This window comes from Gymnodraco acuticeps, unplaced genomic scaffold (genome assembly GCF_902827175.1).
Source record: "Gymnodraco acuticeps unplaced genomic scaffold, fGymAcu1.1, whole genome shotgun sequence".
NCBI classification, from domain to species: domain Eukaryota; kingdom Metazoa; phylum Chordata; class Actinopteri; order Perciformes; family Bathydraconidae; genus Gymnodraco; species Gymnodraco acuticeps.
This window is the reverse complement of record NW_022990271.1, coordinates 2,938,766-3,010,854: the sequence shown is the minus strand read 5'-3', so window position 1 is coordinate 3,010,854 and position 72,089 is coordinate 2,938,766. Positions and strand designations below refer to the sequence as shown.

General features: G+C 40.2%; 1 protein-coding gene across 1 annotated transcript; it reads right to left on the bottom strand.

Annotated features, from left to right (window-relative positions):
- Positions 1–21,537: 21,537 nt before the first annotated feature.
- On the bottom strand, positions 21,538–61,248 carry lrrc4cb (leucine rich repeat containing 4C, genome duplicate b). The gene is given in 5 exon segments (XM_034221379.1): positions 21,538–24,788; positions 24,790–24,909; positions 24,911–25,215; positions 25,218–26,364; positions 60,878–61,248. Coding segments are annotated over 4 exon segments (1,893 nt in total). The 5' UTR covers positions 26,338–26,364; positions 60,878–61,248; the 3' UTR covers positions 21,538–24,440.
- Between the last annotated feature and the right edge of the window lie 10,841 nt (positions 61,249–72,089).

Here is a 72,089-nt window from a genome sequence, read left to right as displayed (position 1 = left end):
AACTTGGGTCGCATTACAAGACATCTATCAATATTTGTGCGTACCTCCAGCAATGTTAACTATGTTGAAGCACTTATTTTAACTGATATTATACATCATGTATTATACTCTTATAAGATGTATGTAGATATTTCATCTCCGGCCTTGTCAGGTATTGAACAATCAATACATAAAGAACACAGAATTGTTAAATATAAAACACAGAATTTGTGTGATTATACTAAATGATTTACAAATAAACACCACTGCATAATGTACTACTGTAACACATGCTGATGTAACGCAAATGTTTCCAACCTGGGATCAATAAATTATATCTTATCTTAAGCTGATCGATGGCTACTGCCATATTTGCAAAATGTGCCTCTGAACCTTGACAAGTGCATGTTTCAGGCTTATCAATTAATATAATGTAATGTAATGTTATCAATTAACAACAGGGGTCACAAACATAAGACCAGATGTTAAATAAAGCTCTTCTGACCTTAGCTGGCATGTGTGTATATATATATTAATGCTGCCCATTATGGGCACAAGCAATTTTCACCCATTTATTAATTATATGTTTTACATTTGAGTGTTTCCTATCCCCTAAACCTCCAGGGATGTACACAGTTTAATACTGGCAACTTCTTATTATGGGAAATACGAAAACGTCTTTTAAAACTACAACTCCCAGTAGAGACGTGCCATAGATAGAGAGCATGTTGCGAAACAGAATAGCCAGCATGTGTAGTTCTGGGGACGGGGTGGGGGAGGGGGGGGGCGCGGTGGACCCGTTCAAATCCAGTTTTGGACAGTCTGACGTGGTTCCATCCCATTTCAAGTGCTGTTCGAGAATCGGCGTAACCCTCGGAGCACACTCACCAATCACAGAGCTTGAGGACTATCACGGGGTTTGTCAAACAGAGCACATGGTGTAGTCCAAACGATAGCTGGGGATTCTGGGTAGTGTAGTGTTTTCTGCCATCCTTTACTCAGAAAAAATATTTGTTTCTCCGAATCGAAGGGGAAAAATACAAAAGCATTGCACACAATTTAAACCAATCAATGTTGTGTAATTAACAAGGATAATCTGGTGTTTTTAAGTCGATGAGTAGTGCAGATATCACTGTAAAATCAATCGACAGTAAGAGGAATACTTACCTCCGGGTGTACAATTCTCCGTTATCCAATGGGAATGGACGCTCACATTGCCTTTAAGGGCAGCCGACACAAACGAATGCCGTGCTTCCCTGAGCGTCAAATACCGCCGCAGATGGGAATACATTGCAATCAGTTGAACGCTATTTGCGTCCCTTTATGACGCTGAAGGAGCCTAGGAGCGTCACAACTGGACGCCACGGACACTGACCAAACGTCGTTATTGGACGCTTAGGGAGTGAGAGTGTGTTGTAGAATCATAATGAAAAATGTGCCTGTAGAAAACGGCTTATGCCACAATAGGATAGCAATAGCAAGTAGTCAGTTTAGCTTTGGTTGCTATGCTAACATCACCCATTTTATACCAGAGCAACTTTCATAACAGCGTTGTGATGCCAAACAGCGTCAATTCAGACTGACACACATTCACTTAGGCTAAGGGGAACTGGGGATATGTATCAGCTGCTTGTGTCACAGTCAGACAGTGAATACTTTAGAGCGGCCGCTGCCGTGTGAGCTAACCCGGAGCTAACGGGAGAATAAACTCCTGTGGAAGAGCAGCCAGCACTGCAGCGGTCGGTAAATGCCGCTGAAACACATTAATAAACAATGAACCACGGCACTCTGGAGAAAAGTATAAGGTTGGAGAAGTCGGAGCTGAACTAGAAAAGCTCTAGCACGGAGCTAGAATGGGAAAAGCGCTGGTGTGAAAGCCGCATGAGTCAGTGTTGTGGTGCTGCTGCTTTGGTCTGGATCTGTGAGCTAACCACGCCCCGTTCATTTGCATATAAGAAATGGAAATGTGGAATTATGAAATACAAGTCCCCTGAAATAAATAAATGTGTCATTATGAAATAAAAGTCTCTTGAAATAAATACATGTGTATTTAAATGTACATGTATACATATTTATTGCCTCATTTATTTATTTCATAGGCATATTTTTATATATATATATATATAATAATATAATAATAATAATATAATATAATAATATATTTATTTAATTATTTATGTATTTATTTATTTAATTTTGGCTTAAATGGCATTCCATACAGTGCAGCTTTATCCCTATTATCCCCCCAACTCTGCTGGAGTTGCAGCGCCCGCATTTCAAGCAAAGTCAGACCCCCTTCAGACTTAAATGTATATACTTCTTGACGCGTTTATGTTTAGCCTTCTACTTGACAGTCAAACACTGAACTAGCACACACACAGTAACAATTTGCAACTGCACTACTTTTTAATAGTTTTATTAATGTATTAACTGATCGACATCAGAGATGCCAAATATCATCCCTGTGTTTTTTATATTGTAAACTGTATTTAAATAATATGTGGGCATGTATGCATGTTGGTATGGATGTGTGAGCACATGTTTATATGTGTATATGTTTATATATAGTAGTTTATTTTTTCGTATTATGTGGAAATGCACTGCGAGGATTGCTTTTTTAAAGTGTGTTGTACCTGGTGCGATGACAATAAAGGAATTATATTCTATTCTATTCTACTTGTCTGCCCAGCATGTGCGGTCCTGTTACAATGTGTCCTTCTCCCAATATGTCAATCTTGTCTTGTCGAACTCGCTTCCAATTTGTCAGCACAAATTAGACGAGCCGCATTCCTCGTGCTCCCTTGCACTCAGTCTAATAAAAGCAATTCTGATTTTGATACAAGACGGAAATAATTGTCAAAGCATGCTCTCCAGGCCATTCATGCATTGTTTGTTTTGCATATAAAATATAGCTAAGGTGTAGCTTGGATATGGAGAAAAACAAATATAACACAACATGTCAACTGTTATCTTTTTTTTGTTTTCTTCCTTTTGAAATTCACTTTGTTTATGTTCTCCCGGCTTGTCAGATCTCACCGGCTAGTGCTTTTTGTAGAAACAACTACACAGACTACTAGAGATTAAGAAAAGCAGATGCCTCCTTCCACCCCAAAGGGCAACATTGGCTGACACCAGCATGATGTTTTTTAAGCTCTCTCTTTCAAGGAGAGCTAATTTCTGGAGCTGAAACACATATTTTGGATTTTCAGCCCACATGAGTCGAACAGGCATGTTGAGCGTGTATCACTTTCCGGCAGCAACCACATGCCTCTGCTGCGGCTGCCAGTTTCTCATATCTACTTTTGGATCATTTGTTGCTCCACCAGATGTCTTGTACTTGGATTGGCTGCTGTCAAGGTAACATGCAGTCTTTTCTTGTGCCTCCTATAATTGCAGTGCAATAGGGAGGACTGCTTTATCCCTGTATATCTACCATTATGGATCATATACAATATGTTCCTAAATGGAGGTCTCTTAGTTTTATCTAGATGTATCTGGGATATCAAAAACATCTACCTCCTCTTCAGTTGTTAATAATCAAAGGTTTTAAAATGCAGTATAAATACTATATATCTCCAAATCTCTGTTGTGACATAATCCTTTAAAGTTAGTGATGTGACTATCGGGTTTTTTTTTGCACACATTGTTTACTACTGTCAGATATTCTAATGAATTATACATTAAATAGCATATTAATCAAACCTAATAAAAAAGCATCTGGTACCTTACATTCTCAAACTGCAAACCAAATGCTTTAACAGAGTGAGCATTTGATGCCACATTAACGGGTTCCTCTTCTCTCCTCAATAAAACCATGATACACTTGGTGCTTTTTCTTATCCAGTCTGTGCAGACAAACGTCTGTGGCTACTTGTGAGCATAAAAAGCTGCCAAAACTGTGACGAATGCCAACTATATTGAGAGGCAACTATTAGCGCGTGGAAACAACCTTGGCCTACATCTGCTACACATTGACTCTTACTGATAGAATACTGGATACAAAAATAGCTTTTAGCAGTTTATTAACTTTTCATTCCATTTTCTTGATTTCTTCTTGTTCTTTATAGAACACATTAATCCCAGTGAAATGTCATGCTACTTTTTTTCTCCAATGAAATGTGATGCACTTGCCCTGGTAAAAAAAAGACAGAGCATTTTAAAATAAATTATATAAAAATATCACTGGGTGAACCCAATGACCCCTGTCTCAATAGTATTTATCTCAAGCAACATATATTGACATTTATATTACATTTTATATAATTATAATTTATATTTATATATAATTTATTGTAAAAACTGAAAAAAATCAATCATAATCAATTTTTAATCTGAAGCCAACAGTACAAGATGTTGGTATTGGAGACACCTGGGGGGTGTACTACGAAGCAGGATTTTTGCTTAGCCGGCTAAATTCAGGGAAAACTCCGGCTTTCCGGTCCTACGAAGCTGGTTCTCTTTTTAGCAGGCTAGATCTCCATGGTAACTTATGCTTAGCGGCTAACCTGGTCGGGACCAGGTTAGGTTGCAGGCTAAGAGCTCAACTCAGTGAAAGCACTGCCTGCTGACCAATCAGAGCTCAGTGTGCAGAGTTTAAAGCGATCAAGTCATATTACAGGAGAAAGGAAATACAGAAAAGCTGCCGTCGCAGGAAAGACGGCCGGCAAAAATCACCGACTGTGTGAACGTGAACATTAATAGAATATCACCTCCCATCTTCAGAGCAATCTGACTATTATAACATTAGCGTTAAGAAAGCTTACTTAAATATCTGCCACAACATAAGTAACCGGATCAGAGTAACATTAAGTACAGTCCGCGGCATATCACTTCATAATGTATCATATTTTCTTATCTGAGTCAGCTGAGCCGTATCTGGCCGTGCAACACTCACAGTGTCACATACTGTATGCAGAAGTATTATTTTAAGCAACACATTAAGTTGACGAAACACTCGAGACAAATGTAATTAAAGTCAAATCGTGTTTTAGACGGGGCAGTGATATCATAAACCTGTTAATGTACGCATTCAAACACTTTTTCTTTTGCCAGCTGTATTCACCTTGCAGGTGCAGACTATGTGGCTTTTATCCTGGATAAAGTGTTTAAGTCATGGATGTTTAAAGTTTAACTTCTTCATTTTTGACTAGTATTAAAGTTCACTTTTCATTCAGGAAGTATGACGCTGCGCTGTCAGTACGCTTCTCCATGTTTCTGATTGGTCGAATGCTCCAAATACCACACCTTTCATGTGAACGCGCACCTAACTAGATAGGAAACGGCTGGCTTGAGCGATCCACTTGATAACCCGCGTCGTAGTACAGTTTAGCGAGAGCGCGTATGTTTTGGATTAGGCCAACCGGCTAACTCAAACATATCCAGGTTAGGTTGAACCAGTTTCGTAGTATAGGCCCCTGGTTTCAGTTTGTAGTCTGTGTACCAGGGACGTGCACAGACATTTGGAGGGGCTATTGCTCTAAACTGGAAAAAGTCCCCCCCCCCCCCCCCCGAAAAAAAATATAAGACCAAAACGATTATTAAACATTAACTAATGTGAACAGTAATTCACATCATCATCTCATAACAAAATAAGCTAAGGCAATACTTGCATTCGGTGACTTGATTTTTTAAATGAAAACCAGGGACATTTTTTGTTTTGCGGTCGATATCTCATTAAAATATCTAATGTTAGTAACTATTAAAGAAGACAATTCAATGTAGTTTGACCATTGTAACTGCTGTGCAGACATACTGATAAAATAGGGCTTCTATAATTACCTTAAATAAACTCACTAATTAATTAAACCAGTTCAATACGCATTATTCTTATCATTCTTTATGAGCACAGTAACGGTAAGGTATCTACACTGAACAAAAATATAAACGCAACACTTTTGTTTTTGCTCCTATTTTTCATGAGATGAACTCAAAGATCTAAACAGGGCTCGACATTAAGGACTGCCCGATGGCCCGGGGCCATCTAGTATTTAGCTCGGGCAATGAAGCCTCACCTGCTGGTTGCCCGATCGGGCAATCTATTATGCCAGTATCATGCAGCTCGCGGATCCAGTAATGAGTGACCCGACAGTAAAACTAAACATATCTATAACTAGTTTAGGTAGTTTGAGAGGTAATTAAAATAGCTACGTGTGATATTCTAACCTGAAGTGTGTGTTTTGTCCGCTCACCGCTGCAGGTGATTATGCAGAGCTGCGTGTCGACTCGTCAGCAGCAGCTGATCTCTCTCTCCCGTCAGATTAGACTTTACTCGCATTTATGTCCATATCGACCAGATCTAGCTAGTTCTAGCTAATGATATGACTACCTGCTTATTAAAAGACACCTAAACAATAAGTGTCGCTATGCAACCGGGTGAGGCCACAAAGTATAGCGCAGCATTATGCATTTGTTTACATGCCCACCGGAACCCCGAGGCATTACCAACAGATCAACGCACAATCAACCCATACAGGACATCTCTTTCTTTAGACATTATAATTGACTATTCTTGTCTGTCACATACTCTTCTTGTCTGTCACATAAGTGGCGCAACTGAAGCGGTATTGCACTAAAGGGAAATTATTTTGACCGAAGAGATTTAGATTTGCCGGCTAACGGGAAATCTGAAGTCGCCATTTTGTGTGCTTCGCGGATGCGCTCGGCTCCTCTCGACTGCTGCTCGGTCAGCTTCCGGATGAGGAGGCATTCGACCAATTTACAGTAGATAACTTTACAAACATTTTTAACAGGGGCCATAATAGTGTAAATAATGTTTGTTTTGGCAGTTATAACTGAATGTAATGTTTTCTACTTTTTTACATCTGGGAAGGCATTTGCCTTCATCAGATGGAAAGTGTCTTGACCAACAACTTAAGTATTTCTTATAGCTATGCAGGGCATGCAAGCGAGCAAACACAAACAAACAAGTGAAATGAAGAATACAATTGAAATTGTACAATATAATATTGTGGTCGTTCATCTTATAATTCAGTCTAGAGAACCAGACAGCATCTACAGTAAGACCTGCAAAAATCTAAATGTTCTAGGGTGAGGCCCCCAATCCCTTCGTGCGTAATTTCGTCCGCGCTCATTTTTCAGGGCAATCTCTATTGGGCTCAGGGCCATCTGTAAATTAGCTTAGATGGCCCACAGGGCCATCTCCCAAAATCCTTAATGTCATGCACTGCTAAAACATTTTCTATATACACAAAATAACCATTTCTCTCAAATATTGTTCACAAATCTGAACAAATCTGTGATAGTGAGCACTTCTCCTTTGCCGAGATAATCCATCCCACCTCACAGGTGTGGCATATCAAGATGCTGATTAGACAGCATGATTATTGCACAGGTGTGCCTTAGGCTGGCCACAATAAAAGACCACTCTGAAACGTGCAGTTTTGCTTTATTGGGGGGGTCTGGGGGGGTCCGAAAACCAGTCTCACCATACTCGTGGATTTTGAATCATGTAAGTATATATTAATGTGGATATCAAACAAACGTTAGCTAACGTCAGTGTTTCAGCTTAGCAATTTAGCTAGTTAGCGTGCTAGCTAATTTAGCCTGCTGTCATGGGCGAGGCACACACAACATGTAATACTTAGTGGTTTAATAGTTGCTTCAAATTAGTTACAGCTGGCGAAATTCACCGTTTTGAATAAAACATGTGGCAGTGGGGCATTAGTAGTTCAGAAGAGTTTTTTTGTTGGTGGTGTTCGCGCTACATTTTCAAATGCTGCTCGGTAGTAAAGCAGTGTGTCGCCAAACTGAGTTTTCCTTTACTGTGGAAGTCAAGTCAGTTCACTCACATGCATCCGACTGTGTGTGATGCACATGTGTGCTTTTATACATGTGTGTACACTAGGGATGGGTATCGAGAACCGGTACTAAGTCCGGTACCTGATTGGACGGTATTGGTATACCGTTAAGCCGCTGGACAAACGGTGCTGCTATCGCTATATGAATTACGCTACTTCCTTAGTTTAAACAATTCTGGTTGGTTGTGAACCCTTATCCCGTGTGACGTATCCGGCTTGAGTACCACTGATTGGCAACTGTGAATTCCACTCGTCATCTCTCCTAACAGCGCTCTTATTATTGTGAGACTCCCGGGGGCAGACGCAACATCTTGCTAGAAACAGCGTCTCAAGGCTTCTTAACATTTAACAACCTATTAATGATGCATACCCACTTAATGGGAAAAACTCCGCTAACAGACGATATTAACCATTTTACCTACACGGAACAGAAGTCCAACACCAAGAGTCTAAATCAACACTTAGCAAAACGGGGTAACAGGGGTAACAGGGCTAACGGTTACTTTAGCACATAACTGGCAAAAGCGATCTTTTCTATGTAATTGTATCTGCACAAACAACATATCACATGAACGCAGATTCCATTGGTGTAAGTCTCATCACTGTACGACCACAACTCACTGAACTAGCAGCCAGGAAATAGCAAGAAAACATCTTCACTTTACGTAGCCATGATGATAGTTATGTCTTACCTTTGCTGTTTTGTGATCAAAAGTTGTGTTTAAGGGCATACAAACTGTTAATCCAATGTCTCTGTGTAACTTTAAAATGATTACTGATAATCCATCATTACAATTGTAAATAATAGACGCAATATAATGGTTCGCCGACCGGAGCTTCCGGTTTAGGAGGTGCACACGCAAAGTCTCGTTTTAACTGAATAATGGTCATGTTTACATGGATTTATGAACTGCCCCTAATTACCGCCCCCCTTCCAGAGACACACTGTCAAACACACTCATACCTGCTTGGTATGACATTCCAAATAAATTACGATAAAATGACTGTTGTTTAATCTTCACATCTTGTAATCATGTCTATAATTTTGAGCACCAAATTATTGAAAAGTATCGATAAGAGTATCAAAAAATACCGGTATTGATAAGCAGTATCGGTATCGATAAAATCTAACGATACCCATCCCTAGTGTACACTGAGACAGATAGCGATACCAGATTCCTAAAAAAAGGGTAAGTCACATTCACTGCCATGGACACTGCTCTGTGGGCCAGTCTGTGATGCGGCCAGAGGGGTGATCCAGGAAGACTACTGGGAAGTTGAACTGTTGTTGCCCTCCTTCTGTAGTGCATTAAATTGAAGTTAAGGCATAATCTTTGTTTCCAATTTATTTCTGTACTTACAGTTATGTGTGTTCGCTACAATAATTGACATGTCTGTTAAACAGCACCACGTTGAAGTTAAACGGAAGCTGTTCTGGTGGAGCTTCTGGAAGAGTCTGCAGAGGAGCTGATTAAAGAGAACCAGGTAAATGTTGTTGCTTGATTTGTGTTAAAATGTGTCTGCTGTTCTGTTTGTAAATGAATATCTCTATTCTCTAAAGGTAAGTACATCTTGCCAGTATGTGAAAAACCTCTCCAGTTTTTAAGTTAACATTTAGATAAAGTACATTGGAATCTAATTTTACTGTATAATATTTATATATGTTTTCAAACTTACTCAATTTCAATGTTTAATATTCTGATTCAAAATGTGTTTTTCAGGAGAATTGATAGTTTGAGCTTGGAGAACCCAATTATTTAATCAGGTTTACTTCCTGTTGGGAACAAAGCAAACATTTAATAAACTGAGCTTCCTTACTTGTAGTCATACTTTCACCGTAACAAATAAGAGTTAATATACATTTCCATATCCACACTGTAGCTACTGTGCATATGATAATAAAGCCCTTTGAACCTTTTGAAGCTTACCCCATCCCCTCTGCTTAAACATCTAAAAGCAATTGCTATTTAATTACTAAATTAAATAGATAACTCAACCCAATCAGTTTGAGCAAATTCACAGAAAGGTTTACAGTACTGTATGTTAACACTGATTTACATGTTTTGACAGAATGGAGGCAAAGATATCGTCGAAAAAGGACTATGCTGAGTTTGTCGTGAAGCTCCATGTCCCCCATGAAGTTCAGCAAAAGAAGATGCCACACCTCCCAACGTGTGCATCTCCATCGAGGGATCGGCGGTGCTTGATGAGGGTGAACGCCTGCCTTCTGCTCACGGACATCATCCATGCAATGAACTTAAGTAACACATCAAAGTTGAAATACGCTTCTGTCGTTTGCAAAAATCTTTCTTAAACTTAATTTCCTCAAGATTTCTCTTGAGGAAAAAAAGGCCACATGTTTGCAGAAGCAGTGGTGTAATGTTGAGGTACTTGAGAATGTTCTTTTCGTTGCACTTTATACTCCACTACAAATCAAAGGCAAATATTGTACTTTGTGCTTCATTATCTTATAGAGTTTATCAAGTATAAGGTTCTGTTTTTTTATTTACAAAAAATGTAAATATTGTTAGAAATCCTTGAGCTATTACGTTCTCAAGGGTTACTACAATTACTACAGTGTACTTTTTACATGTAATACTCAAACAGCATTTAGCTAATTATACTTTTACTTAAGTACCATTTGCATTACCAGACTTTCACTTGTAATAGAGTATTCTTACAGTGTGGTATGCATATTTTTACTTAAAGGGCCCATGTCATGGCCATTTCTACTGATCATAATTCCATTGTTGAGGTATACTAAAATAGATGTATACTGTGCAATTTTCCAAACTCACATTGGTTTCTCATACAGCATCTCTGTAAAGTGTGATGTGTATTCACCGGTATTCACTCTCTGTCCTAAACGTCTTGTTGGAGCTCCGGCATGAATCGCTGTAATGTTTGCGAAGCTTTGGTCCGTGAAATGCCGCGCACAAAGTACAATACCGGCTCGAACATCTAAAGGAACAGTGTTAACAAGAAAAGTCAACCACTGACTTCGTCGTTGTTCTGCATACATTGAGGCATACATTGAAGATTTCCCCTCACAAGACAGGAAACAAACCCTCGTTGGCATGACTGGATACAGTTTTGAACTGAACCTGAGCTTCCAACAGTATATGTTCGGCTGGCAGAGGGTGCGGCCATAGCTCTGGGCGTGGCTACTGGGTATCCCTACGTCACGAGTCCTGCACGGGTCTGATTTTCAAGACCCACTCCCGCCCCGCACCCGCGCAATACCGAACCCACCCCGCCACCCGCAAATATTGCCAATTAGTTCCGCAAACCGACCCGACCCGTCGGCACAAGATCCGCAAACCGACCCGAACCCGCATATCCTATGAGCAGTTATTAACACGCAGTTGCATATTTGGCTCAAAAAGCGTGGGATGTTGGTTATTTTCTCCATCTAGGATGTGACCAAAAGCCTCCCAGACATTGGATTTCGCTCTTGAGGAAGTGTTATTGACAATGCTGTATTCTCCGAGCTCCGCCTTCACCTCAGCCATTTCGAATGTGGCGCGCTCAGCAGCAGATTGATGCGCTGCAGAGGTTATGATTATGCATGGTCCCGCGGGGGAGAGGCAATAACATACCATATCCAATATGAAAAAACATTGAAACTTGTTTATTTATTTCTTTTTGGTTCATTTATAGTTGTGAGTGTGTCTGTGCTCCTGAGCCAGTCTCCCCCTGCTCCTCTTTGAGGCAGCAGCAAAGACTAGTTTTAGCTCCTCGACAAGTTTTTAAGTTTATCTTACCTTTTTTCACCTAGTTAATTTTTATTATTATTCATCCATATTTTACTAATCACTCCCCCTTCAAATGGAAATATGTGTTTACATAAATGGTGACCAAACCGTTTGAGACCAACAGAGAACTTAGACTAAGTTAACTATCTAAACAGTCAGAGAGTCCTTTACCTCACCTGAGCTGTAGTTATCAGTCTCTCAGTCTGACAGGAGAGGACTCTCCTCCACCTTGTTGACAGCTCATTACATGTATATCCGTTAGCGCAGCCAGCTAGCACCAGATGCTAACAACAACAATAGAGTGGCGAAGTCCCTCCGCTTCCGGTGGACCTCCATGGGACCTTATTTCGAAAAAATTATGTATTGAAGTCAATGGAGAGAGAAAGATTATCTTTCAATCCCGTTTGAATTGTGCCACGAATTACAAATATGGTGTTTGTCAATTTAAAAGATAATTTTGCAAGTAAAAAAAAAATAATGTGTCGTAAAACTGTGAAGTAATACATTTGTTTGTGTGAAACGCTCAATGAACTACATGGCCCTTTCTCATTTCATCAAATCCCCCTCCTCGACTCCTCGGTCCTCCGGTAGTGACCCGGACATGAATTTTAGCGCGCCATGTTGAAGGACATCTCATTTCTCTAAATGCACTTCAAGGACCGAGGATCGAGCGTCGAGGAGGCTCTCTGGAGGAGCTCTAACCGAGGATACACTGATGGGTCCTCCACGGTCCTCCACGGCTCCTTCGTGGATGCATTTCCGGCAACAGAGATGTTTCAAAGAGTCGTGACGCACGGCCGGACTTATCTCAGCCAATGACAGCTCTGCATGCATCCCCTGGATATTATTTTATTAACTGCTCTCATCGCGACAAGATGTTTCCAGAGAGAACAGCTGTGAGGTCCGTGCAGAAAGCAGAGCAGTGTGTATACAATATATCACTCAGTATAACAGGCCTACTCTCTTTATTTGCTGTAGTTTAGTAGATATCTACAAAGAGTCGATATTTTTCTAAAACCATTTAGTGCTTCACATAATAAAATACACAACGGCTGTTAGCTGTAGGTGCGTGTGTGTGGAACAGTGTGTGCGTAGATGCAGCGGACAGACAGGTCTCAGTTGGTTTGGTGTCCTCTGCTTACTTTTAATACTTGTAAATAAAACTTTTGGCCCGTAAATTTATTTCCCTCATTGTAGTGACCAGAGAGGGGGGGGGGGGGGTATATATCCAGTCTCTGATAGTGTTAACGTTATTATGAGAGTGCTCTGTTTGATTCTGAAATGGTATATTTATATAAATATATTCAAAGTAAATATATAAGTGGTCATGAACACATCTGTCCATCAGACAGAGGGCTGCTGTGCCTCCTGTCATCATTAATGGACGTCTCTTTAAAATGACCGCTCAGAGGAGAGGAGTTCTCATTTCTCTAACCGCCTGCTGCTTCCCCTCCTCGGCTCCTCGGCTCGCATCTCCTGTGGGCGGGACTAAGTCTCGAGGAGGGGAGTCGAGGAGGGGAGTTATGGCGTGTTTCCACTGCAGCGGGGTAGCCCCGTTTAAGCGTCCCTAATCGTCCTCGTTCTGGCCTCGGGCTGCCTCGCTGGCCGTCCGAGGCCGTGGCGCATTTCCATTACAGTTTAGGACCTTGGGTAGCAACGCAGTGTAGGCGGGGCGATCGGCTTTGTTTTTGTTCACATTTCGAGTTGTTCCGTCGAGCTCCCGCTGGATTTGATCATCCCCAATGAGATGTAGGAACGTCGTCACCTCCTCGGTCGACCCACGGTGTGCTTTTCTTATTAGACGTAGCCATTTTTGTAGCTCATCCGTTTACAAAATGCTGTTTATAAAAATGCTGCAAGCTTGCTTCTAAATATATATGTGACGCTAGGGATGAACTTGCGCGCGATCTTGTGACGATTCTCTCTGACCAATAAGCAGTCGAGAGTGTTGACGTCACTAGTTCAGCCCTGGCCCTGGTCCTGATAGAAGCACGATTTTATGGGGGCCGGAAAAAGAGGGAAAAAGTACCCGCTAGCCCGGTACTAGGCTATATGGAAACGCCACCAAAAACCGGCCTGGCCGCTTGAGGACGGTTAAGGACGCTTAAACGGGGCTACCGCTGCAGTGGAAACGCGCCATTAGAGAAATGAGAAAGGGCCCATCTCTGGTCTCGCAGAACAACACTACGTCACCAAGATGGCCGTCACTACTGTCTGTCAAACAAAACGATTGACTACCCTCACTATCACCACAATGCAAACACGTCCAGAGAATGTCATGCAAAGCTGCCTGCCTTCCTTCCTTTGATTCTCTCTGAACTGCCTGGTCTTTTTAATGTCTAATGTCAACCATTTGTGCAGATAGCATGAAGTAGAAAAGATCGGCGATGCTAGCGTTAGCATTGCTCCCCCGGGCTTAAATTGTGTATTATAGAATGATCACACCGGTGACAGTACTCTTCAAAGGGTTCACGAAATATGACTACTACTCTTACTGTTTAACATTTTGGGTTACTTAATGTTACTTCATATTAAGGCTAATACAAATGACAAGGCAGTAATGCTAACTAACGTGCTAGCTACTAGCTAGGTAGCTAACTTGATCCAGCCACTCCAGAGACCTGTACTACGAAGCAGGATTTTCGCTTATCCGGCTAACTTCAGGGAAAACTCGGGGTTTCTGGTCCTATGACGCTGGTTCTCTTTTTAGCAGGCTAGATCTCCATGGTAACTTGTGCTGAGCGGCTTACCTGCCCCGGAGCAGGTTAGGTTGCAGGCTAAGAGCTCAACTCAGTGAAAGCACGGCCTGCTGACCAATCAGAGCTCAGTGTGCGGAGTTTAAAGCGATCAAGTCATATTACAGGAGAAAGGAAATACAGAAAAGCTGCCGTCGCAGGAAAGACGGCCGGCAAAAATCACCGACTGTGTGAACGTGAACATTAATAGAATATCACCTCCCATCTTCAGAGCAATCTGACTATTATAACATTAACGTTAAGAAAGCTTACTTAAATATCTGCCACAACATAAGTAACTGGATCAGAGTAACATTAAGTACAGTCCGCGGCATATCACATCATAATGTATCATATATTTCCTTATCTGAGTCAGCTGAGCCGTATCTGGCCGTGCAACACTCACAGTGTCACATACTGTATGCAGAAATATTATTTTAAGCAACACATTAAGTTGACGAAACACTCGAGTCAAATGTAATTAAAGTCAGATCCACTCGTGTCTTAGACGCCGGGGCAGTAGTGATATCATAAACCTGTTAATGTACGCATTCAAAACACTTTTTATTTTACCATCTGTATTCACCTTGCAGGTGCAGATGTGGCTTTTATCCTGGATAAAGTGTTTAAGTCATGGATGTTTAAAGTTTAACTTCTTCATATGTCTAATATTATAGTACTTTTCATTCAGGAAGCATGATGCGCTGCGCTGTCAGTACGCTTGTCCATGTTTGTGATTGGTCGAATGCTCCAGATACCACCCCTTTCATGTGAACGCGCACCTAACTAGATAGGACACGGCTGGCTTGAGCGATCCACTTGATAACCCGCTCGTAGTAAGTTTAGCGAGCGCGTATGTTTTGGATTAGGCCAACCGGCTAACTCAAACATATCCATGTTAGGTTGAACCAGCTTCGTAGTACAGGCCTCTGGTCCTTTAATCAGACGGGAAGCGAAAGAAACGAGCAAGACCCATTGCTGGTATGATAATACAACCTGGTTACTAAAGCACACAGGCCATCTAAGTTCTCTTATCTTAGATAAGATATATTTATATCTATATGGCGCTGATCTTAGCTATCTCTTATTGGAGGAAAACAATCGTGACATCACTTACATCTGGATTTGTAGTCTTTCTAGTTGCGTATTTTTCATAGTCTTATATTTCAACAGTTTTACGACAAACTCGTGACTTTTTTTGACATGGAAATTATTTTTTTTAAGATTGACAAACATCATCATATGTGTAATTCAAGGCACAATTCAAACGGTGATCGAAAGATAAGTTTTCTCTCTCCATTGACTTCAATACATCATTTTCTGAATAAGGTCCCATGGACCGGAAGGTAGATGGGCGTGACTTTGCCACTCTATACACGTAACCGGTGCGCGCGCTTTCTCTCTCGCTCGCTCGCTCGCGCCACACATACACACCCTCCCGAGCTTTGAATGACACACAGAGACCAATCGAGGGCATTATTGTAAACCTCCCGGTCCTCCCGATGGCCAGTCCGGGCTTGGGGAGAGGTCTCAGGATTTTAAACATTAAACTAAATTATTATTATTTTAATATATTTATTATGCCATCACCCGCGACCCGACCCGATCATAAATATACACTGTTTCCCACAACCCATGTTAATATATTAGTAGTAGACCAAATATGTAGATAGATATGTCAGTACAGATGTCCATTTTCACTTGTCACTTTAACTCATTTCGGACTTCATAATTTATATGACCAAATATGTATATATGCTGACAGTTATTTTACTCTTATTTTTACTCATCTCCTATTTCATAGTCCTTTATTATTATTATCATTATTATTATTTATTTTTTTCTTGATTTTATTTTTTATTTTATTAATCTGTGTGAATCTTTGTTGTCCTGTTTTTCACGCTTAACCTGTTGCTGCTTGTACAACTGAATTTCCCCACAGGTTTTAAAACCTGTTAAGCCCGAGAGACCCCGGTACCGGGGAACTGCTGCAACATCTTGCAGGAAACAGTGTCTGAGGGCATGTTCATTTAATAAACTATGAATGTTTTATATCCATGTAACGGGAAGAAACTCATCTAACTGATCTTTTTTTATTTTATTTTATTTAAAACTCCACAATGCTAACGCTGAGCCTCTGAATTAGCAACGAGCAAAAAATGCTAACAGATGACTGCACCGAAATTCACTCACAAAACCTTATTATTTATCTTTGCTGCACATCCAACCCATCGTTTCACATCGTGAGGTGACCATAGGAGGTGACACAGAATCGAAGGGTACCCTCATTATCACTCAATTATACGAACTCGCGGAGATAATAACAAGAACAGACATCAAAACATATGGCACTAGGTAGCTAAAAACGCTAACATGGCTCACCTGTGTCGTAGTCTGGTCAAAAGTGGTCTTCAATGGCATTAAAACGATAAAAACGCTGCTGAAGTTAATCCATAGGTTAATCCAATGTGTCTGTCCCTTTGAAATGATTTCTGATAATCCATAAACAATAAACCTGCGTTTCCGTTTCTAGAAGTCAGACCTAGAGACAGCTTCACTCTGGTGCAAAACTGTGTGCGCGAAGCCCACACCTTTTTGTTTTAGACTGTGTGTGAGTGGGGAGATTCTCCTTCGATTCTATTGGCTCTAACGGTCAGAAAGAGATGTCAATCACCAAAATCGACCAATGGGTTCCAGAGAAACGGTAAAACCCCCATTTCCACCCAAATCACCTCAGAGGTGGAGTTTCTTTTGCTAAATCTCTCTAAAAAGGTCAAATGTCACTTGTTTTGCATCAATCTTGATACAGGGTACTTATTATATGTTGTACTTTGGAGTCCTAAAGCTTTTAGTCTACCTTACCATCATCCAAGGGTAGTTTTCACCAGTGGTGTAGTGGGGATTTTTTTACTGGGGGGACGCTATTTTAATTAGGTAATCCCAAACAATGCCAAGTGCGCACGTGCGCAGTGCACTCACAAAACGGGCAGACAGGTCCACAGAAACTACCGGTATGCTTAGTCCCACTTTAGTTAACAGACGGCGCTGCGCTCAACACACACAGACTCAAAACCATGGACACACTGGCACATAAATTACATAAACAACTGAGTTGCATAAACTACAGTATTGCAACTAAGAAGACCTCTCTCTCTCTCAATCTATTTAAAACTCATAACAAACAAACACAATTCCCAAAGTTGTCCTGAAATTAACTTATTAAATAAACACAACGAAAAATATAGCCTACTTATGCAAACAACAATGAATCTGGATTTGAAATTAATCTGATTAGGCCTAGCCTACATTGCAAATAAGCAGACAGCGCTGCATTTCACACACACACACACACCTTGTGTTTTGAAGACTGATAAATCCGAAATGAACAAACTTTGCAGCCCAGTTTCCCAGAGTTGCAGTCTATCCAGTATCCACAGGTATGCCTATTATTTCCTCCGCCACATCTCCTCCGTCCATACCTCTGGGAAAGGTGAGCTTGAGCTAGCCAGGGGAACGTTGCTAGCGCAGCTAACGTTAACGTTAGTGCTAGCATTATCCACGTCTTTAGGCGGCTCTTCTGATAATGTTGTACTAGTAGCAGCTTCACTTGTAGCTTCGGTGCTGCTAGCCTCTTTCTTCTTGTGAATTATATTCTTTTTAGAAAATAAGTCAAGTAAAAAATGTTTGCCTGCCATTATAGAGCTTTTTCGTTAGCTTCTTGAGGGAAAGAGCTGGCTCCCCCCAGTGGGTGTGTCAGTGGGTGTGTCACTGACACACCCCGAGCTCTCCGCAGGGTCACGAGCGTGATGACGAATCATGATTATTTAAGGAAATCGTTTTTATTTTGTATTATAATTACTGTGAAATGTATTATGTTTTTGTCATTATTACAACAAATACACACTTGCAACTGATAACACTGGCAATGATTTTATATTTATTAGATTATTTAAAAAAAGATCATGCTCCAAATAAGTGGGGGTACGGCGTACCCCCGCGTCCAACGCCCACTACACCACTGGTTTTCACTATAAGTAAAAAAGATTTTTTGGACAGACACTATAATTTACAGTTTTTTACTATGTTCAATCTGAATTTTCTTTAAAATAAAAAACATCTATATTGATTCTGACTTTTCTACATCCAACTCACAGGTTTATCATTACTTTGAGAAAAGATTATTAATTTAACCCTTTTAGAAGGGAAGATATGGTAATTTGTTCTGGGAATGTCATTTTCGAGCCTGATACCTGAAAAACAGGCTCAGGGCTAAACTGGAAAGGTCCATCTTATCTTATAACACACAAGGGGACGGGTAATAACCGGAAAAGCATGACATGGGACCTTTAAAATCTACTATACAATAGTAAGTAAAATGTACTTACAAAAACTGAGTGTGACAGTAAAGTTGACTTAAGTGCCTTTAGTAACAAACACTTCTTGACTGTAAGTAGATGCTACTTGAAATATACGTTGTCAAATGTAGGTTTTCTGAGTGTGTTTGTGTGGAGAACTATAGAGGCGAAACCCATGGGCATTGATTTACACTTTTTAGTACCTTAAAATGTAAGTGTAAACTGGCTTATTGTAAAACAATCATTTTGTAGATATAGTGACGCAACTTCAACTCCACTTTCGCCTACTCAAATTGGTCTGTAAACAATGAACAGCGTAGAGAAAAGGAAGTCTTCCAATATCTTCTGGCCACAGCATCCTAGAAATATTGCTCTTTCACTCCCAGAGGCTTATTCTGAAATTGTGCCTTTGACATCCAAGCCACCAGGACAGACTCGGAGATTACCTTTTTTTCTCTACGATGACCTAGCGCTGTGGAGCTGGGTCTTGCTATGAAGGCCTACCCTTTTTATAGGATTATTCCACCCTACACTTTAAGTCTCTTCAGGGATGCTACCAGTTGGCACACTTTCTGTCCGACAGTCTTATGTGTAACAGGTTTTATTAGATTCTTGATTATAGTCAATCGGGATACCATCTGTTTCACAGCTTGCTGGTGGTCCATTTACGGTAACTTGTTGGTCTTCTCTTAGAACTGCACTCCCTAAACAGACATTCTCTTAAAGGGTACATTTGCACATAAAAGGCCTGAAAATCCAAGTAACTAGTTTGGGCATTAAGTCTGTTTTTCTCACAATAGAATATATTTGAACTAAGAGTAAGCAGGAGCAAATGAGGCAGTTACATAATTTAGCTGGTGAGAAGCACTCCTTGCCAATAATATATATTTTCTTTCTTTTAAATAGAACCTTTTAAATTATTGTTCTAGCAACATAACCGTGTTCGCTGATTTGAAGGTCTCGACATCCTTGCAAGGTACTGTATGTGCAAGAACACTAAGATAAACTAATAATCCCTTGTTGTGATTCACTTGCGTGACCTTAAACTACGAATAGTCATTTAAATGTATTTGCATTGTCTTTGTATGTTATCAAGCCATCCATATATTTGCATTGCATTTGGTGTGAACACTTGATAACAATGATGCCGATTGTAAACTATTTTCAGGAAAATAATATCTCCTTAACACCATTAGTGTCCTTTTTAGGTATTTCTTTCTTCAAAAAATAGTTATTTATAAACATTTTCTGTTTTAGAGTTGCTCACTCTTTCTTCTTCAGGGATATTGATGACTCTTGTTATTTGTTAATGTGTGACAATTTGCACACAAGGTAGGACAGTTTTCAGTCTGACTGCAGCAGAAAAGGCTGGCTCCCTCTCAATGACAACTGCTGGTAATGTTGCGGATTGCTCTTTTTTTCCCTGGCACTTTCAAAACAACAATGAAGTATCCTGGTATTTAATGGGCCTTAAGTGACAGGGGTGACAGGGCCTTCACAGCAGCCTCCCCCACACTCTGGAACTCCCTCCCCAGCCACGTCAGATCTGCCAACACTCATTCAAACAATCCCTCAAAACTCACCTTTTCACTCTTGCCTTCAACTAACCCCTTGCCCTTATTCCTCCTAGCTTAGCACTTTCTACTTTTGTTGTTATTTTGTTTTACTTGCTTGTAAGCGCCTTGAGCACCAGGAAAAGCGCTTTATAAATGTAATGTATTATTATTATTAAGTGGACTTGGCATCTCGTATCTTGGATTATTTTGTTGATTTTGTTCCTGTAGCAACACGGTCACACTAACGCAGCCTCTTTAGTTATTCTTTCTTTGTCTGCATGCCTTTTTTTCTGGTTGACAAAAGGCTTTTTGAAAAAAGGCTTTTTCAACCATGCTCCAAGCTTTTCTGGGTACAGAGCGGGATCCTTGTATGTCATACTTACACTGAAAAATAAAGGTTAGAGGAATAACCTTCACTTTCAATAATATACCCATGAGAAATAAATCATCTGAATCAACGCTTATAAAAAATACTTCCATCTCCCGCTTACAGTACATACTATAACTGCCTGGAAATTAATGAGATTACTGTTCAGTTTCCGGATTGGATCCGGCATCATTTCATTGAGGCTGAGTGTGTCATTTCCTGAATAAATTGTATTCAGTGAGTGAATGAATGAATTATCCCTTTGTTTGAATAGACATTCAAGCGTTTGCGAATGACCATACATACCATTAAGTGGCTGAATGAAGCCTGCACAAATGGCCTCAAAACATTTTGCTGGGCAGCCATCAAGTACTTTTTGGATGAAATGGAGCAAAGGCAATTGTGACTGTGCGCCATTTTGTGCTATTTGGATAATGGAGACGTCATGATGAAAAGCAGTCCCTTCTCTGAGGTGTTTTTTTTTTACACAAATCGAGATTTATGGTGATATTTGGTCTAATTGATTGAATAATCATTTCATTTTGAAATGCCAGTGAGGGAAGTGTAGGCATGTATTTTTCTGAGTGACAATGTTCTCAAAGGTTCTTTGAGCTCCTTTGTTCATCATATTGAGTCAGCGGAGAGAGCAGGAACAGCCTATTCTGCTATTGGTAATGAAATTCTCAGATTTGCCCGCATGAATCAAATGATGATGATGATTCTGTCAAACAGATGGAGTGATTCAAATTAGATAAAATAATCTGACTTTCTGTGTAGAATACAGAAAGATCACTTCCTTTTCCACTAAGAGAGATCCACTTCCCTCCTCTGACCTCATAAAATAATCTACAGTACATTTTCTGCACAGCGCATTTTTCTCAGTTCAGCATACTGGTTTGAATATTTCTATGCAAGTGTTAATGTGCAAATAGGACAAAGGCGGCAACGTCTCTGAATAATACATTCCATGAAATCTATTGGAAAACAAAGAATTGCAACTTTTATTTGTATTCATGTACAGTATGAACTACAATCTCAGGTATCAATAATTGAACATCATCCTCAGAGAAATGAGTTGGACTCCTTACAAGCACAGTCTCTTGCTTTTTTCTTCTTTTTGTTTTAGCTTTTTTTGTCTTTTTTTAACAATTGAAGCACATGTAAAATTATGATCTGAAGATCTTTTTTTTTGCATTATGTTTTTGAAAATATTTTTTTTATTTTGTAGAAATGTAACCTTTTGATGACTATTCTCTCCAAAAATGAGAGAGAATATTCCCACATACAGTAACCCTTCCTATACATAGACAGTAGGCAGAATAACACACAAGAATCGGATCACCTTGGCTTGGGGTTTTGCACAAAAATCAAGCTCACTCTGCTGGTGTTTCAAGTCCAACATTCTGCAGGTCAGTCTAATTTCATTCTGGCATTCAAATGTATCTCCACATAAAGCCATCCTGCTCACGCAAATACCAATACAGAGATATTCCACTCATCGTGATAACTCACAACCCTCATCCCCAAATATATATATAAAAAATCTCAACCTTTTTTTTCACTGTAGCCAGCGTCAACATTGAATCATTAAGCCACCAAAAGCATTGAAAAGGTATTGAGCATTGAAAAAGAAAACAGTAGAAAGGGAAAGAATGGTTTACTCTACGTTGTTACCATTGATGGTATTATTCTCGCCTTTCGTAACCCAAAATGAAAGGCTGACAATGAATAGCTTTCGCGAGGCATCACCAGTCATTAATCTGTATTTTGTATAAATCGTAATAAATACATTTAGGGGACTGATTGATAAAAAGTATATAATTTTGTGCGTGTGACAGTGCTTAATGTGGCTCACACTAAAATCTATGTTAGTTATCTTCACTGAGATGAAAATCAATAGATGAGTACGGCTGCTGGACATTTATGTTAAAATGTTCACATCATTCAGTGATATATCATTCAAGTAACTGAACATGTTTGTTGCACTGCAAAATAATGTCACACAGCTCAAATCCCATAAGAACTGTTTTTAAATTCACATTCAATTGTCAGTTTTGTCGATAATTTGTCGCATTTCTGAAATTGCCGGTGGGAATTTAAATATGCTTGTTGCATAGAGACCAAAGTGAAAGGCATATCTACCTCTCCTTTCTTTCTGCACAAGGTCACTGTTTCCATGGCGACGGTCTGATGGCTAGTTTTGCCTCCTTGTTCCTTATCTTTTTTTTCACTCCTCCTGCTTCATATCAGCAATATATTTGTTTGAAGACCCCTTATGGCCATTGTGGGTTTGGCTCGCCTTTTTCCGCCCTCTGTTTATCACTTTTCTTCCCTCTGTTTATCACTTTTCTTCCCTACCTCCCTTTTCCTTAAGCCTTCCTCTTTGAAAAGTAAATGAAAAATCAAAGCGCACACAGACTACAGGAGAGACAATGTTTTGATGGTCTATAAATCATGCAACATCAAAGTGTGTGTGTTTTTCTCTGAAAAATTAGACTGAGCAGGGGTCACTTCAATATCAAAGGCCTCTCCCCCCCGTTAGATGTCGGGCGCAGGGAGAGTGGAAAAGTCTCATGCTGTTTTGTTATCAGCTTTCCCTCTGTTAGTCTGCAAATGAACTGCTGATACAGATTAATGAGCTACAACCCATCTCCCCTTATTTTCTTGCAGGTTAGCTGCTTCACTGACTATGTTAGCCCCCGTCTGCTTTAGTCTGACAGGGTCACACTACATTACAAAGCAGCCTCATTTGCCTCTTTATCTGTTTAACAGATGGACTATCAGCTCCCATGCTCGTGACCCTGGGGTGATGGCAAGGTAACGCGACACTGAGTGGACGTAGATCATTACTAGGTTAACAGGGTGGCTACATACTGCAGCCTTATGCTCCCCTTCATTTTCCCAAGCAATATTCTGCCGTCGTGCGGCACATGCCGGCGGATAAAGCCAGACAAATGAGACATGGCGAAGGGTGAAGAACGTGCCTGAGCTAAGTGACAGAGACAATGAAAGAAACAGAGGACATGTAAGAAAGATGAGAGGGGAAGACAGGGAAGATCAAGCCTTATAAGAAGAGAGGAGGTGTACAAGGTGAGAAATTGTAGAGGTTGAAGTGTAAAGTAAAGGTAGAAGGAAGAGTGGGAGCAAGAACTTAATCTTAATTAAAGTGAAGGACGTATGGTAGTTTTTTAGGAGCCACAGGGGAAATGCAGTTACTAATTTGGCTGCCTTGCTCCTCAGGCATGCTGGCTTCACTGCGATATCATCCAGAGCTCTGTCATTAGAGGATCTAATTTGGTGTTGAGTGACAGTCAGCTGGAACATGACAGCATGAATAAACCCATTTTATGTTTATTTTTACTCTTATAAAACACTGCTGAATTGGACATGGTGGCCTAAAAAACTAGCAGATTTTAAATTGGTAAATACTTATACATCTTAAAACGGTGCCCTCAAACAAATCACATTATTATCAGGTAAAATCTAAACATTAAATGAATGGCGTTATATGAATTTTTTTATCATTTTCTACACATGAGCTGTATGTGTTTGCTTGTGTTCATTTGTTTTGTAAACCATTCTTTCTCTTGTGCAGTATTACACAGAAAGAGAGAAATAAAATGAGCTAAAAAGCTATCACAAATTGTTTTTCTTCATTTAGCCACTAGACATACTTTTAATAAATAATCTTTGTTTTTGTAAAGACACTTGGTAAAGTATCATATGTCGTCCCTTTGCCAAATGGTGGTTCTTCGTCATTACAGACATCACCTCTGTCAGGTTAATGTCATTTTGACGTATTTTTTATCTTCACATTTGGTCCATTGTACTCCAAGTATGAAACTGCTGACACAAGATGTTTAGTCAAATTCAAGATCAGATTTGGGTCTCTTGTACATTGTCTTTTGAGCAGGCTTGAATCAGTAAAGGTTCCTGTGTGGCTGAGCTGTGTATGGTACTGAGCATAGGACCGTGGTGGTAACTGCTCTTGTAGGTGTTGTAGTGGTTGTAGTGCTCCAGAGGAGGCAGCGATAGGTGTCTCTCCATGGCAGCAACACCTGCAAGCTCTTCTTCAACTGTAATGACCTCCATGGAGGAGGCAGGGCCATCAGGATCCTGCTGGTTATGTTGCTTCCTCATCTTGTAGAAAATTACCAGCAGAACAGCAGCCATTAGCGTTATGGCCACGAAGCAGCCAATGATAATCTTGGTAGTTTTCATCACCCTCATCCAGGCCATTGAGGGCTCCCTCTCCATCCGGATCAAGAACTGGAATGGTGTTAAGTCCGCTCTGTGGTCTTGTGGAAATAGGAGTACCTTTTGTTGTCGAGGATGACACCCAGCCAAATGGGGGGAAGTGGCGTTTGGCTATAGTCCCCCGGGGACTCAATGGTCTCCACAGTGACTGTGGTAAAATAGGTCACCCCGCTGTTTTCCACAGAAGTGACATTAAGCACAGCAGAGGCAGAAATGTTGCCTGCTGTGTTGCTTACCATACAGGTGTAAGTCCCAGTGTCCTGCATGGTGACACTAGTAAAGTTCAGTGACCCATCATTGAGTACAGACAAACGTACCTTGTAAGCCCCATGTGTCACCAGCGAGCCATTTGGTGTAAGCCAGCTGATGGATGTTAGCGAGCTTGTACGACATTAAGCTCTGCACCCATGCCTTCTGTCACATTCAAGTCACTGGGTGGCTCCACAATGACAGGAACATCGCACTGGAAGTAGCTGTGGTCCAATTCCCCAATGTAGCGACCTTTATAGACTGCAGGCGAATGGCAACGGGCGCAGCAGCTAGTATTAGCAGGTACTGTCTCCTTCAGCCACCAGCTGAGCCACAGGATATCACAGTTGCAGTTCCAAGGGTTGTGATGGAGGTGGACCCGCTCCAGGCGATGCAACGGTGTGAAGAGGTCATGTGGTAGAAAGGTAAGGTTGTTGTGAGCTAGGTTGAGCTCCACCAGAGACTGAAGGTCATCAAAGGAATTCCTCTCTAAAGTTTGTATCTGGGCATGCATCATCCACAGCTTCTGGAGGTTCACTAATCCTAAAAATGCGCTGGGCTTGACAACAGTGAGCTGGTTTCCTGACATTTCTAGCTCTTCAAGCCTGATCAAAGGTAAAATGTTTGGGATCTCCTTGAGGTTGCACATTCCCAGGTTTAGGTAGCGCAGGTTGCTCAAGTCCTTGAAGGCTCCATCAGAAATGTAAGAGAGACGTTTGAGCTCACCTAGATCCAGCCTTCGAAGCGAGGGGACTCGGTTGAAGGCATAAGATGGTATACTTTCGATCGGGTTGTTCCGTAGCCACAATTCCTTCAGCTTGGACAGGTACTCAAATGCTCCATTGGGGATTGTCGTGAGCCGATTATCAAAGAGCTCCAAAGTGTTGAGACTGGCCAGTCCATTAAAGGCGCCAATTTCAATGTTGCGAATGTGGTTTTTGCTCAGCTGCAGGATCTCCAGATGGCGCAGATGTTTGAAACTGTCCACTTTGATGACCTGGATGAGGTTGTCCTGGAGGTTCAGGTAGCGAGTGTTGGTGGAAATGCCATCTGGGACGTCCCGTAGACTTCGGCGGGTGCATATTACTTTGCTGAATTGGTTGCTGCATGAGCAGACAGAAGGACAGGTCTGAGCGCGAACCAGCCCAGCCACGACCAGGATCTGAAGGGCCAAAAGCAGCACGAATAGGGGGTTGGACAGCGCCCCCTTCAGCCTACGACCTCTCATTGTCTGGCGCTGGAGGGAGGAGATCATTGTGTTCAGCATTCATAGTTCATCTGCTGTTTGAGTTCTCTGAAACAAGAAGAAAAAAGCGAGAAGAATATTTAGTAACCACATAAAGTAGCAATAAGTACATTGTTAAGTTTATCTGGGTATATGCAGGAATCCTGAAGTCAAATGTAATACCTTTTTAATACCTTTTTTAAGACCCTTTCCATACATTTTAAGACCTCATCGCCACTTCGAGTTCTAACCGGTTACATTGACGACACACTTTACCTCACATTTACTATATACAGTATTGATTGTAAGATAGCACAACTAAACAGTTTGATAACTCCTTATCATAATTCAGATAGAACAAAGCACAAGAGAATGAATTGTGTAACCATAAAATGATATGATAAATGATATATATCTTATTTGATCATTGTTTTGTATTTCCTTTGAAATTATTTATCAGTGATTTATTTCCTCAGGTTTAAAAAAAAGCAGCCTTTATCGATTCATGAGGAATTGTTTTTTTCATTCAAAGCAATATCTCAGTACTTTTTACTTTTCACTATCATCTCATTTATTGTCACATGAAAAAACCCTCTCAATAACGTTAATCAAGTATGTGAAGAGGCCGGATATGGCCCTTGTAGAAATATAAAATAATGTATTATCTCCCTCACATCAAGTGACTAACAAGGAACTTGTTACTCTGTTATCTTGTAATAGATTGAATCAGATTAGATTACTCCATTCAGCCAAAGTGTCAAAGTATATGCCTGAGTGTGCTCAAGATAAAAAAATAGACCAAGACATGTATACACATACAGCACAGCCTGTACCTCCCACTTCCACACAGCAGTGTTGATGTGTGGCTATCACACCTTATTATCTCATGCTCCCAATGATGGTAACCTACATATACACCAATATGTACTGTATTCTTAAGCTATGGTATATGTGACATCAGTTAAGTAATGCAGGCACTATTCTTCAATGCAGTTAGTGCCTTTGCCAAGAACAAAGCACTCTTGCATGCGGCAAGAAACATTAATCTCGCCTACTGGGTCCTTAGATTGAAGTATTCTCTTTGTCTCTTTCAAGCTCTTCCAACTCAAATGATCTGTTAATCATCTCTTTCTATCAACCCACACCACAAAGACAGGACAGGTGTTTTCTAAACTGTAAAAATAGTTAACTGAGATGGAAATGTTCTCTGTAAAGATGAGTGGCTGGCTTAATCAGTAGAAATGAGCCTACATGTGGCTCGGTTTTGCACCAGCCAAGCTGCCACACCAGCCGTGGTGTTGGGAGGCTGCGGAGAGACGAGCCTCTGCTGGGCATCAGATCGAATGAAGCCTCCTGCTGGCAGGAGCTCATTTTGTCTGGCTGGAATTACAACAACCCTGCGTTGCCACCCAAGACAAGAAAATGTCAGACATGGCAAACACACTGATGGAGGATATTGACGGTCAATAAAACATCTCCGTTTGCAATTCCATCCGATTGCTTTAAGAAAAAGTGTAAAATCAGCAATGACCATGTTGAGCTACCACTCATAGAGTAATTATAGTTTTTTTCACATGCCCTCTTCATAAAACACTATATCTGAATACATTTCATCAGCACAGAATGCATCATTACAAAAAAAGAAGAAAAAACGGTTCAAACGTACTTCCTCAGTTTGTTGGTGCAACACTGAGTGGATTAATCCCATCTAGGCACACTCAACATGTATTCAAAGCCACTGAAAGCAGTAGCTACTTACATCTCAAATCCTGCCAGCAACATAAAACACACCCACCATTACTTTGCTGCCCCTGCACCAGCAGCAACTGGCATTATGTCCGACACCACTGTGATTTGCCAAAATGGTTTGTTCTAATGAGTTTGTTGGAAAAGTGCTAGGCTAACGTATGTCTTAATCGGGGCACGCATAGCAATGCTATTATAATATAAAGCAGAGCACTAAAACTACAATGTAAAATCATTAGAGATTTCTCATTGTTGTTCACGGTAAGCACAACATTTCACTCCAATTGGCCAAATGTGTTTTCTTGGTCATTTCCACACACCAGGGAGGCAAGCTTGGCAGTTTCTACTGGAAGCCACACAATAATTGAGGTAGCGCAACAAAAAAAGAGAAACTGTGTCTTAGTCTCGATGTATGAATAGAACAATCTCGTGGTTCGAGAATAACAATGTTAACATTTCTCCACACAAGTAATATTGAGTAAAATAATACATCTGAGCATGAAAAGAAACATTGCATTATTGAACGTTTGCTTTGCAGTCACATTTTTGATTTGATGTTTGTCTAAGCTTGTTGTCATTAAACATTTCCCCTCTGAGTTCTAAGAAGGGATTTGAGCTGTCAAGATAATTCCAACCAAACGGCAAAGTGATAAAGATCTCAATTTGCACTTTCACTATCAGACAAAAAAAGTCACATGTTCAAGCATGATAATCTCATGTGTGGCACACAATTATAATACTGATATCATTACAGTTAGTACCCGATGGTATTGACACTCTACAGTACATACTGATATAATCGCTATAACAACTCTGACTTAGTACCCCTTAGGAATCACAAATCCTACCTCCTACAACCCAGAAAAGAAGGAGTCATATTCCTACATGACTCACTGGGAGTGTGAATTTGATAGAGTGGATCAAGGTGTAGGAAGGCAAGTCTCTCATTATGAATGCAAAATAAGTCTTTGACCACATGGAGGGCTTTTCGTGGAAATAAATGTTGTCTTGCTAATTCAGTCAGAACACTAATGATCTGGTTTTATCCTCGTTAGTGCTGATGTTATAACCTTTTTTTTACTTTTATTGTCATTACATAGTACAGGTACTAGTAACGAAACGGTTTCTCTGCATTTGACCCATCCTAGTGTTAAGAGCAGTGACCTCACAGGCCATATGGGTTCAACAAGACCTGTGTACAGACCATGTGTCTGAGATACAGATGAATAACAATTATGACATCTTGAATGCTAATGAATATGTTGGTATAGAGAAGAATCTAAGACAGGACCTAAGCCAACCAACAAATAGTATAACCAAAGAGAGAGGGGGTTGAGGCTGGTGATATTCTACAATTGTAGTATTTCCAACCAATCCTAGGTTACACCAAAACCAATGCTGCCGTTTGTTTGTCTGTCAAATCCTACTTTCTCTGTGGCATTCAGCCCAAAGGCCATTTGTTACTCTTAAATCTTAAGAAAACAGGTCACACATGCATAGTTTCATTTTGTTACAAAGGGGACACTGCAATCCTAAACAGCAGGGAGCTGTAGTTATCCCAAACAGTAGTAAATTAATCATTTACTGGGGACTATCTTTGGCTGCAGATTAATATACGTATGGTGCACTAGTAGTGGGTAGAATTGACTCAAAATAAACTATCCCTGTTTTTTGCACTGAAGGAACATGTTAATCAGTGCAACATTGTGCTTCCTTTGTTACTTGGGTTTTTGGATCATTTTGTTATTTGTTTTTTTCAGGGGATTTGTTGGCCAAAATAAATAAAACTATGGTCTAGTGCCAGCAGTATCATTTAAAATGGTTTGGATTGACAATTAGCCAATCGATGGATAAGATGATTAACAGTGAAGACTTTTTTTTCTTGTGTTCAAATTCTGTGTACAGCTTTATATCTAACGTTGGGCTTTGCTGGTTTTCAAATCTAGCAATGAGGACAAACGCAACCAGCCGTTACCGCTGCTGCTGCCTCACTCTGACCTGCAGACTTGGAGTGCTTCACTCTTCAGTTCTGCTTCACCTGGATAAAAAAGACAACCGCCCCACCTCCGAATCATGGCCTAAGTACGCAGAGTTCTGGTATTAAAGGGCAGAACTCCGCGTATTAAACGCTTGTGTTTCTGGTGGTAGTTTTTATGGTGTCGTGCACCGTTGGCCCTAGGAGCTGGCATGTTGAACTGAATTCAAGAGAAAGAGAAAGAGAAAGAGAAACTAAAGTTTGAAAAGCAAGCAAACGATTTAAGTCGAGGGCACACACAGAGCTTTTCATATTTATTATCTCATTTGATCATTCAAATACTTAAACATTTTGAAAACCATGTGGCCATCTGGAATAAAGCAGCTGAAGGCTAAAGCTGATCCATGAGTTGCCAGCTGCTTTATATGTTCATGTATGTTCATGTATGTAACATGGCAGTCCTAGGTCTTCCGGTTTCACTTTTAAAATGCAGAATACAGACTGCTGTTACTGTCTGTATTAAATGTACTTAGAAAAGCAAGATAGTCCTTTTTCTTAAACATTTTGTATTTTCTAGGGATGTGTTATCAAAAGAAATACAGTTTTTAGCTTTGTCACTGGTTAACTACATACGTAACCTTACATAAAAAGGACCAAAAGTAAACTGGGCTGTAAATATGTGTTATGCCTCTGACTGCTGTAATGACCAAAACCAATATCCTGCTGTCCCTCACCCATCCCTGCTTGCCATCAACAATCCAAATGTAATGTTTTCAGTTTTAACCCCTTTCATACCATATAAGGATACATTTCTCTTTACAGTATTTGAGGGAACATATTTCTCTTCCTAGTGATAAAACGTAATTGGGGAGCTAATACTTATACTTTACATTTGTATATGTGTGTGCATGTTGTGAAAGGTGTGTACTGTGTGTACTGTATGTACCTGTATAACAACGCATGTGCGTGTACAAACTTAATTTAATAATTAATAAAGTCCATTCTTCTTCTTCTTCATTTGAATGTCATGTTTTTATTTGGAAATTTCTCAGCAAATATTAAATTAACAAGCTTTGTATATTACAACCACACTACATTATTTGATTGAATCTAACCATTTGGCATCATTTGCTTTGGCTGGGCCAGTTGGTATAGGAGTGATGCTTTGAAACAAGAATATTTTCAACATGTCACATTTAGTCAGTGTTTTAAACGAGGTGTCTTGGCGATGCAGCCCTCTATGTTCTGGTGAAAACAAATGCAGGCCACTGCTGCAGTGCACAGTAAAGGTCATGCAAAAGGATGATGTAAACCATGTTTCCGTGTTCTTTAGCTACACCCTGTGTGGAATATTACTTTACTTAGTGGGATGCCTGAAAAGGAATGGAGAAATCATTATTTCATCTCTGAATGGACCCAAATTGAAACAATTTCTGTGCCTTCATTCTGATCATTCTAAGTACAACTGACGGCAGCCACAACGTTTCATTTGTCAAGGTAATGAAAGTAACTTGTGCATCTTGAAGAAACCACTGTAGTAGAACTGTCTGGAGCCACAATATTTCATTCTCAATGGATCCCAGGTAACGTCATCCTGATTGCATGGGGGTGCATTCTATAACGTCTTGTTGAAAGACGGCTGCAGACATGAAGTGGAAAATAACCTGACTTATAACGTAGGTCATACTACTAGGATTGCGGAAGTGTTTTTTTCCTCATCTATGTGGAAAAAGTGCTTCATGAATGGATGGCTGCCATGGGGTCAGGGACAGGTGGAATGGGTCTCCAAGCTATAGGGAACCGGATGCTGTGATCACTTCAGGGACAGTCCAGATTTAATCAAGCTGCCCAAACAAATGTGTTTACTCAGTTGCTTTCACTTCTCTTAGACGGAGAATGGGTTAGAATTCCACATGATATTTGAAGGAGTTTCATAGTCATTTGAGAGTTCAATAAGACATTGCAATAGAACAATGCAATTCAATTATTCTGAATGATTTCGCATAAAAGCTCCAATTGCTCCTTTTTAATTTGAAAGCTGCATTAATCCATTTTCTAGGGCAGGCATCCTCAAACTACGGACTCTGGTCCGGATCCGGACCGAACCACCACTGTCTCCGGACTCTGAGCAAATTATACTTTTCATATGTATTATCTCTCTGTATTATATGTGAGACATCGCCACAACGCATTCGCAACGAGTCAAAATTATCCGCTATGTCCACTGCAAACAGCGCTCTGCATGTCTGACTGTTCCACTGTGTTCCACCTGTGTGTGTCAACGCTTTGGTCCAATCACATTCAGCATCCAGTCAGCGTTTTTTCCCCCCAAACAATCTGCGAATCAGAGGCACAGTAGGGCGGGTCTTCGCGGAATGCGGGTGGGAAAAATGTGTGTGTCTCTTTCAACCTGTCTAAGTCAGAGCGAGAATTTAAAATAAATAAATTCAGAGCAAGAGTTAACAGCTCATCTAGTTCCATCTGTACTGTAGCTAGTAGCCTAGTTTCACCTACTGGGGTGGCAACTGACACTCCAGCTGCCACCCCAGTTGGCAGCTTTGTTTTGAAAGAAAAGTTGTGGCTCATCGGACATTTATGAGAGAAAGTCTCTAATGTCCGAGTGCAAGTGAATGCAGCACAAGATTCACGTCATGTAACCCCTCCCCCGGTCCTGGCGCGAGCGTGGACATACGATTGGCGGCGATTTCATTTTGAACTGGACGGCGCAAAACGAGAAGCATTCGGACCCAAGCACTGAAGGAATGAGGTATTTGCGGTCTACAATGACAGAGAAGAGACTGTCAGTTTGGCTGTACTCAGCATTGAATCAAAACGCTCTACAGCTGTTGATCTTAATACGTTTGTGAGGCGTTTTGCTGAACAAAATGGTAATCGCCGCATTCAGCTGTAATAGACATGCCAACTTGATGCTCTGCTCACGAATGAGCATACACAACTATTAAGATGATGACCTTACGTGTGTAAATATATTTTTTTTCTTTGAGGGGGTCTGCCCCCAAAAAACTGTTTTAAGTCCTGAGAAAGTCAAATAAGACGGTGTGTAAAACTACACTGCCCAGCCAAAAAAAAGTAACCACTTTGATTGAACTAGGCCAGTAGGTAAGGACTTTCCACTGGATAATAACTGAGTATAAAAGAATGCATGACTGAAGTGATGGAGACCATGTTGAAGGCAAACAAAAAGAGGAAATAACAGGTCAAATCAAGCAAATCCCCTCTCAGATTCCACAGCAACCAGAAGAACATAAATACTGGCTGGTGATTTGATTCATCAGCTTTGTGATGGAATAAAAAATGCACAGTGCATTTCCTTAGCTGTGGGTGAGTCCACTGACACCACTGACAATGCTCAGTTGCTGGTGTTTGTGAGTTTTTATGATGAGGCAAAGGGGGAGTTTGTTGAAGATGTGTTGGGCCTGACGATCCTCAGTGGACACACAAGGGGGAATACATTTATAAAGCAATAATGGGAATGCTGAATGAAAGAGGGTGCGGCTGCCTTTATTCATAACTGTGCAGCTCTTACACTGCGACTCTGAGGGGTCAAGCACAGACACAATAACAATGAAAACTGCTGCATACAGATTATTTTTGTTTTTGCAACCTCGTGTTAAGAATCTTGTTGTAATTGTTTAAAAGTTTGAATGACCGTGATAAACGGACCTTTGTCTTATTGAAACATTTATTTTGGACCTTTAAGATTTGTATTTGAGTACCCCTGTTCTAGGGGAACAAAAACATGAATGAAAGCTGACTGATACTTTGACTACCTGACAGTAAATACTGTTGGAGACAAAACATTCAAACAAAAGGATTTAAATAGCTTTTCAGGGTTGACGGTCACTATAGCACAATATTTGCACTGTAAGCAAGCTCTTTTATTTTACACAGTCATTTTATTTAATGTTAATATAAAAACATATTGATTAAGCTTTAAGGTGAAATACAGTTCATGCTCTACGAGTTCAAAGCCCAATAAAGGTGTATGGATCAGAAATATAGTGAGCATATACAGAAACCCCATCTATCAATCTGTTCTCTTTTTATCCCCTAATGGCCTAATCCTTTGAAGACTACAGGGGACTGGAGTACAACCAGTTAATTGAAATGATTTATTTCTAATTCATTACCAAATGTGTTGTCATTGTTCTACTGATTGTAAGATGTAGAGGGTCCTCAACTAGCCTGGACATATTTGTTTTCCGTGACCAACAAAAGAGAGCAGCCTGTCATCCTGGTCTGTTCATCATGAACTATGAGAAATAAAGGTGGTGCAGTTGACCCTCAGACCGGAGCTTAACCTCCACCATCCTCTCGGGGCAGCAGCGTTTCCAGATGGCATGATCGTGTTATTGGAAATCATCAAAATTCTAGATGACCAGGCTCATTTTCTCCCGTCTGTGATAGAATGAAATTAAATTTAAAGAAAGACCAAATTGAAGGCAATCAAACGGCCATCTGGAATTATTGTCAGACAGACGATCAGTGAGGACATAAACCTATAGACACATTTTAATTTGCTTTCAGGCAATATGCTAGAGCATTATGTCGGAAAACGTTTGTTGTTTGTTTAAATCAATCTCTTGTTTCTAATGAGAAGTGTAAAAACATCAGCCATCTAGCCACTCTGATGATTGCAGTCTTGGCTATTGGATTATGACGGCTCTTTTATGTTGGCTTTTATCTATGAAATGGCTTTGAAACGGCCATGACACATACTTCAAACTTTGGATAAAAATGAGAAAAGCCAACTAGTGTTTAGAATTCTTACAAAACTGCAAAATAACGACATAATGGAATACTGTAAGTGTTTTTCAACTACTCTAAAGTCAAAGTGCTTAACCAAATACAATTCTGCATAAATATTCTATGTCAACCCCTTTGAGAATATATGAATCAATTTACAAAAATAACATAATGTGGTTTTAGAAATACAGATCAATTGAACATTTTGTCTTCAGTGATAGTAATGTGATGTTCCTAGCCTTAACTAATAGTCCTTGATCATGCTGCAAATGGAGTTGCTATGATGCAAGAACAATTTCAGACTTGATCTGACAAAAAAGTATTATATGACCATACTAATATAGATGACTCATTTAGAAAATGCGACATATTGGCTTGTCAAGAATAAGAGTAAACCATCTTTACATTTTGAACATTTGAGTTACATTTAACCATGTTGAGCTGATACAGAGCTGTCAGATGTGTATACCTGGGCGCAGCTGTTTTCCAGGAAATTGTACTTGTATTACCGTTCTGTTTGTAGAGTTAAACGGTATCGCATGATAGAACATTCTGGTTTCCTGTATGTTCTTTCATGTGAGGCAAGTAGAGGAAGGTTGCTTATCATGTGCCAAATACTGGAAAGACAGAGAGCGAGAGGGTAAAGAGACACCTTTCAAGTGATAATTCAATTCCTTTTCACGTATCACCATATGCTGCTTCCATTATGATAATTGCATGTGCTAAATAATCTGCAGGGACCTCCATGTTCAAATACACTCTGCCAAGGCTCTGGCTGGTCTCTGCAAAGGGATTACGACAGGATGCCCTGGGTGGCAGACCGGCTGAATGTGAGGACGCTCTTAGTATTCGTGTCACTTGTCTAGCCCACCAATACGCTTCCCATGACTGCGTTCCTAAAAAGAGATCTGCAACATTGGCTGATAGGTTGAAGGGCATTGTGGCAGAAACGAGGCTGATTGGACTAAACGAAAACACGGAACAGTAAAATATGTTTGCATGAGTCATGGCAGTTGGGACAATCTTAGTAATTGGTCACAGATATAAATTAAGAACTCACTGCAAAGCGTGTTGATTGATCAAGGAACAGTGGAAACATATATTGAATAAGCAGGTAGCAGTCTGGGTTTAGGTAGGTGAGTACACACAGCCAGCAGCAGTGGCAGAATAATGAGCTGCACAGGCCCCATAAGCTGCCTTCTTACAGTAGTTAAACAGATCACTGCTAGCACAGGATTTCTGTGATTGGTGAAGTAAGTGAGCTGTATGCACCCGAATGCTGTTCTGCCTGCAAAATCATTCTGAATGAACTTGTGACACTCATTTTGTTTGAAAGATGAATTAATAAATATTTAACTCAAAAAGGTTCCACATCACAGTGATGCCCTTGATACATGTGATGCGTCATCAGTAAAACTTGGTTCTCTCCAAATGAGCTAATCACATATTGAACGTGATTCCTAAAAGTTTCGGAAGCCCTAGAAATTGGGCCATGATAGGTGTGTTTTCACGATATAACACGCACATTTGCAATTTTATGCCCACATATATTGACTATTTTAGTTTGCAATTTGTAGGAACCATTTAGATTTCTCCTATACCCTATTACTGGTGCAGTGGAAATACCTCCAAAAGAACAAAATACAGTCTCCCATTGTTAGTGTTGAGAAAGACAACAGTGTTGCATTAAAAATGACACAATAGCTTCAATGGCCATCTTGGCAGGTTGCCGCTCCCTGCAAAAACGCAGAGTGCTCGAAGGGATTAGTTCACTGGAGTGTCCCCTGTTCAGTCACAGCTATTTGCCAATGAATTCCGGCCATTCTAGTTTGCAAATTGACTGAATAGAAGAAGTTGGAGGCAGGTCTCTCTGGAGCTTTTGTGTTCACATCGGGGTGACAGGATACTGACAACGGATGGCAACATACGTGGTGCAGTCTTTTGTTCTTTTGTTTAAGATTGCTGCCAACCAATGTGCCTCTGTCTCTTGTTGGAAATCCTTTCTGGGGTTTTTGCCCTCTAGCTATCAGTATGTGAAAAGTTATTCACACGTCACTAATGAGTGCAATGCTGAGACTATGTATACAGACGCATTGTGTGAATGTAGATTGGTGTCGACAAAGTCTGGCACCATTTCCGAAACACAAATTACATGTGTGCATCTGAATAATATTACGTTTGAATACCATTGAAGATGTATTATTAAAGTTACAGCATTGTAATTGTTACCTTGGTTGGTGATTGGCTAATGGTTACACAAGCCAAAAAAACATTATGACATCATAAAGTGGCCAAAATCTGATCAGCTCATTTTCAGACAGGTTTTTATATAAATGTATTAGGACAAAAAGTGAGCGAATATTTTGTCCTGAAACTTTCAGAATCTCTTTAAACAGAGGGGACACATGTTTATGTATAAAAGACACGCAAAAGTGGATTTTGCATAATAGGTGACCTTTAAGACCAATAAAGTAAAAAGAGACAACACACACACCAATGTTAAACCAATATATCCAAACCGGTAACAAGACCAAAGAGGTAAGGGCTGGAGCTTTTAAATAATACTTCGCTCCCTATCTAAAATGAAGCTGTGTAAGCTGCAAATGCCAATTTTAAGCAATGCTTGCCATAAGCCTTTTGGCTTGACTGAGTTTTCACTTGACTTGACCAAATGTCAAAGCAAGCGATGTCAAGTAAGGACATCTTTTTTTTGGAGAGTAAAATGTAGAAAGCACAGAAATGGAAATAAGCTTCTCCTTCTCCTGCTTTGCCTCAGCTGACACGGTACTCCTGGCTCTAAGCATTAATATGTTATGGTGAGCAAAACCTCTGTCAAATGTTAAACGGGATGTTACTGTTTTGTAGCCACAGTGATGGATTGTTGGTGCTGAGACGTCTAGTGGGGTTCAGATCTGTATCCGCTCCGAGCCAAGGCTTAAGCACTCAGTAATCATGTTTGGAGTCTTGCAAATGTGCCAAAGATAAAAGCTGTGAGGAAACATAGCGTCTGTATAGCTAATGAAATTGCACCATATAAATTGGCCTATATAGTCTAAAAGCACGGAGTGTGCACCTGTGAGACTATAACTAGGCTGTTTACGCATAATTACCTTCCTGAAAAACAAAAGCATTAAATAATGGACGGAAAATTAAAATGCAGTGAGAATGCCATTATGCCTTGTCGTACGTAGAGCATAAGGAGGTGGATTATTTAATGCTCTGCAAGTCTAAAAAGTATTATGCAAACCATGATGTAACTAAGTACTACCAACTTCTACTGTGAAATGAACCTTATGATCACATTTCTTCCTGCAGTAGCTACACACAGCCCAAGTAGTTCACATAAAAAGAAGCCTTCATATTTTGGTCAAAGATTAAGTGCATGCTAAACCCTTCGGTCGCAAATTGCTTGAATGCAGTGATAAGGGTGTGAGACTTCTATTGATCCCCGCAGTGCAACTCTCTTTTCACTTGGCTCCCTGAAGGGAGGTCAGAGTGTGGGGTCATCTTCACACAGAGCGCCCCTCGAGCTGGTAGTGAGTCAGTGGGGAATCACTGACATGCTCAAGGGCAGGACGAGAATGGCATGTACATTACAAGCTCTTTCCTGTGCGGCTACATGGGGAGGATCTTTAATACCTCCTACTCTGATTTGTTCTAAAGAAAGTCCCAACATAAGGCTAAAAGCTTCTAGGAGTAGATTCGTATTTGAAGAGAATATTAAGAGAGCATCATTAGATTATCCTACTTTGAATGCAATCTATTCACCTAATCCTCTATTAAGAACAACAAGAGAAAATGGGTACCTCTCGACTGTTCTTCATAAAGTACATCATTGCCATGTTATAATATCTGGTACAACTTATGCTAATAAGTATCTTAAAGTGGATCCTAAAGAATGTCCTTTGTTGCACGCAGGTTGAAATCTAACCGTCAAAATTGTAGGACAGGACACTATAAATCCTTTCATAAAGCAACTAGCCCATCCCACAGCAAGGATTCACAGCTTTGAAATGAAATTCCCTTCCACCAGATTACTATAATTATCTACCTCACGGTAAAGAGTGAGCGGAGGATTAAGGTCTGTTTAAAAATAACCACCATCAAATATATTTGGACTCAATAAATGAAAGCTGTAGAGGAGACATTTTCTCAGTGGTGTAATTTAGATTTCTCTCTCTCCCTCCCTTTCTGTTTCTATCTCATATTCTCCCTCCTCTCTTTTCTTTTCTCTCTGTGAATCTGCTTTGATAATTCTGCAGTCAATGCATGACGCTCCGTGGGACACCGACTTAAAGTCAGTCAGAAGTCAAAGCAGGGGAAATGCAATTATTCAAGTGGCAGTCAACAATTTTGTAAAAGATGGATGTAGGCTGTAACAAACATTCTCTCATAAAGGCTAAGATCTTCCAAGAGGATCACAAATCACCACCAGCCGCATGATTATGGCCGTGCTTATGCAAGGTCATTTAGTAGGCCTGGGACTTGTTGTATTGTTGCAACATAAACATTATGTCCTTTTTTTTAACTTTGGACTGTACACTAATGGTGATGATCATTACCTCCCGTTCTTATGTTTTATTATCTACCCAACCAGCTGCTGAACAGACTAGCTGTGGGTGTTCAGGAGGGATTGTGTTTCCTCTGCTGATGGCTGATTGATTGTGTGTAGCCAGTGTTGACAGCATACAGTAGGTAGTCCATTTTGTTTTCCCTTCATTGTTTGTTCATGGGGAGAACTCTCAGCTGGCATGCTAATAAACTGCGATAGATTGGTGTTGTGCCAGAAATCGTATGAACCCTCCCCAGAAAAACGTGTCTCCACATTGGTTTGCATTGTTTGTCCTTTATGATGATAAAGCACATCTAGGCCATATTTGTCCAATCTTTGACATTGTAATTCATGTTATAATTTTCTTAAATGATGCGAATTTAAGCCACACAGAATTAAAACAAAATGTGGATTATATTGCACTGTAATTACTGCACCAAACTTATTTTATGGGGTAAACAACTTTTACCAGAAATCCTTTAACAGCTTCTCACACTCAATAAAATACAACCATAATGTTTTTCTGCTACCTCAGTATTAATGTAAAGTTAACAGACATTATTCTGGGTCTGCTACACAGCATCTGGTGATGTTGGTGATTTTATGTGAAATTAAGACACTCGTTTTATCTTTGAAATGAATTGAACCTTTGTTAATCATGCCAGCAGTTAATCAGCATGTCTCAAACGCTACGATCCGCACATCATGTAACAGAACACGTACATGTCTTTTAACCTGTAAACCTTGGGCTCTAATCCCGAGTTAACACTACCCTGGGTTGTCTTTACCCGTTTGACACTGTTTATATTTAATCCTGGTTAGCCTGAGGCGTACATATCCAGCTGCTGTGCTGCTGATTATGTTCATTTGAGGTAGCCTGATTTTCTCCCCTTTCATGTATAGTTGTTCGAATCAAGCATGTAGCGTAACCCAAGCCAAGATTTATGTTTGTTCAAAACTGTGCACTTTGTACTGTGAATTATTTATGATTTCAGAAAAGTATACATTTATTGTCGGGCTATATGCTAATGTCAGTCAGCTATAGTGTTTACATTTACATATGATGATGTATGTGAACACAACGCCTGTTGGTTTTATTAATGGAGAAGCTAGAAATGGCTTTAACTAATGCTAAAGGAAGAGGTAACCTTAACATTTATTTTAAAATCAACACATTTATATTTATAAAAATAATAAATACCTAAAACAAAGCAGACACAGAGGTCAAGAAAACACTACCGACATTTTATTTCCTTTTAAGTTGTGAAAACAGCTTTTTAGATTCAGGAGATTTTTAGTAACATTAAAAGTTATTTAAGTTGTGTTTTTTAAACATCCTATGAATAATAATCCAGCATTTATGCTATATGTATTTCTGGTCTCCACCTACACCACAATCCTTCTTTTACCTTGTACAACCCCACTTAAAAATACATATGAACTATCCTTTTAAGAAGGTTTGTTAAAACTAACATTAAATAAAGGATGTGGGCTTAAAAAAAAGAAATGCTGCTAAAGAGCAGAAAGGATCTTCAAAATGAATGAATCAATACTTAAAGTTCATCACAACTGTCACATAATCCCATTTGAGTACTTGCTTATATATAGATAGTGGCAGCTCTAAATATTTAAAAATACTAAAATATGAATAAATGACCATTGTGCTGTCAGCAAATCCATCCATCCGTGTTCTATATTACTTGTTGCGATCAGTGCCTTAGGGGCTGCAGCCTCTCCCATCATGCACTTGGTGAGAACCACCCTCGACAGGTCACCAGTCTCTCACAGCGCTAACACATATAGACAGACACACACATTAACACCTACAGGCACTTTAGAGTCTCCACTTCGTCTAACCTGCCTGTCCTTGGACTGCAGGAGGAACTGGAGCACAAGTTGATGCAGACATGGGGATAACGTGAAAACATACAAATCCACACAGTATGTCTCAGGACTTTACATGTTTCCCCCAGCTGCATGCTATACATACCTTCTATACTTCTAAGTCTATATTTGTTTTTTGATTTCATTGAATATGGAATTTTAAAGTATGCACACAAAAGGTAAACAGTTTTTCTCTTTTTCAGCAGCTTCACTGAACCTTAATCCTGCAGCTTTCTCACTCTCTTTCCTCGAAGCCCCTGTATCTCCTTCTCCCTTCACTCCCCTGAGAACCACTATCTGTCTCCCTCTATCCTGAAGCCTTTCTCTAACTTGGTCTCATTCTCTACTCTCATCTTTAAATAATTTCTTACAGAGGGAAATCTAATCAAATCTGAGTGAGAACGAGAAAAGCAGAGGTGGAAAGCGATTGTGTTTTAATCAGAAGTGGAGAGGGGCCTAAAAAGAGAAATAATCAGAAAGCAACATTGGCAGTGTGTGAGGGGGTAGTAGAGTGAGAGAATTGCGAGTGCATTAGCAGTCAGAGCACTTAGTGTGAGGAATCCATTCATTATTCATTAGCTAATTCACCATGTATAGTAATTAAAATCAGAAACTGCTCCAAAATGGAAAGAGCTATGATGGGCTGGTTTCCTATGTACAATATTTAAGATTGCTGTTTTTTCATTACTCATGCTCCAGGCCTTTATATATAAAGTGTACCTGCTTTAAAGGGTGCAACTCTGGGTCAGGACACTATTTACTATACAATATATGCGAATAAATGGCTTGTTATAACCAGAAGGTCAAGACATGCATTGAATAATCAAAGCACATGTAACTCTCGCATATGTAGATAATTCGAGGAACATATTCCTTTATGTGCGTAGAAATGTGCATATGCACAAATATGTATGTCATGCCCCATTAAAAAAATCATACAGGCATGTTTATCTGATCCTGAAAACACTACAAGATCAAAATAATGTTATGTCAATTAATAGAATGCTAAAATAGGATCATCCCTCTGCTCAGTCGGTGGGGAAAAAAAGAGGTGCTGCTTGTTTGAGCTATATTGGAACAACAAAGTTGCTTGTTTTGGCGTTGTTCTGACAGCAGTGGTAAAGGTTCTGAGTGGAAATAATCTTACTGTGTGTGTGTGTGTGTGTGTGTGTGTGTGTGTGTGTGTGTGTGTGTGTGTGTGTGTGTGTGTGTGTGTGTGTGTGTGTGTGTGTGTGTGTGTGTGTGTGTGTGTGTGTGTGTGTGTGTGTGTGTGTGTGTGTGTGTGTGTTATTATGCAGGCTCCTCATTTATGAAACAAGACTAGTGGTGTATGAGAATCAATCCTGAATCCTCACAGAATACAGATGTGCAGCAATCCCCATAAAGACACTAAAATCATTTGAACCCTCTGGACATATGTAAGGTAATCTACAAATAAATATCCTTTTAACACAAAGCAATTTACCATTACCATCTAGGATATCATAATAATATAATAATGATCTGCTCCTAGCCGCCGACTCAGGTAGCCCAGCTGTCCTGGTGCTGTTAGACCTGACAGCTGCCTTCAACACTGTGGATCATAGCATCCTGTTGTCACGGCTTGAACAGTGCGCTGGCATCACAGGCTCTGCCTGTGATACGGTCTGTCAGGTAGGACCTGAACATGGTTCAGGTCCTACCTGACAGACCGTAGCTTCTCAGTCCAGCCTTCTCCTCTGCCAAAGCCCCTCTTACCTGTGGGGTTCCCCAAGGCTCGATCCTGGGCCCCATCCTTTTTCTACTGTACATACTGTAGTTATATTTGTATTTATTCATGTTAGCAAACTATGGATAAGCTTAAAATGAGAATAATTTGGGTAAAACTGTGAGCTGGAGTTGGGGCCTTTTGACATGTGTTTTTGAGGACAAAGGAAGATGGGGGAAGGTGAGAGCATGTCTTGATTTGCATTCAACTTATCTAGCTACAGTGGTTGGGGAAACCTAAGGTCGGAGGTGTCTGTGATATTTGGGCTGCCAATCAATGAGCTCTAAATGGGAGGATCTGATAACTCCTCCCATTGTCAAAGAGTATAAACAGACACACACGCGGTGTTCAGCCTCTTTCCTCTGGCTGGCACACGTGCAGGTAAATTCGGGATCCCAAGGGTAATTTGTATTAAATTTGTACTGTATTGATTGTATTGCATTGTCATATTATCATTAAAGTAGATTATTGTTTAACGGTTATTTGGTAGCTCTGGATTCCTTCCTGTATTAACCAGCTTGATAGGGACGCGCGGAGATTTGAAAAGCGGACCAGATATCCCTTTAAATCTCTAACAATACTGCCCCTAGGTTCAATTCTCACAAAACACAAAATCCTCTTCCACTGCTACGCCGACGATGTACAGATCTATCTGCCACTCAATTCAAATGTCAACTCATTACAGCTATTGATGGACTGCTTAACAGAGATCAAATCCTGGCTGAGCCAAAATGTCCTCAACCTCAATGAGAGCAAGACTGAGGTTATATTTTTTGGACCCCAACCTCCAGCCTCCCAGGTTGATATTCTGGGCTCCCTCAAAAATAATATCCTCCCCTCTGTCACGAACCTTGGAGTGACCTTCAATAGCGCTTTTAAATTTGATAATTAGGTCAGCAGCGTAGTCCAAACCTGCTTTTTTACAATACGACTATTGGCCAAGACCAAGTCGTTTTTATCTTTTAAAGACCTGGAAAGGGTTATTAACGCCTTTGTTACCTCGAGGTTGGACTACTGCAACGCTCTGTATATGGGTATGGACCAGGCGTCAATTAAACACCTGCAGCTAGTGGAGAACGCAGCTGCACGTCTACTCACTGGTCACAAAAAGCGTGACCACATCACCCCAATTCTGGCCTCACTGCACTGGCTTCCAATTTGGTTCCGAATTGATTTTAAACTCCTTTTATTTGTTTTTAAAGCACTAAATGGGCTGGCTCCGGCCTATATAGCTGAACTCCTCCAGCTCTACACCCCAGCCAGAGCTTTAAGGTTGGCTGATCAGCTGTTGCTGATAGTGCCCAAGACCAGGCTCAAAACCCGAGAGCACCGAGCCTTCGCAGCATCTGGCCCCAGGCTCTGGAACACTCTGCCCCTCCATGAGGTCGGCCCAGACCCTGGGTTTTTAAATCTACTCTTAAAACACACTTCTTCTCCCTGGCCTTTTAGTCAGAGCGGAGCACAACTCCTGACTTTTCCCTGTGTTTTTTATGTATCTGTTGTAATTTATTGTCTATTGTGATTGTAGTAATGTGTTTTTATGTGATTGTAGTATTTATTACATGTGCAGCACTTTGGCCCGACCAAAAATCGCTATTAAATGTGCTTTATAAATAAACTTTGATTTGATTTGATTTGACCATCTACCGCAGCCTCTGATTACCAATGTGGAACACATCTATTCTTCTATTTCGACAATGTATACCTGAGAGGAGCGATACGACATATATCCAGGTCATGAAAAATGTAACTTCTGCTGCGCAAGCACTAAGTGTCTTGTACTGTAGGTCTTGGAGAAAAGAAAACTCTGGTTCAGCACAGAAAATGATGCTTCTGCTTTTCTTGGAGCAGCAACAGCAGCTTTTCTTGGAATAAACAGAGAGAGAGACCTGGGCAGTTAGCATAAGCACGTGACTGAAGAGAAACAAATAAGAATTCCACCTACAGACAATCAAATCACATACATTCAAATGACTATCTGAGGAGTGATGGAGATTGGCACTGGCCTCCAAAGATAAAAGCACTTAAGGCATAAGGGGACACTGATAAAACAGATCTTCTCCCTTTAGTTTTTTGGGACAAAGCAATGATCATTTATCAACAAAGCTGCCGCCCTTGATAACATGAAGAAAAAATCTCATCACATTAAGAGACAGCAAGTGTTTCCTAAACAGCTTCAAGTGAATGCTGTGTCAACAAAAAGCTGTATTCTATTAACAGCGTTACTTTATCTCTGTCTTTGGTCCATTTACCAATTTACCATTTTCCGTATATAGAAAGAAATACAGCAGTTTGTGTATGGCGGCATCATTTGGATCTACATTATCAACCATGTACCACTACAGAAATGTCAGGTGTAACATTTATCCAAAATCCTGACTTCTTGAGTCCTTGCCCTTGGGAGAGTCTTGCAGAATTTTCTCTACAGATCTGTACCAATTTGAACCATTTCATTGTTTTGATGTGATATGGAACTCGGCCTTTATAAACATCACCAACCCTACTTGACCAACCCGCAATTTGGTTTCAAATCTGCAGATTCATTTAATTGGTCTGTAAAGGGTCTGTTATTCTGAACATGCCATTTACTTGATGTACTTGATGTTCAGCTTACTATCACAAGATTAAATACACGCAACAGATGCCTCACGTTGGAATAGCTGGTACCAGAAAATGTTTGTCATTTTTCTTTAAAAAAATGATTGAATTGTCAAAACAGTTGCATACTATTTTATCTATCGATTAATTAAGATGAAATCTCTAGTGTGCACCTTCTATTGGAACATCCAATGAAAGATCTCCTGCTTAAGATCCCATAATTAAACCCTTTTGCATATGGATATCGATGCTGTATACTGGAGTTCTTGTTGTACGTTGCTCACTCCTTTTAGAAGGATGTGGAGAAACAAGAGCATTTATCTCAAAAGCCAATCAATGTTCAAGTTTGTACCAGTTAACGTTTACGTATTAACAAACGCTTTTATCCCTCACAGTCATTTCATTCGGAGTGAAATGTCGCTTCAATGAACATATCCGGTCTTGTGTCACGATTTTAAGTGGATGAAACGACTAGCTGATGACTGAATGGAAGAAAGGGGGAAAGCGACAGATGTTGGCTGAAGTCGCTGTTGCTCCTCTTTCTCTGCCCTGGTGTAAAAGTGACTGTTCATCCCCTGAATACAGATGGCATTACACAAGCAATCCTCTAAACGGCTGAGACACGCTAACATGCTGCTGTCTGGAATGGCCTGCTTCTATCTCCAGCGCCTTTGAAAAGCCAAACACCTTTGTTAATCTCACAGCCAAGAGCCTCAGTGTAGGAAGCGGATCATTTTACCTTTTACCCACACTTGGTTCCCCGGAAAATGTCTATTACGACTGTCTGTGATGTCGGCGAGAAGAGGGGACAAGCAGTAGTAAATTGGAGCGACTCTCTTAGCCTGCCTGATGGTAGAGTCTCCAGTGAAGAATCAATGTGTAATGGAAAATATTGCTTCAATGCACAATTATCTTAATAAAATTGAATTTTGGCGTGGCGTCTCTCCTCTGGTCCCCTCCCTCGTGGCTTGGTGGGAGATTGGCCTGAACGTATTACAATCAACCTTGAACACTGTAGGGGACAGTAAGGGAAGGAGCCCGTAAGATTTTCAATAATTAAATTATCCTTCCTGTTGAACATATCCAAAGTCCACTGCCAGATTCTCTTTCTCCCCAGACTCTGATAGTTTAGGTTCATGTTTCTCAGATCATTACTCATGTTTCTCTCAACACTATGTATACAGTGTTACTCTAGAGAGCAGCACACGGGTATGCTACTACTTTCTAATTCATTATATTCAACATGCTAAGTGAGGTGTTATACATTGTTACATCATGCAGGTTAAGTCAACTGCACACCCAGTTTACATGTGTTTATGATTTCAACTGTGCAACTCGACAAAGATCAGGTGCAAATTGGTTTGAGACTCATTGGATTAGTTGCAAAGGAAAACTATGACACCTGTAAAAGCGTTTTTTGCTGACTACCTTTTATAACTTTTCCTTACACACTATTTTATTTAAATCTACATTTTAATTCAAAATGACCCATGTAGGTCAAGTAGGTCACATATTTAGCAGTCTGTAGCTCATTACACCACGCTTCAAAGAGAAGACATGTTGCAGGTGATAGTCTGAGCCCGTGGAAGTGTGTACCCAGCACTGTTGACCAACAGTTTGTATGTTTGCTATGTGCTGTTGGTGAAATAAATATAATATAAATGTACTTCTGTCACATTCTAAAATGTGTAATAACAGCAAAAGGGGTGTAAAAGAAAAACAATTAGGCTTCATTCACTTTTACAATGCAAATGTATGGATTGGAATAAAAAAAAAAACACAAGCGAATGTAGCTATGCAAAACCAGATATCTTGGAGTCTATTTTGATTTAAAGGCCCTGACCCACCAAGCCGATTTCGGCTGTCGATGAGTGTCCTGTCGCCCTACTCAGATTGGTGTGTCCCGCACCGTTGTGTATTTTCGGCCGTGCCGACACCCTCCGCCCCCGATTCGACATGTTGGCGGTGTCGGCAGAGGCTGTCGGCAAAATAAATCACTCTGATTGGCTGTTCAGCTTAGCGAATCAGTGCATGAGAAGTGAAACGGAAGTGAAGAAGGCTATTATTTTTCATTTTCATCTCACCTGGACGCAATAATTCATTTGACATCATGGCGATCTGGAATGAAGAAACCGAAGACCAACTCAGTTGCCATGTAATTTGCTGCCACACTTCCTGCATGAGGTGGACAATAGCTTCTTCAAGTATTTAACGGACAGGACCCTGGACGATGTGGCTATTTATTTATTTATTGTAGGCCTACTACTTACTATTTTTATCTTATTATATTTTAGTCAATTGTTTACATTGTACAGTTCTACATTTGCTAATAAACCACTTTTTACCGCTACTGCAAAATACAAAACTTTATTTTGTACCTTCATACTACAGAATTAGGATGAGGATACAATTAGCTATAGGCCTACTACAATAAAAGTCAGAAGACATGATGATACATCATTTGCCTGTCAGTGTTATGATGTTGTATATTAATATAATCTTGGATTATAATTACTGATGCATGGAATGTGGTAGTCAGCATTACTTTAAGGTTGCCAGCCACAATGCTTGAATAGTTTATTTCTGCTTCAGAGAGCTGAAGTTTGTATATATCACGCAGTCTGTCTTCCGGTTGCCTCTTTTAAATGACGAATACACACTACCGGCACCTGCTGGTAAGGAGAGTTATTGCCACTCACACATGCGCAGTTCGTACGTGCTACTTGGCCGTCGGCTGAAGTCTTTGCGGTGTGTTCCAGTGCGACTGTTGGCCAAGACGCAGAGACGTGAGGCGACACAACAGTCGTGTTCCGTCGGGACGTGTTCTTTGGTGTCAGCTTGGTGTGTCTGGGCCTTAAGACTAAGGTCTGAAAAACACTTACTGAAACCGATTCAATTAGAAGACGGACCAATTTAGAAGGGAAAATAACTTGTGCAAAGTCACTTACAATAACGTCTTTCTATCAAAATGTAGACCAAGGCCATGATCAATGTCTTTATACTCTGCTAATACGACAACGTTGTAAGGCCATAGGTTGATCTTTTTGTATCTGCGTTTGAACAAGATCGTCAGAGTTGTGACTCTGCATGTGTCATGTCAACTTCTGGAGAATCACCAATTGAATTACATTTCTTAACATCACATCAACATACTATAGTTATTTAAGTTATGAATCTGCAATTTTAGTAGAAGAAAATGGCCTGTCAAAAAAAAAGTTGGAAGTTAGTAGTAGGCTACACTTGTTATATATTCATGCAAAATAGTAACAATCAGTCAATACGTTTTGCTGCTCAACTTGTAGTTACAGGTCAAACCTAAATGCTACTCTTATATCTAAGCTTTACACTACATTTAAAGCAAAGTTCAATTCAAAAAGTCTCAGTCCTTTTGATTTAACCATTACAAAGCAGGGGCCAGTCAGGAACCAGTGCATGGGGCAACCTGCAGTTCAGATGAAGCGCCTTGGTTAAGGGCAAAGTCAAGGGCATTTGTAGCAATCATGACTTTTGGTCTGGTAGGATCCCAGGACCTTGTTGCTGCGAGATGACAGTGGGGCGATTTATCCACCTCAGTCTGACCCAGAATCTGATTTGATGCATAGTGTCAGCGCTCTAGAACAGCCTCAATGTTTTTTCCTATATTTTTTTATTTGCATGATCACTGAGGTTGAGAAGTGTGTTGGCTCAGTCAGGTGTAGGAAGGTTTCATGTTGATGTCTGAGTGGAGCAGAGAGCTGCCAATCATTCACTGAAACAACCCACTTGACAAAACACTTGTCTGAAGCTAATGCCTATTGATCACCATGAGCAAGGCAAAATTGTGGGCCATGCTGGGATCCACTTTGAGGTATACAAACCACTACAGTGGGACAACACAAAACACAAAAGCAATTGAGGTGACTGACTGGAAGTCTGCATGCAGCATAGAGCTGTGTCAGTAATTGCACTGGCGCAATTATTTCCTGTAGGGCTCATTTTAAAAGGAGATTCTTGAAGGATTGAAAAGGTGAATGATTAATTTGGTGAGAAGTCAAATTATTACTTGAGGTATGAAATTATATTGAGTACTATCATGGCATCGTTTTCATCGCCATTACCAAATATTAATGTATAACACTCACCAGTAATCTCACTCATTTGATCAGTAACCACACTTTTTCATTTGCAGTCAGTTTTAGTCAAAGCCTTTGTTGAAATAGGTTTAGGTGTACAAAGTCATTGGATTGTGATGGTGACCTTCAGATTAGGGATCAACTCTGGAATACACAATATGTGGATAATGTGGATCACCTGATGTGCTGTAAATCCACACCATTACGGTAATTGACCAACCGCATTGTAATTACACAAAAAATATTCATTCCCATTTGGCTAATGTAAGTGCTTTTAAGTCAAAGGTAATTTCTATCAGATTTGAGCAGCAGACTGAATTCATTATGGCCGACAGTGTTGTTCTTTTTTTCGGGGAGTATATTGAATGTAACAGGGATTTGTTTTTCTTTCTTTTGGCCCCATAGGATATGTCTTAGCTGTGCATCTAATATGATTGTTATGGCTATCTCTCTCATGGCAGGTTTGAAGGTTAACACGGTTTTCCTACACTGTTTACACACACTATCCCACACTCACACACAGTCAGTTACACATGTCCAGGTGTCTCATGGGGCCTCCTTGCAGTGCCTCACTTTTCTCTGGATGTGCTCAAACAGAATATACGAGCTGGAGGGCTTGGAACAGGGCCAGGCTCGTCTACTGGATTGTGGGTCATAAATGCGGCCCCTGCCCAAAGACTGCAGGGCCTTTTAAAACAGGGCTCAGCTTGATTGGACACACTTCTGTTGCTCCGTCCCGACTGCGCGCACGCCAGCTGATCAGAGAGCAGAACAAAGCCGGTCTCTTACAAGCCGGTCGGCTCTCGACCTCGCATGCAGTAAACAGAATGGAATCTATTTTCTATTTTTTAAAGAATGCCCTCGCTTCACCACTGCTTGTAGACAGTGGTAACTGCGGAAGGACAGGCGGCTGGGAATTGTGTACCAAAATAAATATGGGATGCATTCAGTAACTCTTTCAACAGGGACCAAATCATCAGCATCAGTGATGGAAAGAAACAAGATTTAAATGTGTGCATTGGGGTAGGAAAAGTGTCAAAAAGTTAGGTTTATGAGTCCCTATGCATTGTGCATACAACCTTGCTCACGCTGTTGTTTTGAACGTCTAATGTGTTCATGAATAATACAACATGAACTATTTGGCTCATGAATATGAAATAGATGGAACCAGAGGCTCTCCCCATAATCAACAGTCGACACACACAGTCCGTCGTCAGCGCTCTAGCTCTGCAGCAGCATTTCTTCTAGAGCATTTAGCCAACCACAGCCGATCATAGCCTTATCGGAGCCTCAGTGTTGGTACAAACTGTCCGTGAATAATGTGTGAATACAGCGTCTTTCGCCGCCAAGGATATTTCAGTAGATCACAGGCGTTCTCTTTTTCCGTCTGTGTCTCTTTCCCCTCTCTCTCATCTTCATGCACAGACAAACGGTGTTTACTGTGTGACAGCCCTAATTCCCTAGAACTCCAACTTTGTCTCACATGGAGAGAAAAATATGACTGTAATGTTTTATTTACTGCTGTTGGATAAACAGCGTGCTCACTGTCGAAGCAACAGTGAAGCATGATGCGGAGCTAAACAGCTAATGCACCAACAATCTCTGCCCATCAGTTTACCCTGCCTTAAGCCGCATGGCTCTGCTCCAACATGGCCATATGCCCCTTAGCCTAGCTGCTCCACGCTTTGGTGAATGACTCACGGTACAGAGTCCACATATCATCACTACCGAGAAGGAGAGAACACGACTGGGGGAGGATGGTGGACAAACGAGTGGATGTTGATGCATTTCTGGCTCAAGGCATCGTTTCAATTAAACGCCTGTTGACTATCTGCGATAAACTGATCAGTCATGTTGTATTACAAATGCAACCTAACTTGCGATTTTTTCAATCATATATGCCATTAAAAATGATAAGTATACTGTAATTGAAAATATGCATTTTAGCAGGAAACACCATTTTTTGTATCTTATATGACTGAATTATTTTGGATTTTTGGTCAGTTAGTTGGACAAAGCAAGCTATTTGAGGTTGCCAATCGGGGTTGTTGCAGCCATGGTTGGTCAATGCTTTATTGAGAATGCATTATAACAATATGATTTTACATTTAGATGAGTTCTATGCTTTAGTTCATCTGATAAGGTACGTACTCCACTTTGGGTTGGGATAAACTCTTTCTGCTTCAAAAGCATTTATTTTAGACCCATTATATTGAAACAACAATACATGGCATGTGTATTGGGAAACTAACGTTTTTTTTTCTTCTATTCAGAGAATGAAAAGTTTGAGGCAAAGCTCTTCAAAAGGCACCTATACTAGGTTTGAAATGTACACATCAAATAGCACAATACACATATAACTCTCTTTGGTTGGACTCCGCTGTGTTGTTGTTTGGAAGCAACCAGTTGATGGATGGCTTACAGTATATATTCCCTGTATAGCAAATATAAGCTGCCTGCAGTCTTTGTAAAGCTTTAATCATTTGGAACTCTCACAGCACTGTAAAGCAAGAAAGAAAAGATCATGGGAAGGTGTTTTTGTCTGGAATGGCTAATTATTGTTCTCATCATCTCTTGCGTCATTCTGAGATCGACTTATGTGGATTTGACTATTTTGAGACACACATGTTCCCGTAAGGATGACTCAAAACACCTTGATCCTTTTTCCGACAAATAATTCAATTTGTCCAACATTTTTGGTTTATGACTAAATACCTGCATCCTATTAGCCTACTTTGTCTGCTGGGCTGATTAGCAAATGTTGAGCATAGTAAGCATTGTGCAAAGTACAGTAAACATCTCCATGTGCATTGTCATAATGAGCATGTTAGAATGCTGACTTAAGCATTTAACACAAAGCATCACTGTACGTTTACCTGCAGCCTCACAGAGCTGCACGGTCAAATGTTTCAGTTACTTCAAATTCACAAATGACTGAAGAGAACCTGTGAAGGCTTTTTGGGTTGAGATAAACTCTGTCAAACCCATTATCTCAACGAAACACTACACGGCCGTCAAGCTAAAAACAAGGTTGTTTAGTTTTGAGTGTTTTTTCAAGCAGTGCTACTATCTCATTTCATTTAGCGGCCCTTTTTTGTTAGTCATTTTCATTACCAGGGTGTGAATGAGCTAAAGACTGGGGACTCCCCTCACTTTGTGTCAGTATTCCCTGCCTGGATAAAGTCCAAGCAGCAGGTGCTAGTTAGACAAGCTTGCAAAATGTCGCTTCAGCTTTGAAACATTACGCGCAAAAGCTGACTGAGCTTCAGGTGTGAAAAATAATTGAGTCAGAAGTTTGATGATTGAAGGGCTTCAAAACACGGCTGTAGCTAATGATTATATTCATTATTGAGTCATTTAATTAGTTCCTTGATGAATAAATTACTTGTTGTGTTTAATGCCAGAAAATAGTGAAGAAGGTGACATCTCAAACATACGTATTTAAGAAGCTATCAGACCTAGAAGTTACTTAAAGGACTGATTATAATAATTCTGAAACCACAATGTTTGATGTACGTTATGTGCTGTGATCTGGAGATGTCTGTGTCTGAGATTTCTGAAAACACCCAGTCAATTGGAGTTGGATAGAATTTCCTTTTTGGGAAGAAAAGAAACCTCAATCACAATGTGTATTTCCAGAAAAACTTTCTAGAAAGCCTTCACATGTAACATATAACTATCATCCAACAGATCATATCTTTCTGGCTAATTATTGGCACATTTGCAGCCTATAACATTTTATATATTTTTGTTATTTTTGAGACAGAATTTGGTTAAAAAACCATTGAAATATATTGAAGAGCTTCAGTTTTTTTGCTCCTTAACCTGCGGATCAGCTTTTTTAAACTTTTTTTTTCTAAGTTTTAGCGCCCGATAAATACAATATGTGCAAAGACTCAATCGGAAGACTCTGATTGGAATTAGCTGCAGAAATGTGAATGGGACATCCCTTTCTCTGGTGATACATTAAACAACCTACAAGATGGGAATGAGTAAAATATCAAAGTGTGTTGCAAATGTATTTTGAGTACTCCAGCTGCACTGGATCCTTAGCCCAGGCTTAATGCATTTCACAACAAATAAAATGGACTTAGTATTATTACTGAGCATACAAGACGTGAAGAAAAGCATCGGAAGAGCTTTTCATTTTTCTTTCCCTTTGAATTGTATGAACAGAATGCTTGTGCGGCAAACAATGTGGTTCAACAATAATGTATAATACATGGCAACATGGGAACAAGATGTTCGTACAGCCTTTTTCCATCCCAGAAAACGCTGGTTGAGGAAAAGTGTTGTCATAAAAGGGGAAAAACGTAGCAGAGCCACACACGAAAGAGGAAATCTTGTCAGCCTTACAAGATTCCTCCCTTCTCGGTTTAGCAGTGTTTGACATGGCGCCAGATACTAGGGTTTCATCTTTGCCAATTAAGCCAATCTAATGTATTCCAGCAACTAGAATCCAAGCTGTTTGCCAAAGAATTAACACACTACATATTTTTGTATTTCATTCAATCTAGTAACTCCCTTCATTGTACCATGAATCACTCTCTGTTCCTAGTGATTTGCGACATGAAAGGATGTGCATGCATTGCTCGAAGTAATGTTTAGATATACTCATCAAAGACATCTGAGCCAGACGAACTGGCAGCAGATAAAATGTATATTATTATGTGAGGAATCGGATAAATAGGGTAAAGTTAGAGAGGAAGACAGAAAGGGGCGGGGGCATTCAACATGAGAGAGATAGAGACTCATCATGACAGTCATCACTTCAGCCATTATCCCTAATTCTCTAAGGGAATATCTCTGTAAGGCGGAGTAAATTCTAGGCTGATAAGCAGACAATGAGATTTGCCCGGGCTTTGAGGCAAAGCTCTTCCAAGGGCTTGATTTCACCTACACTGGGTTTGAACTTGACTCATCAGATGGCAGAAAACTCTTCTATGGTGTAGGTCAATCTTTGCTGTGTTTTAAAAGAACATAAACAGACGCTGTGGGAATGTGTTGGTGGGTGGCTTAAAATATAAATTCATTGTGTTGTACATAGAACCTGCGTAATGTAAATGTGTCATTCTCTTTTCTCTGCTTGCCTCCAATTATCACTTTGATTCTAACCACCAAACGTTGAGTAATGAATAATGTGAGGAAATGTGTTACATTAACGCACATCTTTAAAACGATTTATCTGACATTTAAAGTCATTTCAAATCACAATTACTATAACTATTACTCACAACTAAACATCTATATCATATTAATATAGACATATTGTTAATAGATATAGTTTTTGTATTTCTTTAAAAAGTTGCGTTTTCATTTTTGCAATACCTGCTTTTATTCTTACTTAATTAATGGGATGCACCAATAAATTGTGGACAATTATTTGTATGTGAAAACCTACTGTGCAATAAACTGGATTATGGTTCTTATGCTGTTACCTTGCTAATGAACTAGACAGGTGAACATCATCATGTGGATTGTCATTGCATGCAGTATGTTTGCATGTTGACTTTAGTATTTAGCACAAAGCAACACTGTGCTTTCAGGAACAGCCTCACAGAGCTGCTGGCACGGCTGGAGACCTTTAATCTTCTTTGTGTTGAAATGCACAAAATGACTTCTATTATCTGAACATTAATATATCTTGAAAAAGTAGTGTTGGTTTATGTCATACCATAAAACGAATACTTCCTAATAGTAAAACAAATATGACTACTGCCAAACACTGACGGGTAGAAAATATGCTTTCTTATCTACAGTATATTGTCAGTATGTTATAAACTCTTGCTAGCTACATATTTTGTCAAGAAACGTACTGTTTTGTAACATATGGACAGATGAGAAATGTGTATGCTGCTGGAGTTTTTAAGTTCCTATTTACTGTATATTTGAATACTTTCTCTCGCTCTGTGATTCTGGTTATTTGAATCCATTATAACAGCCGTGAAACTGAGCTGCGGTACTTCATGAAGGAACCAGAGATTTCATTATGTCTTAGATTAGATGTACCTATTCTTGAGCTTTTGCTCTCAACTGGCTTTGGACATTTCAACAAAAAAGCGTGACCACAGCATGACATGGTATTGGTATCGTCAGGCTTGGTTTATCGTATTCCATAATGTTTGCAGTAACTACATTTGTACCAAAACTGTTTAATATTAACCGTATTTTTAACAGGAATCAAAGGGTGACTATTTCAAAAATGAATTTATGTTATTCCATAGGTTGTTTTTTAATGGGTAAGACATCTAAACTAGGCACATTTGTGGTCAATTAGGTCACATTTTGTTAGATGTCTGGGTCAATCTTCCCTGCATTTCAGTGACTATACATCGGATCTGCCTGACACTTAAATGGCTTCTGGTAACTGCTAGAATCCACTTCAAGACAATGGTACTTGCGTACCATGCTGCGAATGGATCTGGCCCTTCCTACATCCAGGACATGGTTAAACCGTACACCCCAGCACGTGCACTCCGCTCTGCATCAACCAAACGGCTCGCTGCACCATCGCTGCGAAGGGGACCCAAGTTCCCATCAGCAAAAACACGTCTGTTTGCTATCCTGGCTCCAAAATGGTGGAATGAGCTCCTCATTGACATCAGGACAGCAGATAGCTTACACACCTTCCGGCGCAGACTGAAAACTCATCTCTTTCGACTCCACTTCGAGCGATAGAACTATTAACAAAGCACTTTTATACTAATAAAGGACTGGCTTACCTAAAGCCAGTTGAGTAGCACTTGAAATGTTCGGCTCTATGAAACCTGATGTACTTATATGATTCTGTTTTCTTCAAGTTTGTATCTTGTTGGTCGAACGTACTTATTGTAAGTCGCTTTGGATAAAAGCGTCAGCTAAATGCAATGTAATGCAAAAAAGTAGCCCACCTTTAAAACTTGGGTTATATTTTGACCTGCAAATCAAAGCCATACAAAAGGATATTTCTCTATGTAAGTGAAGTGTAACCTGAATGGGTAGTTACCTTTCCGTACAATATCTTATTGCTCATCAAATAGAAAGGACAAATAGGTATTTATTGAACCCCAAATCTGACTAACGGGGGTGTTTTAGAAACTTGGGATCAGATCCAAAATGAAACACAGCCCTACATATTACCAGGAATGTTTCCCATGAAGCACAGCTTTCTGTGCTTTTCTTTAAGCAGCATTAACTGCTGCGATATGTCTTTATTATATTCATATGCATTGAAATGGCACAAAAGTGCACTAAAACAATTGTATAAAAGCCACAATTGCCTTAAGGACATTGTTTACTGTGATTACGCATTCTTTCGAGCACTGAGCAGTGCCTCAAATCACAGCATCGCCGTACCTATAATCACTGAAAATAAATGTTGACTGAAGCATTATTGCTAAACTCTATATGTGTAGGTTGTTGTGAATCTATAAAGGGCATGATGGCATTTTCGGAAAGTGGCTGGTTGCTGAAGAGGCAGAAACATGGTAGTCTGAGCATACTCTTCCTCTCAGAAGATCTCACTGGAGTTGATGGCTGGTTGCTGCTGCAGGCCACAGCAGACACATAGTACACAACACAGATGGTGAAAATAGGCACCAATGGCTGCAGTCAAAACAGTGAATGTGTCATAATGACATTTGGGCCATAAATTGTGATTTTTTTCCAGGCATCATGCTGTCACTCCACATAAAACACAGTTAGCGTTAAAGTGGGTCCATACAGGCGCACACAAAGCAGATACAGCCGCTTCATACATCAGCACGTTAATATTTGTTGATTTAGAAATGCAGACTGGTGAATGACACAAAGCAGGATTCTCAGAATAATCCCCTTTCTGGTGCACAAAGGCATAACTTAAGCTGCTACAGTGAATACTAAGTCTCTCCAGCCTGGCATGCGTTGGACTCTTTCACACCCGAGCAGTTCAACTCGCTCACATCGGCCTGTCTCTTGACTCGACACAAACACATGTTTTGTGGAGGTAGATACAGAGTGCTATCCATCAAAATGGAGCTGGTTGGAGTCAGTCTTATCTCAAGTTGCATCCCACTCGCTTATTTATGTCACGTAGACGCACAACTGTACATGTACATACAAAAATGTACACAATCATTCTGTATTAGGGTAGATAAAAAAGCACAGGCCTGGAGGCACGGTGCTATTTTCCACTTAATCAAGACATAAACTCGGCCATAATTTATCGCCTCTCCTAACACCAACCCTCATATCACACAGAGAAGTAAGCAGAAGGCCAAGAAGACTATATAAATTGATTAAACAACACAGCAGTGGCCCTGTATAGTCAAGCATATCCCTCAAAACCACTGAGTGGCCCTATCAATCGCCAACATGATGAGTTCAATGGGAAAGATATTAATTAAAAAATGAATCAGCACTTTTGCTGTTGACACATCCAAAACCAGGTCTTTCAAAATGGGCATTAATTTCCCCCAGTCAATAGTTTGCATCAAAGAAAGGTCTATTGTATTTTTAAAATAGACCATCATTATACTAAGATGGGTTTAGGCCAGTCAGAAGGTTACACAGATATAAGGAAAAAGGTACAAAAAAGAAAGAAAAGGCAAACATATGTTCAGCTTCACAATCAATATGTTATAACCAGATAGTATTTTGCTTGATAAATGAATTATGCATTATGTTCTCCATCAACTATTAATTGACCAATTCTAATTAATTGTAATGGGTTTTGGAAATTCATTATGAATCCTACTTTGATTGACAGGTCCTTCGGCATTTAAAATATGCCATTTATTCCACGCAGGTGTGGGCCTGGTCCTTAAATGACTGATTAACATCCCATCATGCTTGGGGTTGTGTGTAAAAACCCTAGGCAGACCAGATGCTCATTATTCCTGACTCCTGTGGCTCAAATGAAAGGCCTGATTGTTGACACTTAAGTAGCAGGATCTTCTCTGATGTGCATTGTTTGATATAATGATGTTTCACAATTTGAAATATATGGCTTAGGTGAAAAAAGCATGATGTTGAAACGACATAACCCTCTGGGAAGAACATATGCACATAGTGCTCAACTCATTGCTGGATGCAAAAAGACTATGAATCAACAAATGTCAGTCCGAGGTGAAAGCAGGCAGATTGTCACATCATATGATCATCATCATCATATGAGAAACTGCATCGCATAAAAAGCTTATTATACGTAAATTACCTATTTTATACTGCAGGTAGTGCAACAACAAAAGCAGTGGTTCATTGAGAAGGAATAGAAAGCCTTGGATGGGTAGATGAGTCACGGTACACCCTATTCTGAACCAGTGGTTGCCTACATGTGTGTTACGCATGAAAATAAATCTATTCGCCCAAGTGCTTATTTCCCACCGTGAAGGCTTCTGTCAGAGCTGTTCTGGTGAGTGGCCCTGGCACGGTTTACATCCATTTGGTAGCAGGCAGATAAACGCCAAAACAACACCACCTTTCAGACTGATAGTATTTATTACGCTTTGCTGTCCTGATACATGAGGAATATTACAAGGTGACAAACCCGAATCCATAGGCCATGACGGATCTCAGAGTTGTTGATGATAATGGAAATTGTGTTCACCACCGTGCCAGTAATGGTCACCAGTTCTCAACCAAGCAGAGCACTACACTTATTCTACAAAGAATATTCCTGACCACCTTTAAAACTCAAATGGTGGAACGTATTGTAAAAAATGTGTCTTCAGGTTGTTTTTCTTAGAATCTAAAAGATCAGTGTAGCAGCTCAGATGGCTCATGTTGACCCAATGCCCCATTGAGACACTTCTGTGTGTGTGGCCCTAATCTTATCCGTTAGCAGCATATTGGTGAACTGAAACGGTGGTATTGAACTGACTGTAGTGCCAATTCAGAGTATCTTTACATCTCAATGGTAAAGAACAGAACTTGAAGTATTTTTTCTTCTACATACCATATAGGGAGATCATCTGGAATAACATGATTTGAGACATGTCATACTTCAAATGATCCGTTTTCAAGAGCCCACAGACGATTGTATGTGCAACAGGCTCTAATCCTATAAACCCTTTGCTGAATTGCCTATATGAAGTATGATTCAATTCCCCATTCAATCGTCAAACTCCTAAACCAATCAAGCAGGGTGAAGGTGAAATATAATGTGTAGGCAATATATCCATGTAAATATTGTGGTAACCAACCCTAAATGACAGCCCCGCTCTTAAACACTCTGACTGTGTCCTTCATTTTTACTGGCAGGTTGTAAAATCTCCAGATGTGCATATGAAAGAGGACAAACCAGCTCAGGTTGAAGTGGAATGCTTTTGGCTGCAGTAGCTCTTGCAATTTCAGATGTGATGTCTGCTCCAAATGCAGCTCCCTCTACTCATTTCAGCCAACACACAAGTATTTTCAGCATCAATGCTTTTCAGCACCTCCCACTGATGGACAGCTCCTATTCACGTTTTCAACACAAAAGGGCTGTATTGCCAAAGCAACAACTCTATTTAAAATGCACCTTGTACTTCTGGTAAACCTGCTCAGGTAGGAAGAAATGACATCCTCATGTCTAAATATCACCCATGGGTGGCTTTGCTTCAATTTTACAGACATAGTAGGTCAACAGGCAGAACCACAGAGAGAGGAAATGTGTGTGCATGAGCGGATTCTGTAAAATAAAGCATGACCTGAAGCTTTTGCTCTGCCACATTTCCACTCAAAGCGCCCCTCGAGCCTGCCCACCTGGCCAATCCGGCGCTCTTGCTGCTGCAAACGTGTATGCTGAGAATACCTGAACTGAATTTGAATTACCATATGATATGACGTAGGCCTTTTGCTAGCAGTAATGTCCTGCTGGCAACAGGGGCTACCACAGACCCACAGTCTCAAGCAAGCGCTCAAACATACAATTTGTTGCACCAGCGACCCCCCCCCCCACCCCCCACACACCTCCTCATCCCCCCTTTCTGTCCCTATCAATCTTTACCTCCATCTATATCTCTCACACACACCGTCAGAAACACACACATCACTCACAAACCAAAGGGGATGCGACAGCGATCACAACTATGAAATAAGCATACATCAAAAGAAGAAAAAAAAGTATATTTCTTCACATTGAAGTCCGTGACCACAAAACACAGGTTAAATGGCGATGAATCGTTCTGCATGGTGACATACTACAGCTGCACGTCGCACTGAATGGGCTCAATTGGACTGAATCATGTATAGCAAATACTTACGCATTTTCTCGAATAAATGAAGCCGATTCTGAGGGGAAAAGCAGCAGGGCCCCGGTCCCCGTTTTCAAGATGTGCGGTGCGAGCGAGGCACAAATCTCCATGTGATAGGATCGGAGGCTGCTGCAGTCCGCGTCTCTCTCGATCACAAGTCAAGATGCTCGCCTGCAAAAAATGCCAAACATTCAGAAAGAGTTGCTTGGATCTGCGGTGCGGACACCATTCCCTCGGATGTAATGAGCGCCGATGAAAGCCCCCCAGAGGACCAGCAGCAACCCCCCTGGACTTGAAGATATTCCTCTGGACTGAGGAGGAGGAAACCCTGCAGAGTTTTTGATGGGGGATCAAGTCAGTATAGGCCCCTTCTCCCCCCCCCCCCCCCCCCCTCCGAACCAGTCACAGTCCAAAATTCACTCCGACCGGTGGTTTCTTCTATGAAAGAACACTAAATCAAATCCCACCACAGAAATAAAAAAATACAACCAAAGTGGACTAATTTGGGGGATTTAGCAGTCAAACTGATATTTTACGTGGATTATTCACTCCAAAACAAAATCCGTGGGCAGACAAGACGATTAATTACCTATTTAAAGCATTGTTAAGGTCAGCGCAGAAAGGGGTGCAGAAGCGTCCTACAAACCCCCCCTGAGAACGCCTATTGGATCAAATTAAGGATATCCGTCCCACTGCAACCATCACACGCGTCGCATCAGGACAAATGGATTGCCATGGGGTGCTCTAAAAATCGCAGAGCATATGGCATACAGTATTTTCTATCAACGGGATGCAATTTCTCCTTAAAGCAATCCGATGTATTGATTACATAAGCGCAGCTATGAGTAATTATTCCGCCTGGCAGGGAGAGTGTGTCCGATCCGGGTGGTGTGGCAGCAGCATCATCCGTGTGTTGCAAATAAAGCGGCTTTTTTTTTTGTGTGCCACCGGCTCCTAATGGTTCCCCCGCTCTCTGCAGTCCATGACTTGAATAGCGAGCACGTTGAAATCACGGTCTCCAGGCACAGATCTGCCGCGCGCGCGAGTCACGTGTGCGTGTGTGTAGCTTAAAGTGTAGGACGGTGGTGCGCGCGTGTGTAGGCGTGAGCGTGTTCGTGTAGTACCCAGGGACCACTTTAACTTTGACCACTTTGCCTGCTCGTCCATCGGCCCATTGAAATCACCCTGCGGTCGTTAATCAACAGGGATCAATCGCATTAACGCATAAAGTCCACTCTGCTGTCTCTTGAGTGTGTGTGTGTGTGCGCGTGCATGGATCATTCAATTGTTGATGAGGTATGGTTGCCATCTACAGGCGTGAGTCTCTATCCAGTCATCCAAAACGGACCATTTCCACAGTCTGCATGCACACATACATTCACATTCAACATGTAAGCAGTGCTCCTCCCACATTCAAAGCAACAATACAATGTGCCTTAATCCACAAATCAGCTACAAAAAAAAGTCATAATTAACCAGAACATTACATTATTTTACCATCTGCTGTTTTTAATTGGGATGTTTACCTGCAACTATTGTATTCCTTTACAGATGCAGACAAAAGTAACCTAGGTAACTCCTGTGTGGCTGAAAACTGCCTTCTGATTCTCTGTGGTCACATTAAGGGAAATCTTCATCCCCTGCATGGACCAGTGTGAGAGGCATCATGGCACTAAGGGGCTTTAGTGACTTCCACATCACAGACAGATAAGTGAGTACGCATTCATTTCAGCTGAGATGAACATCGTGTCTCATTAGCCCACATAATGGACCACAAGTCGCCTTCGTGACAAAGTGGCTGCTGGTCACTGAGGCCACGCTGCTTTATGAGATCGACAAAGACAGAGAGGGAGAACAAAAAGATGGATCCTGTGTTTGAGGGGTCACTGAATGCTTCGATTAGTATGGAGATCATCTGAATCATATGCTCTGGACTTGGCAATCACTAGATTTAACCTGGTTGGTCACTTAAAGATTTGGACTGATGCACAGAAGTGCTTCCCTCAGTGATGGGATGTAAAGGTACAATTAAGTGCACATTTAAAGCACTTGTACTAACCTTTACCCTTATATGCAATATTATACTTCTACATCACAAGGACAATCCCTGTGCATGATCAAATGGAGCTGAAAATGTACAAACTTTGGTTGTTTTTCAGAATTGTTCTAAAGCCATCTGATTAAAGGCTTTTATGTAAACGTTTGCGTGAAGAGTTTTTTTTATTGAATTTAAAAACCCTCTTGAATCAGCTGGAAAATACACAGTCGCTGCAAACAGGGCTGTGTTTCTGAGCTCATTCAAAAGTGGATTTGTTGGAGATATACAGTGGTAAATGGTTTTTACAGGACCGCAATGATGCATTGCTGTAAACAACCAAACAGTATAGAAATAATAGCAACCTTAAAAATCCAACAACAAACACATTAATGTAGCAATAATGTTATCGAAAAACCTCAAAAAAGGAGTGAAACACTGATGGGAAGCATTGTATTGCAAAATGAAACTTTATAAAGTACATTTTTACCTTACTTTGTTCTCTTTACGGTTTCGTTTTAAAATAGTATTACGGTCTTCATTTTGGGAACAAATATATCATCTTGATTCCAGTGATCCAATCTATGTGGATTAATCTAAATGCATTTCCTACAAAAATCATTTGATTACTTTTCCATATCTGAAAGTCAAAACGGCTCCCCCCGGCTTAAAGCAAAAGTAAAAGACACATTTGTCAAAACAAAAGCTAATTCCACATTAAACATAATCCTGGTGTCAGAAGCTCAATCTTCAGGGCCCAGGAGTTCAACACTTTTAATCCCTATCTGATCCGATCAGATTTATCTTTTGGGGAGTTCAAAACCAAAAAACAGGATTAGGATCACTTTGATATCCGATCAGATCAGGAAATCCAATCCAAGCTTTAATCTGGATCAGATCTTCAAAACGGGTCGTTCAAACCGACAACACAGGATTGGGATCAATTTGATCCCAAAAAACTGGATTATCCTGATCCCACCAGAGGAGTGGATTTCCAGTGGATTACCAGAGTGAAATGTATTGCACCATTTATTTTAAAATATGTTTCAATTTAAATTAGATGGCAACATTTGTTAACTGAAATAATACACAATTTTTAGCCTTCATGGGAAATACATTTTATTTTTCCATTTTTTTGCTCACGTTTGTGGTGGCCTATTTTGTTTTCAACCAAATGTTGATGACATAAATGTTTATGCTCATGAAAGTATCACAACAAAGATTGTCAATCACAAATGTAATTTAGATTAAATTAAAAATATCTTCAACAAAAAAAAGTCCATCATCTGTCATCACCTTTCAAAAGTAATTGCAGACAATAGCATCTCGCCTTGCACCACCACTCAGTCTCTCATTTAGAGGGAAATCCATAGGTGGGCCTATATGTTCTGACTGTTGTTTCAGTCAGTAGGCCTACATCAGTCTCTGAATAACAACTAATTGCAAATACACACCTGGAATGAATGTCCAGCTTGGTTAGGGCCTGTGGTTAATTATGTAATTAATAGCAAGGCCAGACATATAAAACTAATTGCTGACCTGACCAAACCATTGAGTTGGAAAGATGGACAAAAAGGGGCCTAATTTTACATCTGCCTAGACCCATGCACTGCTGCTGGGTGTAAGGAACAATTATGACTCCATAGTTGGTAGCTTTAACAGAGAGGGTGGAGCAACTAAAGTAAAGAGCGGAATATGGATGGAAGTTACAGACAATGTGAATGCCACAGGATCTGGACACAAGAGGACGGTGGACCAAGTGAGGTTGAGGTGGAAGAATTTGAAGCAGCAAGCTACCAAAGACCACAGCCAGGTAACAAACCACATAAAAGGGGACAATACACAGATGTGGTACTTGATATCATTGGTGGTCAGCAGTCACAATCTTTACATGGAATACCAAACGTTGTACTGGATGGTGAGTCGCAGGTATGTGTGATTTTATCCTTGTTCCTATAGAACTACAATTATTATCTTGTATAATTGTTATTTTCATAGTACTACAATGGCTATATGTCTTACATAGCATCCTAGTACTACAATTGTCCAGGTTGCATGCTTGTGATCATCTTATTAAGGGGTATAAAGTCTATTGATAAACTTTCCTTTCAGGTCGTCAATGCACCTGATGTGACACACACCATTGAAGATGAGGTCCTCCTGACCCATGTGGATCCAGAAGCTGGACCTTCAGCCAGGCCTGATGACACACTGCAAGAGCCACCTCTAAAGAGAAAATGCAAACGCACCAGAAAACCAGAGCAGAGGGATGATGCCTACGAGACTCTGCTGAGCCGTGAAACGGAGAGGGCAGAGATGCAGATCCGTCTGGCCGAAGAACACATATAGCTGTGCCGGCTTCAGCAAACTGAAACCTCACTGAGAATTCAGTTCCTCAAAGCACGCCTGGATGATCCAGCTGCCTTTGAATGAATGCTTTATTGTTGTTACCCTAGTGGGAGTATTTTTTTTATTACAATTTCATTATGATTTGATGTCCTTTATGTATTTAAAAATATAATTAAACATTATAGATGTCTCTGCAATGTGGTCTCTTGTCTTCCTTGTATTATTTTTCATGTCCACTAGATGGCGATCGTTAGGATTAAAGCACTGATATTCAGGATCTAGTCATCTTGAAAAATCGTAATCTGGATCAGACTGATCCTATCCTGAATTGCTTTGAACTCCAGGGACAACATTTGGCCGACTTGTCTGATCCTGGATCACAAAAAATGGGATTTCAAAATCTGATCGAATCTTGATTGAGATTAAAAGTGTTGAACTCTTGGGCCCTGGGCCCAGGAGTTCAACACTTTTAATCCCTATCTGATCCGATCAGATTTATCTTTTGGGGAGTTAAAAACCAAAAAACAGGATTAGGATCACTTTGATATCCGATCAGATCAGGAAATCCAATCCAAGCTTTAATCTGGATCAGATCTTCAAAACGGGTCGTTCAAACCGACAACACAGGATTGGGATCAATTTGATCCCAAAAAACTGGATTATCCTGATCCCACCAGAGGAGTGGATTTCCAGTGGATTACCAGAGTGAAATGTACTGCACCATTTATTTTAAAATATGTTTCAATATAAATAAAATGGCAAAGTTTGTTAACTGAAATAATACACCATTTTTAGCCTTCATGGTAAATACATTGTATTTTTTCCATTTTTGCTCACGTTTGTGGTGGCCTATTTTGTTTTCAACCAAATGTTGATGACATAAATGTTTATGCTCATAAAAGTATCACAGCAAAGATTGTCAATCACAAATGTAATTTAGATTAAAGTAAAAATATCTTCAACAAAAAAAAAGTCCATCATCTGTCATCACCTTTCAAATAAAAAAATATAATTAGACATTATAGATTGTCTTCCTTGTATTATTTGTCATGTCCACTAGATGGCGATCGGTAGGATTAAGCACTGATATTCAGGATCTAGTCATCTTGAAAAATCGTAATCTGGATCAGGCTGATCCTATCCTGAATTGCTTTGAACTCCAGGGACAAAATGTGGCGGATGTGTCTGATCCTGGATCACAAAAAATGGGATTTCAAAATCTGATCGGATCTGATTGAGATTAAAAGTTTTGAACTCCTGGGCCCTGAACGTTTTTTACTTCCTTGGATGAAGTCCAGGTAAACAAAACTGGACTTTTCTGTGTTTCAAATAAGCCATATTGAGGCATAATTAGACTTTTTTCGTGCACTGCACTTATATTAATATGGTAACGGTTACATAACTGAAGAAGAGTTTCACAGCCTCCCTTACAAACACGAGAGATACATTTGATATATTTTCTGTTATCAGCATTTTATTCATGCTTTGATGAAATATGAATTGTAATTCCTCAAGATAAAAATAAAAGTGCAGATAACAAGGGGGAGGGAGGCACACCCTGTGTTTCTGTAGATGAAAGCCTCAGCAGATCTGCACAATAAAATCAATGTCAAACACATGCTGCTTCACCGTGTACTCCCTCATTACATTGTTTTTCCAGCGAGGACAATATAAACTTCCTGTATTTCTTATTTAGCCCTATTTGAATACATACAACAGCAATACTCTATGTCAATGTCAAAGATTTGCCAGCCCACAAATGATTTCAGGGCGGTAAATAATCACATGGAGTTTGAAGCATGACAGCTTGACAGCTTCTATTCATTCTATTTTCTATGCAAAAGCCAAATGTTGAAATGGTTTTGACCAGGCTTGTATTCATATACATTTTCCTCAAATAGTTCATCAAATATGCTAGCTTGGAAGTTGTTTGAGTTACCAAATCTTGATGCATATTGATAACATTTTATATAAGATACATTTCAGTTCCCGAAGTTATTGAAAGATTGACTGTAGGGATGCGCTATATACACACTTTTGGGCAAATAATGGTTCCTATTTGTATGTATCATTCCAAAAAGGAAATGATAGCTTATGATACAATGCCAATTTGCTATCATTGAATTTACCAATCGCAGTATCTAACTATATATACAGAATAAACAGGAATAACAAGCGCAGCACGCTGTCTAAGACCGTACTTGTCTTTGCTTTACTTGAAATAATAATTCAATATTTCAGGACTACAAACTGTTGTTGTTGATGCGTCAAAAAAAGTGATTTCAGTTTAATAGGAACAAAATGTGTGATACGTTTTTATTATTACGCCTCAGGTTATAATATTATTTAAAAAAAAAAAATGTGAATAATTGTTTATCTTTTTGGTATCGACCATAAACCTTAATGCTACCAGCTTGAAAACAAATCCATATTGTGCAAACAGATAGACAGAAATGTACTCTCACCCTCTATTAAGCCAGACACATGAGCTACGCAGCTTAAATACCTGATCAAAGTACTCTAAAATATGTCAAGCTTTGTCTATCAACTCGCTTTGGTATTCTAAATGCAAATGCATCTAGAGGGATGTTTTTATAAACTTGTAAGCATTCTCAACAAAGTGCCCTAACATGATAAGCAAAACGCTCAGTGTGTCTCACGTTTTATCGTTTTCACTGAACTTGTTTCACATAACTGCTTGAGATGTGATAATGAGAAGAATGCTGGAAATGTAAAACTGCTTCACGCTTCATCCGGCCTTTAGGGAAGTAGATGGTTTCTCCTTGCTGACTTATTCAGACATGCTGACTTTAAAGTCTGTCAAACAAATTGAAAGACACACATGGGGAAAGCTATGCTAAAGTGTTTAACAAATTATGGGCAGAGATGGCTTCAGTTGATTATTTTCATCCCTCATTTTGGTCCATCGCCACTTTCCTGTCAAAATAGATTTGGCCTCTTCGTTTTATTCTCTCTGTGAGACGTCTTCTTTTGGTCTACCATCTCTTCTATCTTCTTCCATCAGTCTTTTGGGATAGTTGGATCTGTGCTGTTGTAGCACATGTCCCAGACTGCTTTCTGGGACAAACTTCAAGAAGTCGGCTGGAAAAAAATATGGAAAAAAAAAATATGGAAGGAAAGAAATATGGTGGATAGAGAGCGAAGAGAGATGATCCTCTAGCACTACGGAGACTCTTCAATTATTCAAATGGCCGCTGTCCCTCTGCACTTGTTATCGCTGCTTGGTTTGAATATTAAAATGGCCGCCCCCAAAGAGACAGATATCCAGAAGATGAAGCCCACGCAGAGAGCAAAGGCTGAGTGCGCTTGACTCCTCTCTTCCCCGCCCAGCAGTCGATGAACGGGAGACTTTCTATGCAACTGACTGCATGACTTTGAAGAGGGAAGTATTCCTGTCACGTTCGGCCTAAATTCCATCAAAGACAGGCTGAGGGACTACTATTAGCATCAAGTATGGCATGCTACCTGTATCGGAACAGACTGCAAATGTTAACTCCTCTGAGACGTGTACAGTGAAGCAGAAACAAAGGTCCCCGCTCGGCCTGGTCACCTCAGTCAGATGAGATTGTGTTACATGATCTTGAGCTTCACAAATTATGAGACATTCCGGTCTGCATCACTGCCATCCCTTTCAGTCAAAGTTTTTACAGCATTTTATTCAAGTTCATGTCGTGATTGAATGAATGGAATCCAGATAATCAGGCTGCAGTCCAGAGAGGCTGCAGTGTAGGTGAACCATTTGGCCATTATGTTGGGGAAGTGCAGCGATAGTGAGATCTTTTTATTCAGTAAAATATTGATGGATGTGGATTTATTCTCCCAAGGGGAGAGTTGTTTTCACAGCCATGCAACAATACATAGGCAAAACATATACTATTCATGAATAGAAAAACTACTTTTTAAATGATTTTACCTATAAATGAGAGGTCTGATATGGGCCTATATTTGTTCAATAGTGAGGCTACTAGATTGTTCTTTTTTTAACAGTGGTTTGATGACTGCAGTTTTCAGGGCATGTGGAAATACACCTGAGTGAAGAGAGGTGTTATATCTGAGGCCATGCAATTTGAAACCTATTTGAAAAAGTGTTTAACATTGGTAAAATATGGAGGCAGCAGGATGAGGATTTCAGTTGTTGAATGGTCCTCCAGGTCTTTATCGTTTATTGTAATAAAGGTATTAGGCCACCAGAACCTTAAGAGTATCGGTGCAACCTGGCATAGTGTCCTGAACTCTACTGGAGAGAGGAACAGCTTTCGTCAAGAAAAACATTGTATTGTGTTTGGTGCTGGTGATGAAGGGCCCTGTCTCAATTTGGACAGACACTAAATTAAATCTGCCAGATCAGCTGACATGACATGCAGTGTGAGGAGGGTCACGACGCCTTATGGATTACCTGAATGATTATTATATGACCCAGGTCTTGGGTTGTACATCTTTGTCAGAGTACACCCAGAAATCTGGGTGTAGTGATGGACTCAGACCTGCATTTTAACAGTCACATTACAACAGTCATTAGGTCTGCATACTATCACCTGAAGAACATATCTAGGATTAAAAAACTAATGTTGCAACAGGGTTTAGAAAAACTTGTCCATGCTTTTATTTTCAGTAGACTCGACTACTGCAATAGTGTATTCACAGGGCTCACAAACAATCCATCAGGAAGCTGCAGCTGATTCAGAACGCTGCTGCTTGAGTTCTCACAAACACTAAAAGAGTGAATCACATCAGTCCGGTTCTGAGATCATTACACTGGCTTCCAGTCTGCCAAAGAATTGATTTTAAAATACTACTGCTAGTTTTTAAATCACTAAATGGCTTAGGACCGAGGTATATAGACGACCTACTACATCACTATGAAGCATCCAGGAGTCTCAGGTCTTCTGGGTCGGGTCTGCTCTCTGTTCCGAGAATAACCACTAAACATGGAAAAGCAGCTTTTAGTTATTATGCCCCAACAATCTGGAACAAACTGCCTAAATCGTGCACGTCCGCCGAAACACTTCTTATTTTTAAATCCCGACTAAAAACGCACCTCTTTGCCGCTGCTTTTAATTGAGCTGCCCATACTCACACTACAGTATGCCTTTTTAGTCATGTATTCTGTACCTGCTGTGTTTATTTATTTTATTTATTTCATTACCTTTGCTTTTTATGCCTGTTTTTAAATGCCTGTTTAATAATGTATTTGTTCTTAAATGTCTTTTGCTTTTAATCTGTAAAGCACTTTGAATTGCCACATGTTGACAAGTGCTATATAAATAAAATTGCCTTGCCTTGCCTTGCCTTGCCTTGCCTTGCCTTGCCTTGCCTTGCCTTGCCTTGCCTTGCCTTGCCTTGCCTTGCCTTGCCTTGCCTTGCCTTGCCTTGCCTTGCCTTGCCTTGCCTTGCCTTGCCTTGCCTTGCCTTGCCTTGCCTTGCCTTGCTTGCCTTGCCTTGCTTGCCTTGCCTTGCCTTGCCTTGCCTTGCCTTGCCTTGCCTTGCCTTGCCTTGCCTTGCCTTGCCTTGCCTTGCCTTGCCTTGCCTTGCCTTGCCTTGCCTTGCCTTGCCTTACAACACAACATGACCAATGTCAAAAGATATGTTTCAAACTGTAGCAGGCTTGTTTCAATATTACCAAACATGTTAATAGTTTTGATTGAGACTGCTTTTGACATAAAACTGGAATTCACTGAATAAAAGAGAGGCCAGTATGCACCCAGCAATCTGCGGCTTCACATTTCGTTATTTTTCCTGAGAACCTTCTGGTTACAGAAGAGTTGCACAAAGTAATTCTGCCTTTCCTCTATATCAACATTGTAGAGGGAGCATACGTCTTGTTTGAACTAACTTTATTGGAATTGTCAACGGGCCCAACAGGGTTTCCAGGCTTTCATTCAGTGTGAGCACCACGCTGTGGCCGATCGATTGATATGTACAGCAAGAGCATGAAAAGCTCAAGCCCAGGCCATGTGTGTGGTGTGACTAATAAAGAACAAAGTATCTGCTCAGCTTAACACATAGGATTCACACTAATTTAATATTGAGTCTCCCCTCATTCCTTTTATTCCCCTCTTCCCGCATTTTATTTAGATTTCCACCCTCATTTAGTCATCTCACCTGTCTATATACAAGGGCTACAGTAAGACTACTAGAAAGCAACAAATAACTGTATACCTAACCACTTTTAATTTATGAGTGCATTTGACACAATTGGAACTCGCCCCCGGAGAGACCCCATGGCATTTTATTTTATGTTTGTATTCATTTCGTTTTATTTTGTTAGTATTCAGTGATCACAGTAAGCAGCGTAGGAAGATGAACCTTAATGGACCGTGTTTCCTCTCATTACCGCAGTTCCAGATAACTGAAGTGGCATTTCTGTGTACGCATATTATACTAAAGCCCCTTTGTGGATTAAAGAAAAAAATAACTCAGCTGGTGAAATGGCTTTGAAGGAACATGTTTCCAGTGAATGGAAAAGTGTCAGTATGAGATGTTCTTAATGCTTCCTGTGTCAATGGAGTTAGTTTGCAGTCTACAATAGCATGATAACTGTGTGAAGTATGTCACTGCAGTACCACAAGTCTTCAAAACTAGCTAGTATAGTTTTATTTTTCTGGCTTACACAGGCTCAAGGTAGGTTTAATATAATTATATACTCAAATGTGTTGCCGTTTAAGAAGAACATGGCATATATTTAAATGTGTTTGATCTTTGTGGGCTTGACCACAAAAGCCTGATGTTTTGTTTACGCTCTGAATTCATTTGAAGCAAAGCTAACTGGAAGCCAGAGTGAAAACTCAACTCAGTATACCATGACTTTTCAGCTCA